We start from the raw sequence: 72,089 nt of genomic DNA, 5'->3' as shown, positions 1-72,089 counted from the left end.
ACATGTTGACGATAGAACCCACCTCCAATTTTGAGATATTATATGTAACTCCAAAAAGGGTATTTGGAATGTCAAAGTGTTCATAGGTTTGTAGAGGAAGATAGACAGATAATCACAGAATACCCCATTGTTAGGGCTACTAGAATTAGGTCTCCTATTAGGCCTAAAATTTAGTTTGCTTGTGAAGCTTGGGATCGATAAATACCGAAGCCCTTGGGGAAGGAGTAGGGTTGGGAACCCATACAAAATCATCCATCCTTGTGTGAGTAATGTGGGGAATGAAAATGTTGTAGTAGAGGGGTTGAACTCTCAGGTTGAGTGTGAAAGGGAGTTAGTAAACAAGGTCTCCTAAGCAAGAGTATGGAACTCACAAAACACAAAGTGCTTATCCTAGTCTAAGGACCTTGGGAAGGTCATAGAGGGTAGGTCATGTAGACCCTTGGAGGGTGTGAAGGTATAGAATAATTGGATGGTTCTAGAGTATCTTTGAGGAGATGCCAAGACAAGGTAGCCACAAGTAGGAGTGAGTCAATTCCCTCTACATCCAATCGATTGAACAAAGTGGTGTATGTCAGACCTAGAGGTAGAGTCAAAAGCCAACAACACTCTACCAAAGGCAATGAGCCAAGAGGCCATCAGGAAGTTGGTCCAAGATATGCTTACTGAATTCTGGGTGGAAGAAACCAAGAAAGGCAAGGGCAAAATAATTGAATGGGGTGATGAAACTAATGATGAAGATGTAGATGTGATAGGAGTGATAATAGAAAAGAAGGAGTTGGACAAAGATCAGCAGATCTTCTTGGATTCCCTCAAGTCACTAAACAAAGACAACATAGAAGGTTTACATATCTACAATGGAAGCCTAAATGGAGAAGAGTTATTGGATTGGGTAGAAGCCTTGAACAATCATTTTGAATACAAAGAAGTTGTAGAAGAAAAGAGTGTCAATTTGGCTAAGACAAGATTGAAGGGATCAACCCTAGCGTGGTTGAACATGATGCAAGAGGAAAGAGAACACATAGGGAGGATGAAGATCATCTCTTGGGAGAGAATGAAGATCAAGATCAAAACTCAGTTCCTACCTATAGATTATGAGGTACAAATGAACAAGAAGTTTCAGAATTTGAAACAAAGAGAAATGGATGTAAGTACCTATATAGAGGAGTTCAACAAAATTACTTTAAGTGATAGGAAGCAAGAGGAAGAAGTGGAGAAGATTGCAAGGTACTTAAATGGCCTTAGACAAAACATTCAAGATGAGATCAACATGATAGCACCTGACACAGTCCATAAATGTTTTTAGTTAGCCTTGAGAGCAAAGGATAAGATCAAAAGAAAAGGTGAACATAACCAAAAGGGCAAAGGTGGCAGAGGTTTCAGAGGACAAGGCACCTTTGGAAGGGGATATAACCCCAGTAAGAATGAAAAAGGAAATAAATCAAACAACAATGGTGATACTCTTATCAAAGGAGGGAAGTTTAGAGTCAACTCTAGAGGGAGAAATAACTATAAAGGTGGATTTGGCAATTTGGCAAGAGGAACATCAGTCTTCACTGGCAATGCTACCACTGTCACCAAGTGGGGCATACCATGAGCTGGTGTCTTGAAAAGATTTCAATCTCTCACATGGGAGAGAGGAGAACTAAATTGGTTTAATAAGAAGATTGTCAAAGTGTTACCTCACCAATCAGCAAGGTTGGACCAGTCCTAGATGGAGAGAATTTGATGCTAAGAAGGACCTTGTTGAAGGTGCCATAGTCCAAAGAACCTACACAAAGGAAAACACTTTTCAAAACCACTTGCAACATGATTTGTAAAGTTATAGAGGATTTAGGGTCTACTAAGAATATTGTAGCAGTTGAGATGGTAGACAAACTAAAATTGAAAAGGTTGCCACATACCACTCCCTATAAGGTGTCTTGGTTGAGTAAGGGTCAACATGTCATTGTAGATGAGCAAACTTGGGTGGATTTTGAAATAGGAGATTACAAGGATAGGGTGTTATGTGACATATTTCCCATGGATTCATGTCACTTGCTATTGGGATGCCCTTTGCAGTTTGATGTCAAATCCATACATGATGGGGAGAAGAATTCTCATGTTATCACCAAGGAAGGTAGAAAGTTTCAAATGGATCCCTTGATTGATCATAGTGAATAAAGATATGTTGGATCAAGTGTTATGTTTCTTAGTGGGAAGCAATTCTTGAAGTTGTTGAAGCATGAAGGAAACCAAAGATGTACTCTCATAGTGAAACCCAAAGAAGAGACAAAGGTTGAAACCAAACTGGTGATACCTCAAGAGGTGCAAACCTTGATAGACCAATACAAAAACATAGTTGTCAATGAGATATTAGATGATTTACCCCCTATGAGAGATTTTAACCATTAGATAGATCTTATACCTAGTTCAACTTTACCAAACAAAACTGCTTACAAGATGACACCTACTCAAAATGAAGAAATAGCAAAGCAAGTGCATGAATTACTAGATAAATGATTGATAAAGAATAGTTTAAGTCCATGTGCAGTACCCACTATTTTCGCACCTAAGAAAAATGACAAGTGTAGGATGTGCACTGATTCAAGGTCCATAAACAAAATCACAATTAGATATCAGTTCCCAATTCCAAGGATTGAGGATCTAATGGACTACCTAGGTGGAGCTTGCTACTTTTCTAAGGTGGATTTGAAATTAGGTTATCATCAAATTAGGATCAGACCTGGTGATGAATGGAAGACAACCTTTATGACAAATGAAGGTATATATCAATGGTTGGTGATGCCCTTTGGGCTCACAAATGCACCTAGCACCTTCATGAGGCTCATGAATGAAGTTCTTGCAGAGTTCATTGGTAAGTTTGTCATTGTTTATCTTGATGACACTCTGATTTTTAGCAAGTCAAAGGAGGAGCACATCAAACACTTGAATTGAGTTTTGAGGAAGCTACATCAATAAAATTTTATGATCAACTTAGATAAATGTGAGTTTTTCATAAATGAATTGGTGTATCCTGGTTTTGTATTTTCTCAAGGTTGTTTGAAAATGGATCCATAAAAAATGGAAGCAATAGTGAATTGGCCTACTCCTAAGTTAGTAGGAGATGTAAGAAGTTTCCATGGTTTGGCTTCTTTCTATAGGAAGTTCATTAGGGGTTTTAGCCATGTGTGTGCACCTATCTTGAATACTGGATCAAAGGTGGGATAAAATGTAGCAGAACTCCCTTATCTTAGGCTCCCTGATTTCAATCACCTCTTCACTGTGGAGTGTGATTCTAGCAAGTTGGCTATAGGGGTTGTTTTGAGTCAAGAATGTCATCCAGTTGCAGTCTTCTCTGAGAAGCTCAATGGAGCAAAACAAAAGTTTCTACCTATGATCTATAGCTGTATACCATGGTGAAAGAAATCAAGAAGTGGTGGCATTATCTATTACCTGAAGAGTTCATAGTCTACACTGATAATCATGTAATTAGTTTTTTGAATGGGCAGAAGAAATTGAACCAAAGACACCTCAAGTGGGTTGAGTATTTGTAGGCCTACACCTTTTCCATCAAGAACAAGAAAGTAGTAACCAATAAGGTAGCAAATGCCTTAAGTAGAAGGGTTCTCACCATTCAAGAGGTGCAACTACAAAGTGTGGGGTTAAGTGACCTCAAAGATCTCTACCAAGGTGACAAAGATTTTGATGAAGCATATCATGTTTTCTCAAAGTTTTCTAATGCTTGTCATGTTGCCTATTCCGATTTTATGTTTCAGGAAGGCTTATTGTTTAAAGGCCACCTACTTTGCATACCACAATGCTCCATGAGAGACAATATCATCAAGGAGAAGCATCAAGACAACTTAGGTGGACATTTTGGTCTTGACAAGACCTTAGAGCAGGTTGGAAGCTTCTACCATTGGCCTAGAATATAGTCAGATGTTAAAAAATTTGTGGAGCAATGTGCCATTTTCCAAAGGGCTAAGAGTACCTCCAACAATGCAGGGTTATATCATCCTCTTGCCATAACAACAAGGCCATGGGAGTGTGTGAGTATTGATGAATACTAAGAGGGGGGGTGAATTAGTATACCAAAAAACACTGCACTTAAACACTTAAACAGTCTAAAGATAAACCAGTAAGACAACTTAATAGATAGACCGGTTATCACACAAGCAAACCCAAATGCAAATAAAACATTCACCCACAAAAGCAATACAACAATAACACAAGATATTTGATGTGGAAACCTAAATGGGATAAACCACAGTGAGATGGAACTCACAAGTCACTATCTACAGAATAGAAACCAGACCAGTTAAGGTCAGACTAGTTAAGGTCTTACAATGTTCTTCACCAGAACAAATCCTATTAGGAATCTCAATCTCTATTAGGAGATAAGTCCGATCAAGGACTACTTGGCTAGACGATTTTAGATTCATAGAGGTGAACCACCTTGTTAGAGGATTTTACAAAGGCTACTCTGAGCCTACCCGGTTAAGGGCTACAGACTTGTCAAAGAGGTAAGTAATCAACAAGTGTGTGATCTATCAGATAGCATAGAATGCTTGGTTAGATCCAGTATAGCTCACAGCTAATGCATTCTAGGATTACTTCAATCTTCTCTATCTCTCACTCAGTTACAACTTGATCTTCTCAGGTAAGATCACTCTTACAACAACTCATCAACCACCTTAAACCCTAGCACAAAAAAAAAATTTCAACAACAACCTAGAACCCTAGACATGATGTCCCTATGAAGGAATCTGATTTCATGTCGGTCCAATAGGATTACATTTCAATTTCCTAGGTTCAATGAATCTAGACATACTCATTAAAATGATAGAAGAAGCACTACCAGTGTGTCGACACCATCAAACAATCAGTGGATCGATAACTCATCACAAAATGTTGGTTGGTAACTCATCACAAAGTATTACCGGTTCATACAAAATACCAGTTGCCGATTTGACAAAAATGAAGATTGGTTGAAAATCTGTTATGCTGCTTTAATCCCTCGTACTACTTGAGGTCAACATGCCACTTTAGACTGGGAAACACTTTCTACAAAATCACCAATAGTCTAAAGACTAAAATACAACATACTGGTTGGAACAGATACTAGTTGAGCTCTAGCTCATTCATATAAAGGGGATCTCAATGCAAGTGTGTGTCCATCAATGACAATCACAACATAAACATCAAAAATGCCAACAATCTCCCCCTTTGGCATTGATGGCAACACTTAGGAAAATAAAATTTTGACATCTAAGTGTTTTACAACAAAAACATACCATTAACAAAATTTCTCCCCCTAAGCATATACACTATCCCTTAATCAATACAATGTATAGTAATTTTTGCATATAGAGCATAAACATTGAGATATCAGAGCATAAAGCATATATCAAAATTTTAAATCCAGATACTTCTCCCTATACTTCTCCAAAATAGATAGAGTACTTCTCCCCCTTTGCCAACAATGACAAAGTACCGCTGAACAACCCTGTTTCCATTTGATATTAAAACAATTAAAGTTTATGACAATAAGGAGTAGTACTTGTCAAAAATAGATTTATAGTCCTGGAAAAATTGTTTCATTGATAGAGACTAGGACTCGAGTAGGGAGGTGGCCACTTCTTTCTCTGTTTGCATCTGGGAGACCTATTCATCCATGGAATCAACTATGCTCATCTCCTCTATAACTGTCAAGCCATCCAGGTTCAGATAACACTTCTGAAGAATGTGTAGATGTGGAAGTAAAACTAGTTGTAGCTCCTGCAAATCTCTAGACTGTGTGCTGATCTCTTGCTCCATTTTGGCTGACTGGATGTGAAACCAGTGAATGGTTTGCCCATAAGTTGCAAAGGAATCATAAGGTGGCTTAAATGTGCTCAAGTAAGACTGTAAGTCCATTTGAAGCTTTTTCTTTTGAGCTAACACATCATCATAGAATAGATGGGGTTGACAGATTTTTCTTACTAGCAGATTTCCCTCATCCAAAGCATCCCTTATATCCTTTTGGTCTTTCAGCAGTTCAGACCGGAGTTCATTCAACTTCTTCACTAGAGAAATGTTAAGAGCCTTTTGATGCTCTTTCTTGACATTTTCCTCCGCTACTTCTTCCAGGCTCTACACCTGATCATCCACTACTATACATAGTAGCTTAAGCTTTGCTTGTGATGATTCAGTGTTGGGAAGATTGGTACCGGGGATCAAACCGGTAAGGGTGTCTACAGCCGCTTGAATTATATCTTGCTCCTTTTTCCTTCAAATGATTTCAAGGCGCTCTTGAGTAACCTTGATGCTCTACATTAGCTCTGATTCACTTGCAGACTGGAGATCGATAGGACTAGTGATATCAGCCGGTTTGGCTTGACTCCCGATTGCCTTTGTAGTCTCCATTTGTGTGCTCTTCAGCACTTTCGCTACCTTGTCCTCTTCTGCTTTCTTTTTCTCCACTTTGCTTTTCTCTGCTGCCTTGTCTTCTTCTTCCTTCTTCTTTTTGTTTGCTTCCTTCTTCTTTTCTTGTTCCTTGTCTTCCTCTTCTTTCTTTTTCCTCTTAGCTTCCTTCCTCTTCACCTCTTCTTTCTCTTCCTCTTCCTTCTTCTTCTTTTCTTCCTCCTTCCACTTTTCCTTTTCTTTATCTTCCCCTCCCTTCTTCTTCTTTTCCTCTTCCTTCTTCTTCTTTTCTTCCTTATCCTCTTCTTCTTTCTTTTTCCTCTCATCTTCTTGCTTCTTTTTCTCTTCATCTTTTCTTTTCTCTTATTCCTCTTTACTTTTCTCCTCTTCCTTTTTTCTCTTCTCTTCCTCTTTCTGCTTTTTCTCTTCTTCATCCCTCTTCTTCTTCTCTGCGTGTTCCTTAGCCACTTCCTGTCTGTCCTTGGCTTGCTCACTGGCCTGTTTGGCTTGTTGCACCTATCCTATTCCCTCAGAAGGTATGTCTTGAGTGACATTTTCTACGTCTAGGGCATCGACATCAATAGTGTCAATTGGTTCTTCAACCAGGTTTCCTTCTTCATCAAAAACTTCATCCGGTTTGGATATAACCAGTTCTTTTTCCACTTGCAGGTTGGCCATGCATGCTTTGAGAGCATGGATAGCATGATCCATATACTGATGAGTGTCTTTTTCAACATCATCAACTCTTCCCTCTAACAGCCAGAGTCTTCTTCTCCTTGTGAAGAAGAGTCCTTTATTTTGGTCCAAAACATCAAATAATTCTGAGTTTGAGAGGTTGGGAAAGTATTGTGCAAAGACTTTCTCCCTAATCTCCTGTTCTATTTCTATGGAAATGTGCCATTTATTATCTAATGCCTTATATAAGGAATCCGGTGTCTCAGATTTAATCTCTGATGGCGATCGGTCATTCTTACACAAATAAATAATAATCTCCTATAGTACTTCTTCTTTCTCCTCATCACTAAAATCATCATAACAATCTACTAAGTCATGAAGTAATTTTCTCCTAATATTCTTTATTATTCTTTGATAATGTGTCAAAGGTTTATATGAGGAGATATCAATATTTACCGGTGCAGACGCTGCCAGTTCATTCTTCTTCATCTTCTTCATCTATCTGGCCTTCTGTGGCATCTCCTCAGACTTAGTCTCTTCAAAGTCTGATTCATTTGACTTAGTCTTCCTTTTTCTTTCAAAGACTTTTGTTGGTGCCACTACCAGTTTCTTCTTTGCAGGTGACCACTTGGTCACTCTTGGAGTTGTAGTAGTAGCCGGTGCCAATGCTGCAAGCACTGCCTTTGCCTTCTTTGTTGCCGGTTCTTTTCCTTTCTTAACATAGGGTTCCTCGACCGATGTAATCCTTTCCAGATAGGTTCTGGTCCTCTTTGCCTTAGGATCAAGAGGTGAGGCAATAAGGGTTGAGGCATACCCTTCCAGCATATTGTACATCACCTCATAGCCCATTGGCTCCACTTCTTCCATTCTAGGCTCAACAGCCTCCATTAAGCATTTGTCCACCTAGATGGTGAAACATATGTCATCTTCATATTTCTTGATGATGTCACCTGAGATCCTCATCCTTTGACTCATTTTCCGTCTGAACTCATCAAAATACTTGTTCAGCACATCAGGGTAACTGGTTCTGATTGCTTGAATGCTTTCCTTGATCTGCTTGGTTACTGGTTGGTCAGGAGACCATTGGACATCTCCTACTCTAGGAAAGTAGCCTTGGAAATAGAAGAACAACCCAACCAATAGTTGTTCGAACTTGAATCTATGTGCATTATCCTATTTGATTGACATTAGATTAGTCAGGAGTTGCCTCTGCATACTGTTGCATAGGTCAAATGATGCACCCTCTTTAATCATCCGGTAAGCAGCATTTACCACTGCAGCAGATACAGAGTTAATTATGCTGGCAGAGAATGTTCGGTAGCCTATCACCATGCAGGCATACTTAACCAGATCATCCTTGATGGAGTTGACCGCCATGCCTCATGAATCGCTCATTGAACCGGTGAGCCTTAACATTTCCATTTTGCTTATTGTCCTTAGGGCTAGCACTTCCCCTATGTTGCAGAAACTAGTGACTGTATGAATTGCCTGTGGTGTGATATCATGTGTCCTCTCCAGGTACATCTTGTCACCATGGACTCTGCTCAAAATGATCCTAATATGATCCTCTGTAAAGTCTTCTAGAAATTATACAACATTATGGAGTTTCTTCTTCTCCAAGATACTATATTCTGGTTTGATTTTCTTATCCTTTCTATAAAACAGACCTAGTTGGGAGTGGATGGCTAGAGACCCTAAGTCTTCAATCTTGCAATCAATATAGTCAAAAATTCCCTCTTCTACTATCACTCCAGCTGGAACTTGTGATAGGGCATTATACTTTGACTTCCTTTGAATGAAACTTTTAGACTCAATGGATGCACTAGAATTGGTATGAGATGCGGAAGCCATTGTAGAATATTTTAAGAACTTGAAAAATACCTTTAAAATGTGAATTTAGGGCTTTCTGATTCTCCTTCACTCCACACTCTGTTGATTACTGAATCACCACTTTGTGTTCTCCACTTGACCGTTTGCAATTTGAATTTGAATCTCCTTCGTGATTTGTCAATTTCTTGAAATCTCAGCTCAAATCGCCTTTTCTTCGCTTTGCTCTTTGAAAAACTTTTCTTTGCTCGAAAACAGATAGTGAGAAATGATTTGAAAAATGCTTTTATACATGTCTCTCACCTACCACCATTAATGCTCCTCTATTAGGGCATAAACCCTAATTTTCCCTTTTACCATTTTCGGTCTTCTGCTAAGCGACAGGTATCACATACCAATTAAGGTCTTTTACCAGTGTAAACTAGAGGTTTGAAAACATTTCGCCATTTTCTCCCCCTAAGCCTTTTGAAGCTTAGTTTGCCGGTTCTGATATTTCCACATTAAAGCAGAAACGGGTTCCTCTTCCAACATTGTAGGTTTCTTCCTCTAGGTTTTATTCATGTCTACTTGACCTATTTCAACATCAATTTCTCCTTCTAGAGTGACCAATATATCATCAGATACACTCTTTCTGCTTCTGCAGAATCTTGTCGCATGACCCGGTTTGTTGCAATGATAGCAAATCATTCTAGGTGCTCTCCAAGGTCCATTGTTCATTTTTCTATTCTTCCTTCTGCATGTAGTAGCAGTGTGACCATGACCATGAAAAACCCAACATTTTTCTCTCCATCCGGTTGCCGGTTGATAGCCAGTGCTTCTTGGTTGATTATTGAAGACATTAAACCGGTTGTGGTTCTAGTTCACAAAAGATTCTAGACCAGCTCCTTGGGTCCTCTGAGGATATCTTCCGGTGTTGTTCATCATAGACCTGCATTCAAATGCTCTATTCCCAAACTTGTTGCATGCATAACAATGACCATTGAACTTATTGGATCTAGGTGTATTGTTAATAAAGTAAGGAAAATTATTGTAGGCTTTGCTCCTACATGCATTGGCAGTCTGTCCTTCTTTAAGACAATTAAAGCAAACAGGTTTGAATTTTTGCTTACCTTTTCCTTTGAATGTCGGTTGCTTCTTTGATGTTTCAGCATTTGTTCCTGAGAATTCTCCTTCCTCATGACTAGAGAAACCAAGTCCATTGGTATTCTTTGCCGGTCTAGATGACTCAAGCTTTTGCTCTAGCTTAACAGTGCTCTTGTTGAACTTAGCAAGTATTTCCTTTGACTTAGAGAGTTCTTTGGAAATAGTAGTATTTGTCTCCATTAGGCTTGCATTTTTAGAGATGGCTATGTTCAGTTCATCTTGTACTCCTTCGTTTTCCATTTTTCTCTCATGAAGGCAAGCAGTTAGTGCACTAATCTCTTGTTTCAACTTGAAGATCTCATGATCTCTGTCCTTCACTAGATCTTCAGCTTTCCTCTGGTTCTGAAGCTCTTGACTAAACCGAATAGTCAGTCCTTCCAACTCCTTTCTCATATTGGAGTTTGAATCATTCAGTTTATTTACTTCTACTATCATGGCTTCCATATTTGCTTCATCTGCAAAACTATTTTCAGATAGCTCCATCAGCTTTTCTGCATGTTCTCTCCTTTTTCCTTGAGATGCCTTGTATTTGACCATAAGATCATCATAGGATTGCTAAGACTGAGTGAGCCATTGAGTAAGTTCCCTCAAGGTGTATTCCCCCATATCTCTTTCCAAGTGTTAAACTTATAGAAAGGTAGGCTCTGATACCAATTGATGAATACTAAGAGGGGGGGGTGAATTAGTATACCGAAAAACACTGCACTTAAACACTTAAACAATCTAAAGATAAACCGGTAAGAAAGCTTAATAAAAAGACCAGTTATCACACAAGCAAACCAAAATGCAAATAAAGTATTCACCCACAAAAGCAATACAACCATAACACAAGATATTTGACATGGAAACCCAAATGGGAAAAACCACAGTGAGATGGAACTCACAAGTCACTATCTACAGAATAGAAACCAGACCGGTTAACATCAGACCGGTTAAGGTCTTACAATGTTCTTCACCAGAACAAATCTTGTTAGGAATCTCAATCTCTATTAGGAGATAAGTCCGATCAAGGACTACCTTGCTAGAGGATTTTAGATTCACAGAGATGAACCACCTTGCTAGAGGATTTTACAAAGGCTACTCTAAGCCTACCCGATTAAGGGCTACACACTTGTCAAAGAGGTAAGTAATCAACAAGTGTTTGATCTATCATATAGAACAGATTGCTTGGTTAGATCCAGTATACCTCACAGCTAATGCATTCTAGTATTACTTCAGTCTTCTCTGTCTCTCACTCAGTTACAACTTGATCTTCTCAAATAAGATCGCTCTTAGAACAACTCATCAACCACCTTAAACCCTAGCACAAATAAAAACTTTCAACAACAACCTAGAACCCTAGACATGATGTTCTTATGAAGGAATCTCATTTCATGTCAGTCCAATAGGATTACATTTCAATTTCCTAGGTTCAATGAATCTAGACATACTCAGTAACACGACACAAGAAGCACTGCTAGTGTGTCGGCACCATCAAACAATCGGTGGATTGATAACTCATCACAAAATGTCGGTTGGTAACTCATCATAGAGTATTACCAGTTCATACAAAATACTGGTTGTCGGTTTGACAAAAATGAAGACTAGTCAAAAATGTGTTATGCCTCTTTAATCCCTCGTACCGCTTGAGGTCAACATGCCACTTTAGATCGGGAAACACTTTATGCAAAATCACCAATATTCTAAAGACTAGAATAGAACATACCGGTTGGAACAGATACCGGTTGAGCTCTAGCTCATACATATAAAGGGGATCTTAATGCAAGTGTGTGTCCATCAATGACAATCACAACATAAACATCAAAAATGCCAACAAGTATGGACTTTGTCTTTGGTTTACCTAGAGCTCCAAGAGGATATGACAGTGTTTATGTCATAGTGGATAGATTCAGAAAGATGGAATACTTTGTGCCTTGCAAATGCACTAATGATGCCTCCTACATAGTAGGGTTGTTCTTCAAAGATATTGTGAGGATCCATGATTTTCCACTTAGCATTGTGAGTGATAGAGATACTAAATTTGTGAGCCACTTTTGGTGAACCTTAGGGAAGAAACTTGGTACCAACCTTTCTTTTTCATCTACATACCATCCATAATCTGATGGTCAAACTAGAGTAGTTAATAGATCATTGGATAATTTGTTGAGATGTCTCATCAAACAGCATGGTCAAGCTTGGGATCTAGTATTGGGACAAGCAGTGTATGCCTACAATGACTATTAATAGTAGCAAGAGGTGGAGTCTATTTGATATTATATATGGATGTCATCCAAGGGGTAGCTTGTAACTTAGGGATCTCAGTTCCATGGACCATAGGGGTACCCAAGGTGAAAAATTTGTAGAGAATATGAAGGAGATACATGAACAAGTCAAGAAAATATTACAGCAGAACAATGAGAAATACTAGATACAAGAAAACAAAACAAGGAGAGAAGTACACTACAAGGTAGGTGATCTGGCTATGGTCTATATGAGAAATGAGAGACTCCCTAAGGGGCAGCCTAGAAAACTATGCATGAAGAAGATTGGACCTCTTAAGATTGTGCATAAGTATGGCAACAATGCTTATGAGGTGGAACTACCACCAAAATTAGGTATATCACTAATATTTAATGTATGTGATTTGTTTCAGTATAAAGAAACTTAGTCAGTTGCAAACCAAGAAGAACCCACTATTACTGAAGATGTAGATTGGATACAAGACCTACCTCCAAGCCAACCAGTGACATTGGATTGCATTATAGATTCCAAGATTGTCAACTAGACTAGAAAAGGGGTCTATAGAGACTACCTATTTAAATGGATAGGTCTACCCAAATCTGAAGCTACATGGATGTCAGAAGTAGATATACTGAAGCATGGAACCACTGTTCAAGCCCTATACACTCAAGGAGTTTGAGTCTTTCCTACCCTGGGAGTATGGTGCAGGGGCACTTATTAATTTTGTTGAGTTTGTTTCTAGGATGTTGGAATCATATTCTTATCTTTTTCATAAGGCCAAAAGGCCATTGAGTTTGTGCTCAAATTATTGTAAGGGCCCTAAGAGTCTCTATTTGGCCAATGTTGGCATGTGAGCTCTTAGGAGTGTCAAGAAGAGCACATACTAGGATAAGTTGTTTTGAGTTAATATAGGTTGGTTGGTGTTATTTTGAGATTGTTGAGGTCATATGAGTCACTTGGAAGTGACCAAGCTTGGAATTGAGCAAAGTTTCTCACCAATGCAAAAGTTGCAAAAGTTACAAAAGTTGCAAAAGTTGCTCATAGCAACTTTGCAACATTTTCACCAAATCTTGTACACCATTAGCTAGTTGGTTGTCACAATTTGTTGTGAGCATGTGTAACTACTCCAAGGCTAGTATAAGGCTTGGAAAGACCAATGAGAATCAGGTGTTAAATATTTGAATCAAATAGACAAGTTTAGTTTCTCCATTTGGTGTGTTTTCCAAGTTATTACATGTTCTTTGCAAGTTTGTATGGATTGGTAATTCCCAAAAAGGCACATGGATTGTTAGAATGGTGTCTTACCTTGTTTTTTCTTTTGGTTTGAAGTCCTGAAGTGTTGTATTTTATACGTTATCTTCATTTTGTTGCAAACGGATTCAAAAGTCCTAAAAACCAGGGTTTTGAGAGCACAATGGCTCCAACCTAGCATTCCATGGTGGAAAATCCACTCTGAAACCTTGTAGAATGTTAGTTTGTAATGTATTTTATGTTTTATTTTTTGGTTTTGAGATAGGGGAAACTAAACTAGAGATTTGCCACCATACCCTAGGCTTGGCACATTGAGTTGGCAAGCATTAGGTAACATGGGTAAAAGGCCCTAATTGGGTGAATCCGGTGGAAGGAGGTGAAGGATGGTTGAATTGGAAATCCTTATGGAAGTACAGACCTAAAAATAACATCATTTCACTCAGGCAATAGGACTGGTAAAGATGTTTAAGAAAATCCCTACTTTTTAGGCCTAGGAAGGGGCAATTAGGCCTAGTTAGCCCTATGAGGGTTAGACATGTTAATGATAGAACCCACCTTCAGTATTGAGATATTGTATGTAAATACAAAAAGGGTGTCTGGAATGTCAAATTGTTCATAGGGTTGTTGAGGAAGATAGGCAGAGAATCGCATAATACCCTACTGACAGGGCTACTAGAATTAGGTCTCCTATTAGGCCTAAAAGTGTAGTTTGCTTGTGAATCCTGGGATCAGTAAATACCAATGCTCTTGGGGAAGTTGTAGGGTTGGGAACCCAAACAAAATTATTCATTATTGTGTGATTAATGTTAGGAATGAAGATCCTGTGGTAGAGGGGTTGAACTCTCAGGTTGAGTGTGAAAGGGAGTTAGTAAACAAGGTCTCCTAAGCAAGAGTATGAAACTCACAAAGCACAAAGTTCTTATCCTAGTGTTAGGACCTAGGGAAGGTCATAGAGGGTAACTCCTACAGACCCTTGGATGGTGTGAAGGTTTAGAACCATTGGATAGTTCTAGAGTACCTTTGAGGAGATACCAAGACAAGGTAGCCACAAGTAGGAGTGAGTCAATTCCCTCTACATCAATTAGACCCAGCAAGAAGGAGAATGCCTTGTTGTTGAGGTAGATTGTATATGAGCTCTAGTGGGATGGATGTGCCTCATTGTTGAGGATTGTATTTTCATATTTCTGAGTAAGATGGTGTATGCCTTACTCTTGCCTATTGTTATACTTTTGATTGTGGAGGCTCTTGTTTTGGCATGTTGTCATTATAGTTCATTGTTGTGCTTCAGATTTGTATCTGTGATATTGTGACTATGGATTTATTTCCTTGGAGCCTTTATGATGTTATTCTTATATTGATGTGGTTTATGTTCCACCCTAAGGTCTTGGTCCATGGTTAGGGAGAGTGGGCTCTTGCATGTGTAGGACCAGGGTCATGAGCAATATACCTCTAGGAGGGGGTCTAGATTGGATGGAAGCATGTGGTGATTTTTACTTTGTAATTGTAAGTGATAACTTTAATAAATTGATTAGTGGGTTGGGTAATTTGGATTCACTTAATCAAGATACTAAATTTGAGTTGTATGCCCCAATGGTGGGTCCCAGGGAGGTGGTTTTTGATTTATGGTTGGGAAGACCATTAGAGTGGTAAAATGATCTCCCTTGTTTGGCTCCAAGGTTGAGATGGATTCTAGATGAGGCTAGCACGTGGTGACACTCTTTCCCTACATGTGTCCATGATCCTTATTCCTTGATTGTTTGTACACCTCTGGGAGTTTATTGATCTATGATTAGCCTCGTGATGTGATTTGGTTTATTTCTACATGGTTGTTTATCATTTCTGGATGTCATGTTGAGTTCTTTGGTTGTTAGGTGTTAGCCTAGGTCTAGAGTGTTAGTTGGAATCTTGTGTCATCTCGTAGCATGGGGGTTGTTCCTTATTGGTTTCACATGGTCGAGTGGTTTGATGCCTTCTTCCATTGGGATTTTCTTCATTGGAAGCTAGCGTGCATGGACGTGGGTTCTTATCTTCTATTCATGTGGATGGATTCGTGGCCTTATTCTATGTAATTGAGATTGTAATTATGTATCTTATGTCATGAGGAAATATGTAATTGTAAAGAGACTACGTATCTTGTAATCATGTGTGAGAGGACTTGTAATAGGTTGTGATCATGATGTATAGTGTATTAGGTTGTGATTGTTGTAATCATTGTAACCATTATGTTGTAATTGGATATTCATTATGTATGTAATTTGGGATTGGAAGGAAATAATTGAAAGAATAAGTAACGTTATTAGATTATCTTATGCGTATCTATGGATGTAAAGAGAATGTTAAATGAACACATTAGCATTATGGTAGATGTTTTTAATATTGGTTTCCTCTTGAGTATGAATATGCATGAGTGGTTTGTAGGCACATATGGTTAACTTAAAGGAAAAGAATTAGGTTAAATTTATATGATTTTTGCATGGAAAAGATGATATCATGTTAGATGGTTTAGAAAAGGGAAATAGGAACATTTGGTTTGGAGCTTTCAAATGAATTCTAGAGTTAAGGAGATTATGTAGGATTTGTATTCGTGGTTCATAATACTCATGTTAGGAAGAAAGTAATTGATTAGTAACTAAATGTAATAGATGTTAATGGTATCATGATTATGGATGTGCTTATATGTTATTGTTAGTTAAGTAATTGCATTCAGGTACCCTAGGGATGGATAGTTGTTGTATTGTTATTTCTGCATGTGTATGTTGTTAAGAATGTGATTATGTTTAAGATGTTTATGCATTCATGTAACATTGTGACTAATACATATGAGTACTTGTAGCATTGTTTGGCATTAGTGAATGTTTTTTTAAATAATTATCTCTATTTGCTAGTTAGATTAAGTAATTTCCCTACGGTATTTTGGCAGGCATTACATTTCACATTCAAAAAATGTGATACCGTTTGAAAGTTAAGGGTGTTTTTCAATCAGCCTATCAATCAAGACTTTAGTTAGAATTCAATTATAAAATAAATGATAATTATTTATTAAATTCAAAATAAGGCAAACCTTATATTGTTGGAAAGCTGAGAATTTCCTTAAAAATCCCTTTTCATTTTATCAATTTCGGCTAAAAAAAGTCATCAGCCATCAGCGCGAAGTCTGAAAAAACAAGGAATACCCAAAAATATGTTTTTTCTACCGACTTTCCAAGCTTGGCATTTCCTAGCCAAATCCAAAAGAAATCCCAAGCCAAATACCATGATTTCAAATTTTTGTCAGAGAAATCGGATATTCGATTTTTATAAATTTTATTTATGAATAAAATTAATAATATTTTGTATGTTATAATGTATTAATATACAATATATTAATGCATTAATATATTAATATATAATAAACATGTTATATATTAATACTATAATATATAAATCTATATATTAAAATATATTATTAATATTTTAATTAATATATTAATAATAAAAGATATCAGATACTAGATAATATCCAATATCCAATACTATGTTTAGGGGAGAGAGAGAGAGAGAGAGAGAGAGAGAGAGAGAGAGAGAGAGAGAGAGAGAGAGAGAGAGAGAGAGAGAGAGAGAGAGAGAGAGAGAGAGAGATGGTTGGCAAGGGATAAGAGGAAAGGGAGAGGGAGAGATAGGGAGAGAATGGTAAGGTAGAGGGAGAGATAGGAATGTTGGCAATATTGCATTATAATAGACAATGAAAGATTGTTGGCATTTCAATAAGGATATTGAGAAGGTTGTTGATGATTATGGATATAACTAATTAAAGTTGTTTTACTATCTTGATATTATTATTTTGTCATTGATGTCAAGAAATTGATTTTCTAATTCAGTATGATGTTGCCATATCTTGAGAAGTATGATATGAAGATTATAAAGAAGTTGGTAAAAGACACAGGAAAGAATATGATGAATAAAGGAATGAATAAGGTATTCAATGGGCAACTACTACTGAGTCAGACAATGATGAGATCATGATGTTTTAGATTGTTTTAACATCATACATATGTTGTAAAATGTAAAGGTTAATACGATACTATGTTATAAGGCAAAGACCCTAGTCGGTAAACCCTAAGGTTATCGCTATCGGTTAATGAAGGCTAAATGTCTACCAAGTGAAGTTTAGTATTCACCGACTTGTTACCAAGTTGTAACCGAGCTATAATAGAATGCATTAAATGTTTGCATGCAGTATTTAATGAAAGAAGCTGATGAGCTGGAGCGGATCAATGATTGGTAAGCCATGGAAGAATTTTTTTAATGAATCTAAGGCAATGGAAAGTTGACATGAAGATCTACAGCTCAGATTGAACCGCAATACCCTGGCACAAGTTCCAAGACTACTATGGAAGTTCCAAGGTGGGGTAAAACATTTTTAGATCGAAAGATGCATTGAACCTAGATAAGATTGAAGATCTGATGGCTATGATTGATCATGGGAAATGTGATCAAGGAGATTAAGCGGTTACCTAATTGTTTATAAATAGGAAACTGTTGACTAACAATGTATGCGGGCATGTGTATGCACAGGGATGCTACATAGTGATTACAGAGCACAGAAGCTTGAAGACCTATTAGAATAACAGAGTATAGAAGCCCAGCAGATAGACAAGATTAGTTCTATGTCTAAATTGTATTGAACAAATAAGAATCTGCTTTAGCATTTTAGATTTGAAGTTGCAAATAGATTTTATTACTATTATTTTGTGAAAGTGACAGAAAATCTCTTAACCGAGTGGACTTAACAGTCTTATATGTAAATCCTCTAGCAAGGTGACATTCTGATTGAGTGTTTGAAATCCTTTGACAAGGCCACTTCTAACAAAGTGAAGATCCTAACAGATCTGAGGGAAATCCCTTAACCGGGTCACATCTAGCAATGTGTTTGTAATCTTTAATAGGATTTGCTTTTAACCAAGCATACTCTAGAAGAGTATATTTCTTAGTGGGTCTGAAATCCCATAGTGGTTTTTCCTATTTGGGTTTCCACGTTAAATCTGGTGTTATGAGGTTTATATTGTTCATATGCTTTTAAGTTTGCATGTTTAATAGTTTTGGTTATATGACTGATATATATGTTACCGAGGTTGAATTTGATGTTTTTATGGATGATTAAGTTTGTATGATTCACCCCCTCCTTCTCATCTTGTTGGCTATTGGATCTGTACTTATATTAAGTATCAGAACTATGAAGGAAGATAAAGGTAAAGGGTTTTAGAGAGATGGGGGGAGATGGAGAGAAAAATGTGATACCTTGTTTAGGATAGGGAGAGAGGGAGAGAGAGAGAGAGAGAGAGAGAGAGAGAGAGAGAGAGAGAGAGAGAGAGAGAGAGAGAGGGAGAGAGAGAGAGTAATTAGGGGTAGGGGGAGAGAGAGAGAGAGAGAGAGAGAGAATCCTGGGTAGAGTTTGATTATAGATGTGCTAAGGGGTCATATGGTGTCCTAAGGGATCATATGGGGTCCTGAGGGGCCATGCATGTGTCAGAACACCATATGATCTATTAGGACATCATATTGTCGTTCGGGATCATATGGTATCATAAAGGGTCATATGGTGTTCTAAGGGGTCACCTGGTGTCGTTAGGTGTCATATGGGGTCGTAAGGGAAAATGTATGTGTAGTCATATAAATCTATCCATTTTAATTAAATGAATATTATGTATTTCTTTGATTAAAAGTCCACTAGCCATTAGTTAATTAAATTAATATTTAATTAATTCATCTTCAAACATTCTCCTATTAATTAAATAAATTATTCAATTTATTTTAATTAATTCATCAAACCAGATTCACAATCAATTAAATGAATAAATTCTATTTATTCAATTTACCTCTTTTCTCTTTTAAATAAATTAAATAAAACATTTATTTAAATAATTATCCCCCCCACTTGCATTTTCCTACAAATGCAAGTTGCAACCACAAATTGAAATAAATTAATTTTTTTTAATTAAAATCTTATTTTCCCTCACCCACCAAATCCACTTGCACTCCTAAACCCCCTTCTAGATTCTTCTAAACCCTTCCTAATTAACCTAATTCATCCCCTCATTATTGTCACATTTATAAGCAACTTGGAGTCACTTCTCAAAGACTTCAAAGTCTTTGAAAAGCATTTAATTCTTTGCGTGTTCAACAATTTAACCTCTAAAGTCTTCCAAACCACTTATGACTCTTACATGACCATTTATGGTTAACCCCTAACTTAACCCTCATGTGACTCATGTGTCTCCTCAAGCATTTATTTCTTTGACCATGGTTATCCCTTTTACCTTTGCACAAGAGTTTATCTATTGGATAAAATCATTATTCTTTGGATAATGAATTTATTTACTCAACCCAATCTTGACCTTAACTCCCAAGTTAACCTTCAGGTCATGTCAATCATTTAATGCTTATTCCCCCTCCTCTCAACCTATCTCATATTGACACTTGTCATCCTAGGATTGGGTTGAAAGCCCTCACATGGATTGAATATCATTCAATCCTGACCCTTGTTGAGATTGCTCAATATCAACCATCCATTGCTCCATTTTTCCTATAAATAGAGCCCATTTCTTCATAATCCAGATCCTGAAAACTTGTATGCATTTAATCTATAGTGAATTTTACAGAGAGCATTTAGTATAAATCACATATATTTTCATTTTGGACTAAAATAAATCTTAGTTCATTTCATAATATGTCTAATTAGTTTGTTTTACACTTGCATAGCATAGTTAAAACATTTCAATCTTGAACCTCCATAAGCATTCATAGTGCAAAAAGTTGCTGAGAACTACAATAATTTGGAACTTGGAGAGGAGAGGAACAAAGGAGAAGGAGCTAAGAGCATGTTAAAAGGCATTTGGAGATGTCTTGTGGTATTTACTTCCATAGTTAAATCCTTTATCATGTTTTTAGTGTCTCTTTTGATATGCTTGCTTAGATTAGTTTTTGGTTGATTAACACTAACAGTTTCTTGTGTTTTTGTGTGTTATATGACCACAGGCTTTAATCTAACACTTGTCCATTTTTTAGAGCATCATTTGGTGAACCCGACATGAATCCAACACCCAACAATAATTTGTTTTACAAAAACTAAGTTTTTTTGACTATTTAGCTTGACACACAGGTCGTGCTTTGGCGCTTTTGATCTCGTTTTAGCGCTATTATAATTTGATATTTTAGCGCTATTGTCTCAAATTTAGTGCTACTGTCAGGATATTAGCACTTTTGATTCTTAACTAGCATTTTTTTCCATGTTGTAGCGCACTTGTTATTGTTGCTTAAAATTTTAGTTTACCGCGTTTGTCTACACTATAGCGTGTTTGTGTTAAGTAGCACTTTTGTTGTCACACAGAGTAGCGCTATTGTAACAGAACATTGTAAAAAAAGGGCCTTGTAAAAAAAAAATATTTATTTCTTGCAAGTTAGGATTCAAACTTCATTTTGGTGCTTTTAAAATCAACAAAAACAAATTTTGTTTACTTGCAAGTTAGGGTTCAAATTTTTATTTGGTGCTCTAAAAATCACAAAACAAATTTGCTTTCATTGCAAGATAGGGATGCACTCTATTTTGGTGCTTAAAACAAGACAAGAAAATTTTCTTTCTTGCATCAAACTAAAAAATTCACAATCAACACTTCAACTTATTGTGAAAGTAAAAAGAACAACCAACTTGTCTCAATTTTTGCAAAAACGATTTTATTTCATGCAAACGTGTTTTTTTTTAAGTTGACCAGGACTTCAAATTCTAGTTTACTAAAACATATTGCCTTTGAAGTTAAAAAGAACATCATGATTGTTGGAGCAACATCTCCAATTAGATAAAACATCATTGCAATGACAAGTTAAAAAGAAACAAGTGTATTTTGTTTTTGGCACACTTGTGCAAAAGAGTTGTTCGAGTGGTCCTACTTCTAACACACACTATCCTCTCCCTTGGCTTTTGTGGTCCTAGGTGCAAGGGAAAAGTGTTAGTAACACTCAAGTTTTATCTTTTTAAGAGAGGCCTACCAAGAGATCCATCACTCTTGGGAACGACCTCATGTGATAAATCCTTCGAGCTGCTATAGAAATCAAGTGAGAGCGAAAGTTGTAGCCATGGGTATAGTTGTTCCTACAGTATAACTTGCCGAAAGGACAAATGTGCCCCACCACAAGTTACAAGGCTCTTAAGTGAGTGACTGTAGAATGAACTTATGTCCAAAAATATCAAAAATTACTAAACACCTTTAAGTAGTAGTCCACCCATTCTATTGATTGAGGATATTTGTGATAAATTCAGTGCAAGAGCATAGATGGTTTTGCTCCCAAGATACTCACCATACATATTTCCTTGAGTAGAAACATAGCTTTTTGAAAAGTCACTTGTGGTTTGATGAAAGTGATGACTCCCCCATCATAGGGATCATCTATTTTTTATGCTCGTGCAAGACTTAGTATATCACATCCTTACCTGCCATGGCGAGATTCATAATGTATGTAGTACCAATGTCAAAAATATATCAAGATGTAGGCTGAAATTATTGCAATTGGCCATTTGACCTTAAGGATAAAAAGTGTTTGAAGTGTTTTCATTTATTCAAGACCAATTGCAAATTGAGTTGACTTCATGCTTTGGAAGAAACACCTAAAATACATTTGAAGGAAAGGATCATAAAAAGTTAAAAAGATTGGGTTGATCTACACCCATACTTACTTGTGCCTTTTGAGGCAAGATTCTTGTGTTTGTGTGCTTGCTTTGCTTTCTTGTGAAAGAAATATCATAAAAACCCAAATCCAACACAAGTATTCATCCAACACAAACATTTTCAAAAACAAAAGATCAAAAACAAAGAGCAACAACAAAAGTATCAAACTATATGACCATTCTTCACATCTTGAGAAAGAAGAATCTTCATCAACACATCAACTTGAAGAAAAGATCATTGAGCTCAAAGACTTTAATCAAAAGGAGAAAATTCTTCTATCTTAATAGACAAATCTTTGTCTCTCATAGAGCCTTCTTATGTCACATGTGTCTTTATCTTCAAGGGAAATCAAACAAATTTGATCAAGAGTCATTAAACCGTGGAGCTTTCATGCAATATCGAACTTTGAGTTATCACAAGAACAAAGGAGACAAAATAAATCCCGATTTCTTTCCTGACATTTGCATCACATATAACATAGCTCGAGAAGAACCACCAACCCTCGAGAGGGAAGAAGAAGAGTTTGTTCCTTATGTAACATGAAGCTTTTATTGAAGTTCACTTTTCATCCATTATCACATTCATATCTCATCAAGTCCATTCCAACTCTCAAAGCATCAAGAGGTTTTTGTCCTAAGTTCTATTTTATATATTGCTTGAATCAAACACAAACACGTTAGTTTTTAGAGTGTCTCTACATCTAGGATAAACTCATCCTCAGAGGCATTTCTACGCAGGTTAAAACTAGTCTATGAGAGCATCCTCTCATTACTAGGTAGTTGAGTCTATAACACATCTCAAATCTCTCTAAACCTTATCAAATCAAACTTTGTCAAATAAAACACAACAAGCAATTCAAGAAAGAACTTTGGCAGCATCTACCTTTAGTGCTAGGGATCCATATGCAAAGCACTTCACCAAACATCAATCTTTCATTCCATCAACAACTCATCATCACTTTCATCAAACTTCAACAAAAAATTGTAAACAAAATGGCTCATACCAGATCAATATCTAGACAACAAGAAATTGAAGAGGAAGAGGAAGAAAATATCAATGAGTTCCAAGAAGCCCTTGGAGGAAATATAAATGATGAAAATTCAGGCACTACTTCTCCAGCAGCAATAGAAAGGGCACAACACAACCCTCTATTTAATAGACTTTTTGATGAAATACTCAGGAGAAATGTTGATGCTCACTTTTTAAAACTTGCTCAAGAAGGGGCTAAACTACCCTCTGACTTTGATGTTGCGCAACTAAGACAAGCATCAGAATGCCAAAGTCATAATGAGGATGAAAGAGGTAGAGAACACATCAGATACAACCTTCATTAAGGTAATCCCCCACCTCCTCCTCCTCCAAATGACATAGACATGTTGTGACAACAAGTTGAGAATCTCACCCACCAACTTCATAGTGGTGTAAAAACCAATCAATTTTCACTTAATGACATTTGTCCCTATCCCTTTGATAGGAATCTTCATATGCCACCTTTTTCGCGAGGGTTTGAAACACCCAAGTTTGAAAAGCATAGAGGAAAAGGAGATCCTCGTGATCATGTTAGAGAATTCCATTCATCTTTCCTTGAAGTGGCATACGAGGAGGCATACCTAATCCAATTTTTTTCCCAAAGCTTGGGAGGAACAACCACATCATGGTTTTCCCAATTACCAGGTGGCATTAGGACCTTTGAAGAGTTAGTCCAAAAGTTCCTGGCACATTACGCACACAACATTGAATGTGATATCACAATGGCTGATCTATGTAACACTAAAAAAAAACCAAGTGAGCTATTTTTAGTCTTTCTGCAACGATGGTGCCGAATGTCTAGCAAATGTTCTCTTCAGTTACCTGAACAAGAACTAGTGGAAATATTTATTTCCAACTTAAATGAAAAAATGGAATTTCACCTCGACGTCAAAGACACAGACTCTTTCAATGACATGATCACCAAAGGCTTAAAATGTGAGTGGGCTCTCATCAAAAAAGGGCTTATCAAGATATATAATGAGCCAAAGGATGGCCCTTGCCCATGCTTCAATAGTGAAAAGCCTAACTTCTGAAACAAAAAAAAAAATGTCATCAACGATGGGGTTGTAGATGCAAGAACTATCAAAAGTGCACAACTTATGGTTCGATTTGTAGGACAAAACCCCCCACCCAAGAATAACACAGTTGCGCCTCCAAATCAAGGACACAATACATCTCAAGAGGAACCTAGACAACATCAACAAAATTTTAAACCAAAACGAATATACACTCCCTTAGGGGAACCCATCGAAATAGTGTTATGTCAGTTGGTTTAAAAAATCTGGTTACCTTACCCAAAACATCAAATTATGAACCTCAAGTCAAACCTTCATGGTGGAGGGATACTGAACATTGCGATTTCCATCAAGGGAAAGGGCATAAGACAAGCAATTGTCACAGATTGAAAGATCTTATTTAGGATCTTATTGACCAAGGTGAAATCGAAATCGAAGGACATGACCCAAAGACAATAAACAATGATCATCTCATGTTTAAAAATCCACTTCCATCACATGATCAAAGGTGTCCTTCCACTTCAGGGAGAAACACAGATACCATTGATTATATGCAAGCCGCATATAATTACACTATGAATCACCTATATGATGTCGATGAATAAAATAAAACTATTAGCATTAAAAATCCCAGTTCCACTTGTATTGTTGTTACACGTCGCAACAAGATTATCATAAAAGAAGCTCCACAAGGCACCCCATCTATCCCAAAGCAGTATAACCTTGTGGAATAGTTAGACAAAATGCCCGCACTGATATCTATCTTAGAGCTATTGCGCCTATCCCCATCCCATAAAACAATTTTGGATTAAGCTCTCCAAGACGCATCAGTCCCTACAAACCTAAATACAGATCGGTTCCAAGCCATGGTTGGAAATCTAAGGTCATCATCTTGTCTCACTTTTTCTGAAAGTAACATCTCATCCTTCTAGCAACCTCATAATGCCTCACTCCACATTGAAGGGTTTATCAACCAACATAGGATCAAGTGAGTCTTGATCGATAGTGGAGCAGACCTGAATATTTGTACACTACAATTGGTCTCAACATTGGTATATGCAATTGAATAAGTGGATCCCCGCAAGAAGATCACAATCAAAGCCTATGATGATGGAGAGCATTCATCCAAAGGAGCTATAGTGCTACCAATCCGAGTGGGCCCTGTGGTGAAATACATCATCTGTCAAGTTCTAGACCTTCCTCTACCATACAATTTATTATTAGGAAGACCTTGGATACACACCATGCGAGTTGTTCCCTCCACCTACCATCAGTGTATCAAGTTCCCGCATAATGGTGTAGAAATTGCAATCCTGGGAGATGCAAAACCCTTTGCATATTGTCATAATATCAGTCATCAACCAGAGATTACCATTCCCAACAATAGAGAAGCCATCTCCTCCACATCATACGTAAGTCTAGTTTCTCTTTCCAGTTCAAACACCACTATACCCAAGAAAGAGAAGCTCAAGATGAAAATAGTAGAGGAAGGTCCTGGGGAGTATAATTTGAGACAATTCTTTTGTGTGGGACAAATGCCTATTTCTCCTAGAACTCACGGTAAACCTCAACAGTTACTTCAACAACCACTGATCAAGCCAGCATGTACTTTGATGCCTTTCATCCTTGGAAAGAGTCAAGAAGAAAAAACTAGAGATGAGGACTTAGTAGAATGGATCTATAAAGACCCAATCATCATAGACATCCTGCAAGCTAAGCTTCCCACAGATCAATATGGCAAAGGCCTTCTCATTATGTAAAGAATGGGTTATGATTATTAGAGTGCTTTGGGACCTTGCAAGCAAGGAAGACATGAACTGCTGCAACCAGAATTAAAGCCCAAGGATAATACAGGCTTAGGCTTTCAAAAGGAGATCCTTCCTAAGCTTAGATTCAAAGGAAAACCTAGCCAACCTCTATATCAGCCTAATACAAATAGGTCACCTTTGATTATAAAAGCAACATCAAACACCATAGCAACTACCCCATTGAGGCTAAAAATCCCAGGAAAACCATCCACAACACCAGCCATCCCACCAATTAAACCAACAACCCCATCAGCAATAACATCAAAAGAACCCTTAGCAGCGACAACTATATCAAAATTCCCAACAATATCGACAACACTAGCAATTCCAGCAGAAGCAGCAGATTCAACACTACCAATACTCCCTGTTTCAAATTCTTTGATTCCCATAATTCTTCCCTCAGCACCAATCATTTCATCTACAATGGTACATCAGCCAATCACACCTATCGTGTTTAAATCAAAAGATATCCCAGTATGGTATAGTAATCGGTTATTGGAAAGTGACTCAAAAACTGACTCACATGAGTGGGAATCTGATTCCATACAACTTAATACTTCAGATGAGGAAGACAAATTACCACCTCCACCTTGCAAAGACATCACTATTTATGAAGAAGCACAGATAAAGACCTCTTGGGTTCCTGAACTGGAAACTTCTTCCACAGACCCTACATCACATCCTACGCCTGATTCTGACAATGAGAGTACCATCAACGACCTTCACAACAACATCTTAACCCTCACTAACACATCTAACGAACTTAATCTAATCGATGAAGTAATGCCCATTATCCATCCTAAACTCATCGAATGGAACCAACCTAATCCTCCATGTCTTGACCATTTCCAAAACGATGAGGTGATTATTAACATTTTGGAACTACGGGATAACATACCAAGAAGGGATCATAAAGCTAGATTTGCCATAGAACTTAATAGCGCAGTATACTTTGAGGCAGATGCCAAACCTTTCAGCTACAAAAATATAACAATAAAACATGGATCTTCCACTAAAAACCACACTGTGGCACTGTTTGATCCCACAAAAGTAAAAAGAAAGAGTGTATCCAACGGTGAAAACCTCTCTAACGCGCTTGAGGATGAAAGGTTTGACATCCTCCCTTCTAGTACACAACAGGAATGATCCACAATTCTTATTGAAGAAACAAAAGAATACAATGTGGGGACTCCTAAAACTCCTCACCACATACATCTGGCATCTCTTTTAACCCCAGAGGAACAACATAAGTTTTTAGAGTTCTTCCAAAAGTGCTAAATCAACTTTGAATGGTCATATGCAGACATGCTTTGGCTTGATCCTAATTTAGTCATGCATCACCTCACTATCACAGAAGGAGCCAAACTTGTCAAGCAAAAGCTTCACAAGATGCATCCTAAGATTGTAGTACTAAGAAATGCAGAACTTAAGAAACTCCTAGATGCTGGTTTTATTAGACCAATTGATTATGCAGATTGGATATCCAATATTGTGCTTGTCAGCAAACCAAATGGGGGCATCTATATATGTACTGACTTTAGAGATCAGAACAAAGCATGTCCTAAAGATGACTTCCCACTACCAAACATTGACATAATAGTAGACCTAACAGTAGGACATGCCATGCTTTCACTCATGGATGGCTTTTCAGGATACAATCAGATAAAGATCGCACTAGAGGATCAACATAAGATGGCCTTCACATGTCCATGGGGAACATACTACTGGAATGTAATGCCGTTTGGTCTAAAGAATGCAGGAGCGACTTATCAATGAGAAATGACCACCATTTTTCATGACATGATGCATACCATAATGGAAGATTATGTTGATGACTTACTGGCAAAATCACTAACAAGAGAAGGTCATCTAGACATATTAGAGAAAATCTTTGACAGACTAGAACAATATCAGGTTTGACTCAACCCAAAGAAATGTGTCTTTGGAGTCACCTAAAGGAAGCTTCTAGGATACATTGTCTCAAGTAAATGCATTGAGGTTGATCCTACCAAAGTCACAACAATCATGGACATGCCACCACCGAAAAATATTAGTTAGCTCAGGACATTACAAGGGTGGCTACAATCCATCTAAAGATTCATTGCACAACTGGCAGATAAGTGTCACCCATTTATACACCTGTTACACAAAAACATCTGCTTTCAATGGGATACCAGATGCCAACAAGAATTCTAGATGCTTAAAGACTATCTCATGAATACACCATTAGTGATCCCACCAGATCCAAGTAGACCTCTATTACTCTATATTTCAGTAACAAGTACGACATTGGGTGTACTACTGGCACAACATAATGTAGAAGGGAAAAAGTGTGTTGTCTACTACATCTCTCACACACTGGTTGGCTATGAACTCAATTACACACCTATTGAGCGAGCTTTCCTAGCAGTAATCTTGGCAGCCACTAAACTGAGGCACTATCTGTTGACACATAAAGTACAGCTCATCGCAAAGATTGATCCACTCAAGTAATTACTTAGCAAAGCAGCATTGACAGACCGCTTTGCCAAATGGGTGATGATTCTAAGTGAATTTGACATCGAGTATGTGGACCATAAAGCTAGCAAAGGACAATTCATTACAGATCAGTTGGCCAATGTACCACTCATAGATGATCATCCTCTCATTTTCGATTTTCTAGATGAAGAGATAATCATGATCATAGTAGCACAACCATGGAAATTATACTTCGATGGTTCATACACTAGACATGGCTTGGGGGCAGGCATTCTGTTTATCACACCTAAAGGTGACAACATCCTGAAGTCTTACAGGCTCACATTTTCATGTACAAACAACATAGCTAAGTATGAGGCCTTGATCATAGGTCTCATACTAACCATACAAATGAAGTTACAAGAACTACAAGTATATGGTGACTCCCAACTGGTCATTCGGTAAGCAAGAGATGAATATCAGACCAAGGATGAAAAACTCATGTCGTACAAATAAATGGTGGACAAATTAAAGGCATCATTCATTACTATCACCTTTGAGCAAATACCCAGAGATCAAAATTGAGCTGCTAATGCTATGGCTACCATTACATCTCTCCTAGATCTTCCACAGAATTCAACACGCTACGAGTTCTTCATTGAATAGCTTTGGATTCCTGCTTATGATATCCCTGAATCCAAGATGATATGTCACCTTATCGATTCTGAATTCCCATGGTATGGTGAGTTCTACACCTACCTACGCGATCACACACTTCCTCCTAACCAATCGGATAACCAATGTAAAACCTTCATTCGCCAAACCGCTCAATATACCATTATTGCTGAAACCCTATATTGATGCAGTCTTGATGGTACTGTTCTTCAATGTCTAGAAGGGGATGAGATAACAAAGGCCTTGGAAGAGGTACACGAAGGAATTTGTGGAACTCATGCAAGTGGTCCGTCACTAGCCAAGAGACTCCTACACACTGGATACTATTGGCTATCCATGGAAAAAGACTCCTATTATGTTGTTAGAAAGTGCAAGAAATACCAGGTTCATGGAGACCTGATACATGCACTAGCATAGGAATTGCAACCGATCACAACACCATGGCCTTTTTGTCAATGGGGCCTTGACCTTGTGGGTAAAATCCATCCATCTTCATCCAACAACCATAAATTCATTATTACCACCACCGAATACTTCACAAAGTTGATCGAAGTTGTTCCACTTACCAAAGTCACCGACAAGAAGATCACCTCATTCATCCTTAATTACATCATCTACTGGTATGGTGTACCCATATCCAATATTACAGATAATGATCTTCCTTTCAAAAATCAAGACGTCCATGAGCTCTATGAGAAGTTTCACATCCAACACCACTTTTCCACTCCCTATTACCCACAAGGAAATGGTCAGGCCGAAGCATCGAACAAGAAAATATTAAGAATCCTCAAGAAGATAGTCGATGATGCCGGTTGTGATTGGCACAGTCAATTGAATCCAACACTATGGGGATATCAAACTAGCATTCAAACCCCTACAGGTGCAACTCCCTACTCACTGGTCTATAGTGCAGAAGCTATCCTTCCTATTGAGGTCAAGATACCATCTCTACAGATTTCCTTGCATAACCTTATAGATGACAAAGCCTACAAAGTATTTGATGAATACTAAGAGGGGGGGGTGAATTAGTATGCCAAAAATCACTGCACTAAAACACTTAAACAGTCTGAAGATAAACCGGTAAAACAATTTAATAGATAGACTGGTTATCACACATGCAAACCAACAATGCAAATAAAGCAGTAACCCACAAAAGCAATACAACCATAACATAAGATATTTGATGTGGAAACAAAAATGGAAAAAACCACGGTGAGATGGAACTCACAAGTCACTATCTGCATAATAGAAACCAGACCGGTTAAGGTCAGACCGGTTAAGGTCTTACAATGTTCTTCACCAGAACAGATCTTGTTAGGAATCTCAATCTCTGTTAGGAGATAAGTCTGATTAAAGACTACCTTGCCAAAGGATTTTAGATTCACAGAGGTGAACCACCTTGTTAGAGGATTTTACAAAAGGCTTTTGGGCCTACCTGGTTAAGGGCTATAAACTTGTCAAAGATGTGAGTAATCAACAAGTGTTTAATCTATCTAATAGCACAAACTACTTGGTTAGATCCAATATAGCTCACAGCTAATGCATTCTAGCATTACTTTTGTCTTCTCTATCTCTCACTCAGTTACAACTTGATCTTCTTAGATAAGATCGCTCTTACAACAACTCATCAATCACCTTAAACCCTAGCACAACATAAACCCTTTCAGCAACAACCTAAAACCTTAGACATGATGTCCGTTTAAAGGAATCTGATTTCATGTCAGTCCAATAGGATTACATTACAATTTACTAGGTTCAACGAATCTAGACATACTCAATAACATGACACAAGAAGCACCATCAATGTGTCAGCACGGTTGAACAATCGGTGGATTGGTAACTCATCACAAAATGTCAGTTGGTAACTCATCATAGAGTATTACCGGTTCATACAAAATACCGGTTGCCGGTTTGACAAAAATGAAGACTGGTAAGAATGTGTTATGCCGCTTTGCTCCCTTGTACCACTTGAGATCTATGTACTGCTTGGGGTCGACATACCGCTTCAGACTGGGAAACACATTCTGCAAAATCACCAATAGTCTAAAGGTTGGAACAGATACCGGTTGAGCTCTAGCTCATACATATAAAGGGGATCTTAATGCAAGTGTGTGTCCATCAATGACTATCACACCATAAACATCAAAAATGCCAACAATCTCCCCCTTTGGTATTGATGGCAACACTTAGGAAAATAAAATTTTGACTGTATATGGTGAAAATGGATAACAATAATAATGATATTGAAAGGCTAAATGACTTCAACCACAAAAACCCTAGCCTAACAACAACAAAGATCCACCATAACATATGAAGATTACCTAAGACAATGCAAATCAAACAAAATAACAAAGATTATACCTTCACATGTCTAATAGGGTTTTAATCCAGAGGATGCCACAGGGCTCAGGCATGTATGCATGGACTGTGAGAGATCAGGCGTAGTTTGGGCCCTTGTTATCATATGATCAGGTGGTTACAGAGTTGGTAGAGATGATGCCCCTACCCTGGGACATGTGGCCAAAGATTGAGGATGTCGGCATGGATGCCGAGTATACAGCATACTGGGCGGAGCATCCATTCCCGCACCTAATGGATCCGGGAGAGGCCTAAGATGGAGATGGTGGTGGGGATGATGATGATGGTGGAGGTGATGGGGGTAGAGGCTGATGGAGGAGGAGGGGAGTAGTTGGAGAGAGGAGGGTTGCACCGTGGAGGGAGGGTGGAGAGGAGAGGCAAGCTCAAGTGGTGAGGGGTCGCGGTGGATTGCCGCTACAGGTGCCAGCAGCACAGGGTCCTAGACAGGTATAGGTACAGGGACAGGGACAGATATAGGGACAGGTACTAGTACAGGTACAGGCACAGGCACAGGGGTAGGCATAGGGGTAGGCACCCATACAGGGGGAGCCACAGGCAGAGCCAGAGGGGGCTGATGCAAAGGAGGATGAGCTGATAGAGCTGAGGGAGATCTGCCAGGGACAGGCAGATGAGATCCAGGGGTTGGAGAGGGAGAGGGATCAGCTCAGGAGGAGGCTTAGAGATACTGAGTGGGAGCGGGATCAGGCTATTCAATGTTATACAGAGGCTGAGACAGCATTGAGGGCTGGGAGACAAGTAGTGGAGGACACAGGGGCTAGATATGCCTATGTCCTGTGGGCAGGGGAGGAGATTGCCTACTGGTGGGATCTCTATTATGGTGCAGTGCTAGTGGATCAGTGGGCGAGGAGCTTCCATAGACCGTCGCGTACAGCGAAAGCTACAGGAGGGAGTCGAAGGAGACAGGTATTGAGTGGTGGGTTATGGGTCCTCCACCACCACCAGATAGAGGAGATAGGAGGGATGATCCTGGGGCGGGTCCTTCAGGGGCTCAGATTCCATCGAGTCTAGGCAGCTCCGATGGAGGGAGTTCATCATAGCCGTAGAGGGATCCCTATGTATCAGTATTGTACCATTTTTGTATGATGATGTAGACACCTGTGAGTGCTTTGTAGCCATATGATTGTTTTGTCATCATTGTATTATGACACTTTATATGTATATATGAGATGATTCATCTTTGTGGCAGCTATATGCATGTGTACCTATATGATGAGATGTTCTTATGTGATGTTTATGATGTGGATGCAAATATGTATATGATGCAATGCAATATTTTTGTTCTTTTATGTTTTATATATGTCTGCATGATGCAAATGTGAATGTATGTAATGTAGATGAATATGATAATGCAAATGTAAATTGTGCTAATATGTGTTGTGTGCAGGATGTGATGCAATTGTGATATCTATATGTATGTATGAAATGCTTATATGTGGCAATGCAGGTGCAACTACATGAAATGCAAATGTTTTTGGTGTGTCATTATACTCAGTCATGTGATAGCAGGCTACGCGGACTCGAGAAGGACGATGGAAGTCAATCAAGAAAGGGGATGAAAGATAGAAGATATGAAAGTGAAAGAGCTTCTTGTGCGTTATCATCATTGAGCTTTATTATGGCAAGGAGGTTATGACAATCGAGGCATATGTTTGACCCAAAAAGTCATTGTACCTATTTGCATGGAGATAAAATAGTCACAAACAAGGAATGCCCCAGTTCATACTACACTCACAGTGTCCTCATATCCTTGGACAAGTCATAGCATTACTAAGAGACAATCCACAGACAGAAAATACAAATAGGTGACGATACCCCATCCTCGCCTTTCTAGCCAAAGACATCCTGGAGATAGAATCTCTAGTCAGAGACATCCCGGAAAAGCTAAAAGACATGTCACCAAAAGATAAAATCAAAAGAAAACCAAGATTCGACACCAACATCCACTGTAGTCCTCAAGTTTAGTGTCTCTTGTCACTTGTATAAAGTCGTATTTGATTGTGGTCATAATGTTTACTTTCACAAAGAGGATAGATAGCACTGAACCATAATGTTGTCTGAGTCTATTGAAATATTTGATTTGTTGAAGCCCATTGTTGCTGCTGTGTCTCATCTGAAACTGATTGAATCCATGAAACTGATACTTTTTTGTGGAGAAGACAAAACTTTATTATGGATTGGCGATGCAAATTTTTCTTTATTGCAGGTTGTGTGCGGATAGACTAAAGGAAGCTGGAAGAAACTGTACTCCTCGAAACATGTGATGTTCTCAGTTCCACACCCATCACTAGACGTAGGATTTGCCTTAGCCACAGATAGGATCTGATTTATTATGGATGGAAAGGGAGGTGAAAAGGGAGGTTTATTATGAATGGCTAACCAATCTTGGGTAGATCAATAACAAGCCATGATGGGAATGGGTAAGTTTATTATGGATGAATCAGAGAAACGAGACTCGCCTGAAATCGCCCAAACTCGGCGAGTCCGAGTCCGAGTCAGGCCAAACGAGTCCCAGGGGCTCGGACTCGGACTCGGCCGAGTCTGGAGAGTAAACTCGCCAGACTCGCCGAGTTGGCGATTTTGGCTCAAAATCGCCCGACTCGGCGAGTCCTGAGCTCCAGACTCGGCTACTGGCTAGGTTAATAAAATGACAAAAAAAAAACATTTTAAAATTTTTTTTTTAAAAGTAATAAGTTTTTTTGAAAGGGCGAAATTTGACATTTTGGTCTCTCCGTCAGGATTATTTTATGGAATATAACATTTAAGTATAAGTGAAATTTCCTTATATCTTTCTTCTTTCTTATACTTTAAGTTATATTCCATATATACTGTCAGGATGTTTGAGAGTGGTTTCGGGCCTCAAGGAGTTATATTGCAAAATCTAGTTTTTGGAGGATTCTTCAATTTTCCAGACTTAGTCAAATTTTAGGATCAGGACATTCCAGACTTAGCCAAATTTCAGGGCATTTGAAGATCAGGATGACATTCCAGACTTTATCACTCACCAACTTGACCTAGCTTGGACCTTCAAGAATGATACTCACTCACCAAGCAAGACCCAATTAGCAACAAGAGCAAAACCAGGCCCTAAGGAAGACTCTCAAAGAAACCCTAATTCAGACTTGTAATAAGTTTTTTTGGCCTCGCGGGGGCGCTGCCCCTCGACCTCGCCCTGTATCGCGACAGGGAGCGCGCAAGGGGCACTGCCCCTTGACCCCACCTTGGGGGCACTGCCCCCAAACCCCCGTCGAAAAATATGGGGGAAACTGCGTCGATAGAAGTAGAGAAAATTTAACCTACGAGTCTGACATTGATTGGATCAACCAGGTAGATATAGAGGTTGAGACTGTAGCCATGGCAGAGGAGGAGCGGAGAGCATGAGCATAGATAGGAGATTTAGAGGCAGATAGTGACACGGATGTTCCTAATGTTGGTGAGCATGGCATGGTGTCATGGGGAGCGGCTATGGCAGTCGAATCATCCAGGACCTACCTTAGACACCTTCGCAGGGGGCTGGAGCCGGAGGGTGCAGGCTCCTCTGAGCCATAGACTTGTAGTTGTATTTACATTTGATGATGATCATATGATGACATGGATTTTTTATTCCATGAGTTTTGTAATATTGTATACATTTGACAATATTTATATATCTATGTTTGTTATTTTCTTCAGCTACAATTTGCGTTTATGCTTATGTGATTGATGTATACTTGTGTATGTAATCAAATGAACTGAGTTTGATGATGTTATTGTGTCTTTAAGGTGTATTCAATAAAGGGTGTCTGAAACAAGTTTTAAATATTTAAAAATCTCTAAATTTCTTGAGTTTTTCACTATCCCGAGTCCAGACGAGTCTGGAGCCGAGTCTGACGCCGAGTCCCGAGTCCGAGTCCGAGTTGGCCTTGCCGAGTCCGAGCCGAGTCCGAGTCTCATTTCTTTGGGATGAATTGATTGTGAGTGTGTGCAAAGTGAAAGGATGAAAGTGAATCCTGAAGGAGGGAGGAGCAATGTCTCTACGCATGGTGCTGGTGACCCAATTTTCACCATGGTACTTGCCCAGGGTGCCACCGAAGTGGTTTTCACTGTTGGACGAAATTATTTCTCTTTACTTTTTTTGATTTTTCAATGTTTTTTTTGTGTCACAAGGCACCTATTTGCCAGGTTTTCACCAAGTAACGATTTTTTATGTTTTATGATTTTTTTTTTTGAATTTTTATTTATTTATTTTTTTTTTTGCATTTTTGAATTAGGATACTTTGAAGAGCTATGTGTAAAACCTACGAAGGTACATGCTGTTGATAGGATCCTCCAAAGGTTCACCTTATGTAGTTGAGAGCTGATATGCCCCTGATCCATATGCTGCTATAATGATGTAAGGACCAAGCCAATTTGGTTCAAACTTGCCCTTCTTCTCTCTATCTTGCTGATTTTTGGGATTTTCTTTGAGGACCAAATCACCTACCTCAAATGTGCAAGGCTTGACCTTGTGATTGTAGCTATGACTCATTCGTTGTTGGTAAGCTTTGAGATGATTAAAAGCAGTTTGTCTTCATTCATCCAATAGTTCCAGTTCTTGTAAGCGAGAAACCCTATAGTCTTCATCACTGATGATGTTTTGCAAAGAGACCCGTAAAGAGGGTAGCTCGACCTCAATAGGCAAGATGGATTCAGTACCGTAAACAAGTGAATAGGGTGTAGCTCTTGTAGGTGTGTGGTCACTCGTGCGGTAAGCCCAAAGTGCAGGATTAAGTTGGATATGCCAATTACGGCCAACGTCGTCGATTGTCTTCTTTAAGATTTTAAGGATTGTTTTATTAGACACCTCAGCTTGACCATTACCTTGAGGATAATATGGCATGGAGAAATGATGGGAAATATGGAAGTGGTCACAGAGTTCATGAACATCCTGATTTTTGAAAGGACACCCATTATCAGTGATAATGGAAACAGGAATACCGTATCGGCAAATGATATAGTTGAGGATGAACGTAGCAATCTATTTTCCAGTGACTTGTGTGAGAGGCACAACTTCAATCCATTTTATAAAATACTCTGTGGGAGTGATAATGAATTTATGACCATTGGAAGAAGGAGGGTGAATCCTGCCTATGAGATTGAGTCCCCACTGGCAAAAGGGCCAAGGAGACGCAATTGGTTGAAGTTCTTGTGCTGGTGCATGTATGAGGTCGCCATGAATTTGGCATTGCTTACATTTCTTGACAAACTGATATGAGTCTTTTTCCATATTTGGCTAGTAATATCCAGTCCTAATGAGTTTCTTGGCCAAGGTAGGACCACTAGCATGCGGACCACATATCCCTTCATGTACTTCACGTAATGCAATCTGAGCTTCGTCACTTTCTAAACATCTAAGAAGAGTGCCATCTAGACCTCGTCGGTATAGAATATCAGCTAAAATGACATATCGAGAGGATTGGCGAATAAAAGTGCAACGTTGGTTATTTGATAGACCAGGAGGTAGGATATTGTCACGAAGGTATGTGAAAATGGAACCATATAATTGGGACTCGGGACCGACGACGCATATCATCTCAGTAGGCATGATCTCATATGAAGGAACCAAAAGGTTATCCACCAAGAGCTCATAGCGGGTCTCATTTGGAGGTAAATCAATCAGTGAAGCAATTGTAGCCATGGCATCTGCGGCGCGATTCTACTCTCTTAGTATCTGCTCAAAGTCTATCTTTGTGAAGTGTTGTTTCAGGTCATCCACCATTTGTTTATAAGTCATTAATTTTTCATCTTTTGTTTGGTAATCATCAGTTTCTTGACGGATGACAAGTTGGGAGTCCCCAAAAACACGAAGTTCCTGGATCTTCCATTGAACTGCAATTCGTAATCCTATTGTTAATGCCTCATATTCCGCTATATTGTTAGTGCAAGGAAATGATAAGCGGTATGATTTTGGTATAGAATCCCCTTGAGGAGTTATAAAGAGGATGTCGGCTCCTGCCCCATGTTGTGTGTATGAGCTGTCGAAGTACAGTTGCCATGGCTTTGCATGTGACATTGTCAAAATAGATTCATCTGGAAATTCTGAACTTAGAGGAACATCATCTATCATGGGAGCATCTTCTAATTGATCTGCGATGGCTTGTCCTTTTATTTCTTTTCTATCCACATACTCGATGTTGAATTCACTCAGGATCATTACCCATTTGGCTAGTCACCTAGTAAGTGTTGCTTTATTGAGAAGGTATTTCAATGGGTCTATCCTTGCAACCAACTTGGTCTTATGAGTGACCATGTAATGTCATAATTTCTACGAAGCAAAGACCACAGTGAGGCATGCACGCTCAATTGGTGTGTAGTTTAGCTCATATCCTACCAATGTGCGACTGATATAGTATACTGCTTTTTCTTTGCCCTCGGCAATTTGTTGTGCTAACAGTTCCCCCAGTGCTGTTGAAGTAGCGGAGATGTATAGTAACAGAGGTTGATCTGGAACTGGTGGCATCAAAACTGGCAGATTTAGAAGATAATCTTTGAGTGTTTGGAAAGCCTGTTGATAGTTATCATCCCATTTGAATTTGATGTTATTATGTAGGAGGTGCTGAAAAGGATTACACTTATCTGCAAGTTGCGCTATGAATCTTTGGATGGATTGGAGACTGCCTTGTAAGGATCAAAGTTGACTAATATTTCTTGGTGGTTGCATCTCCAAGATGGCCTTAACTTTTGCTAGATCAGCTTTGATTCCTCTTTTAGATACAATGAATCCTAGGAGCTTCCCGGAGGTTACTCCAAAGACACATTTCTTGGGGTTTAATCTTACTTTGTATTTTTCCAACTGATCAAAGATGGCTGAAAGTATGTCTAAATGTGTATTTCTATCTATTGATTTTCCCAAGAGGTCATCGACATAATCTTCCACGATTACGTGCATGAGGTCATGAAAGATAGTAGTCATGGTTCTTTGATATGTAGCACCTGCATTCTTTAGCCTGAAGGGCATGACATTCCAGCAGAAAGTTCCCTAAGGACAAGTGAATGATGTTTTGTGTTGATCCTTGGGTGCAATCTTTATTTGATTATAACCAAAGAATCCATCCATTAATGATAACATTTCATGACCTGCTGTGAGATCAACAATTAAGTCAATATTTGGCAATGGGAAGTCATCCTTTGGACAAGCTTTGTTGATGTCTCTGAAATCTGTACATATTCTGATGCTGTGATCTGGTTTACTGACAGGCACTAAGTTGGAGATCCATTTGGGATAATTAATTGGGCGTATGAATCCGACATCCAATAATTTCTCAAGTTCTGCTTTGACCAGTAATGCTACTTGTGGATGCATTTTTCTTAATTTCTGTTTCACTGGTTTTGCCCCTAGTTTAACTATCAAATGATGCATTACCAAATCCAGATCTAATCCAGGCATATGAGTGTATGACCAGGCAAAGTTGATTTGTCATTCTTTGAAGAAACTTATGAATTTTGACCTTTCTGACTCTGTCAACGATTGAGCCTGGAATATGTTGTGTGGAACCCTCTTCTGTACCAATGTTTGTTTTGATAGTCTCCTCTACCAACATGGATGACTTTTCCTCATATGATGCTGGGAGAATGTCGAGATTTCCATCTTCGGGTGCCTCAGAGAGGTTTTTGCCCTTAGATACGTCCTTTCTTTTTACTTTTTTGGGGTCAGACAGCGCCACAGTGTGGTTTTCACCATAAGACCCTTGATTTGTTCTTATTTTCACATTTTTGCGACTGGAAGGTCTGACACCCTCACCAAAATATGCTACACTATTGAGTTCTATAGTGTATCCCACCTTATGGTCCCCAGGAGGAAGATCATCTCGTATGCCCAGATAGTCAATAAAAGCTTCATCATTTTGGAATGTGTCAAACTGTGCAGGTCCTTCATGATCCCAGTCAACGAGTTGGTGGTGAACAAGGGGAAGGCCTTTAATGTCTTTGAAGTTAGCGAGGCTAAGAGTGAAGATGCAGTTATATTCGGGTATGTCAAGGTAATTATCGAGGTCATCGATGGCACTCTCCTCATCAATCTCGATCACGAACGAATCCAAATTATCATCACTAGTAGCGCATTTTGGGATAGGTGTTCTCATCCTATGTGATTTCAACCTAGAACCTTGAGACAAGGACTGTGTGAAATCCTCATGGGTTGTTTCTTGACCAACTTTGAACTTGTTATAAAATTCCTCTTCTTCTGTTGGTTCCTCTAGCTCTCTAAATATCTCGTTGAGCTTGTAGTCACTGGAAGACTTGTTGGAACCCCATTCCCATTCATTGGAATCTATGGAATAGCGATCCTCTTGTTGAATTTTGGCAGCTTTGATTTGTAAGGCTTCTTCTGTCCTTTGGGTGTGGACCTTGGAAGTTAAGAAACCAAGTTCTTTCGAGCATTCCTTTTTGAAAGTCAATTCAAGTTGTAAAGGTTCAATGATGCCTTCCTTTCGTAACCCAAGAGGGCTTTTTCCATCATACCCAAATTTTTGTAGAATTTTGAAGCCTTTGCCATATTTCTCACATGGTGGACTGATGTGATCTTGTGTGTCATCTTCAATGTCTTTGTAAAGCATTTTGTATAGATCTTCCTCTTCTAGTTCACCCCATCTCTGAAAGGTAGTAGAGTCCCATTTTAGTATCATGATGGATACTTGCTTGTTAGGATGTGGTCTTCCATATTCTTTTGGGGAACTCATGACTTGTCATAAGTACATGGTCTGATTTAAAGTGTATTCCCCAATGCCCTTGTCTTGAAACTTGCCTTTAAGCTCACCTTGTTTTGATGTCGAGGGTTTTAATGACTTAGGATCAATGTATGCCGAGGAAGGAAAAGCTTCACGATTACTGGGAATGATGGTCTCGGTCTTTGATCTTAGGTTATTGTAGTATATGAATGGATTAGGATCGCCGTTAACTGTTACTTCCACTCCATTATGAGGAAAATTAATGCATTGGTGATATGTGGATGGTACTACCCTCATTTCATGAATCCAAGGACGTCCTAGTAATATGTTATAAGTGAGATCTAGATCCAAGACTTGACAAACCACATCCTTTGTAACTGGCCCAACTCTGAGAGGTAAGGTGACTATGCCCTTGGATGAACCCTCTTCGTCATCATATGCCTTAATGGTGATTTGATTTGTAGAATTCACAGCTTTATCAAAATATCCCAATTGTTTAATAGTGCTCAATGTGTAAATGTTTAGACCTGCTCCTCCATCTATCAGGACTCTTTTTATTCGATGTTTGTGTATGAAGGCTTCAACGTGTAATGGTGCATTATGTGGCTGACTTACGGAGGCATCATCGGCTTCTGTGAATGTAAGGGAATGTGGAACGAAAAGGTATCCCACCATGGCTTGAAACTGGTCCACGTTCAGATTAGTAGGAACGGCAGTATCTCTCAAGATTTTGTCAAGAATGGCTTTATGAGCGGGGGATATGCATAGCTCAAGGATGGAGATGCGTGGGTGTCTTCCCTAACTATTCTACAAGGTCATACTCAGGTTTGGTTGATGAAGAAGTGGTGTTTTTATTTGGAGCACCTTGCAAAGTGATTTTACCTCGGCGGGTTGTAACATGACATTCAGAGGTAGGTTCAGAAGAAGATCCAACACCTTTTAGGACAATCCTGGGTCTCCGGGTAGAATTCTTAGATGTTTTGTCCTTGATGATAATGGTAGAGACATAATTGTCCATCGAGATGTAATTGATGGTTGAATCATAGTTGTAGGATGTTCTGGTATAGTTGGTTTGGTCATCTGTGGCTTTAGCTTTTCCTTTGTCATGTTTTGGGAATGGTTCCTTAAACATCTCATGCTCTTGATTAGATGAGTGTCCTTCAATTTCAATATCACCTCTATCAATGAGATCTTGTATGATGTTCTTCAGTCGATGACAATTTCTTGTCTTATGACCCTTGCTCTTATGAAATTCACAATACTCATCATCATTCCACCAATTTGGTTTAACCTTCGGTTCATATGGAGGAAAATCTGGAACTGTGATTACTTTATTTGCCACTAGCTTTTTGAAAATTGACTCAAGTGGTTCTCCCAATGGAGTGTACTTCCTTTGTGATCTAGAAGTTGTTTGAGTATTCACTTGATTGTTTGTAGAACTTGATCCCGAAAAGATGAATTTGGGTCGCACTGTGTTGGCGTCAACAACACCATCATTGATTGTGTTCTTGTTTCTATTCCAAAATCTTGTCTTGTCTTTTCCTTTAAAGTCATCTTTGTTTTCCTTGAATATCTTAATGACTCCTTATTCAATTAGGACCTTCTCTATTGCTAAGCCTTTTTCAACGATGTCCTTGAAGGTGGACGAACAAGCTTTTCTTAAGTCATAACCAATGTCTTTGTTAACATTCTGGGTGAACATCTCTACCATTTGTTTTTGTGGGATTTCACAAGAGCATTTGCTGGCTAGATTCCTCCATCTTTGTAAAAATGATGCAAAAGACTCTCCCTCTTTTTGCTTGGTATTGCACAAAGTAGTGACTGATACGTCTATCTCTATGTTGTAGGAGAAATGTTGGATAAATGCCTCTGCTAGATCACCCCATGACTTAATACCAGGTGGGAGTTGGGAGAAACATTCCATAGCTTGATCACCTAGGCTTTGTGGGAATAATCTCATCAAATATGTCTCTTCTACTGCTACCTCAATGCAAGCTGTGAAAAACTATCTTATGTGTGCCTTAGGATCCCCTTTTCCTCTATACTTATCAAATTTAGGTGTCACAAAGTGTGTAGGAAAAGGAGGCATTGGAATGCTCTTGTCAAATGGATAAGGACATATGTCTCTCATTATGTATGTTGGCTTCGGTGTATTTATGTCCTCCATTTTCTTTTGTAAGTCCTTGATTTGTTGCTCCAAATTGCTCTTAGGTGGAGATCCACTTCTTGGACCATACCCCATGCTTGAGGCACCAATTGGAGGGGGAGCATGTTGCATATATGGATGATATTGATCATATACATGTTCATATGGAGGAGGTCTATAATGATGCTGCATATATGGACCACTTGGTATAGATTCATGTTGAGGAACATCATATCTATTTTGTCCATGTATACCATATTCTACAGGCATGTCATGTTCTAATGTGTTGCCCCCAAATTTGACATGGGGTTTCCTTGTGTCCAAATTTTGAGCATGCCTTTGAATATCCAATTGCTTTGGTGGTTGATCCTTAGCATTGGTGTGTGATTGAGCATATCTATCTGCATAAGACTTCCATAATGGTCTGTGAAGGTGAGTATCATATGCTTGACCATGTGTATGTGGAACCTCTAGTTTCTGAAACAAAGATGATGGTGATTTAGGTACCATATGTGGTCCTCTATTGCCTCCACTATTAGGTCTCCTTTGATCCATGTTGGAGTGAGTTTGTTGCAAAGGTCAATTTTCCATTATTTGAGACATGTCAAAATCATGAAGTATCTTGGCTCCACTTTGTGCCATCATTTGTAAGAAGTATTGTCTATCCCTCCTCATTATTTCCTCAACCAATCGATTGAAGTGGGGATTCATAATGGATTCTTCCACATCTGCTAAATGTATGGAAAAGTTATCCATATTGTCATTATGTGTAGCAATGTTGTTTGTAATGTCCATGTTCTCAACATTTGGAATGTTTCTATAGGCATCCATGTCAGGTAATGTAGTATGATCAGAATTGAAAAAGATATCATTCTCATACTCATAAGAACTCATGTTTGCAGACTCTTGAGCCTCTTTAGTTTCTCTCCTAGATTTTTGAAGATGGGTTTCAACCATGAACTAGGTATTGACCAAGATGTGTGAGACTAGATGAAAATGAAAAAAAGTATGGAAGACCAAGAGTTGAATGGAATGTAAATGAATCTAAGGTGTACTTGCAATGTCCAAAGTGTAAGACTAAGTATGTATGTAGTAGAGTAGGTGTGACTTCCAAAGAGAGGATAGTTTCTCTTGATGAGGTAAGTTGACCTTGACTCTAAGTAAGACCAAATGAGACCCAAAGGTAAGAAACCTTGATGAGGGACCACTTAGCAAAGTGTTGTTGTATGTAGTGTGTTGACAAAGTATAGTGAGGACAAGGAAGTGACCTTTTGACTCAAGTTTAGATAATTGTGAATGTAAAGTGAGATGTGAAGCAATGATGGACTTTGTGAGACCCAAAGATAGGTTGAATGCTAAATGAAACCCTAGAGAAATGACCTAGGAAGCTCAAGAATTCTGAAACTGACAGTGTTTGTTTGTTGGACTGTAACAATTTTATTTTCAATTATGAACACAGACGCGCTTGTATACTTCACAGACATGGTTTCCTGACACAGACGTGGCTCTGTTCAACATAGATGTGTCTCTGAGATTTTTTGCCAAGTGTAATGTTGATTCTGGGAACACAGACGTGTTTCTGCCCTTCACAGACGCGATTATACAACACAGACGCTATTATGTCAGACACAAACGCGTTTCTGCAAAATTTGTGCAATTTTTTCCTATCTATGAAGTTGTTTTGTTGTGACCAAAATCTGATTGTTTGACTATTTTTCGTGACAAGAGGACACAATGTTGATGAAGACCCAATGTTTGCAAGTGTCTAGACTCAAAATGACTCCAAGAAAAGTGTGATGTTTGATGTAAAAAAAATGTTTTGCATACACTTGAAGACACAAAAGACACAATGTTTTGTTGTTTGGTCTTGAATGTTTGAATGTTTAAAATAAGTCAAGCACAATTCTTATGGTTGGCCAAGACAATAGTTGTTGATCCCACATGGGGTTTTACCCCCGAGGCTACGCTATTCAGAGTGGATACTTAGATGCTTGACCTCACTGGCTCCACCCTCAGCACTCACTTCTCGGGTCAGCCAAGCATCAGTCCCCACGAAAACTCCTCGTGACAAACTTTGTATCTCTACTAAGAACCGTATCTGTGTGGGCTGCTACTAGAGGTCTGACCTCCTGCCTCAACAACTAGAAGGATTTGGGCTTCTAAAATAAAAAGGTGCTAGTAAGGGCATCCGCTCGTGTGGCCATACATGCGGCACTTTCAGCTCTATAAATACAAAAGGCTCCTAGCCGGTAGGGGTTATGCCCTAAAACTGATCAAATAAATTTGATCAAATGGGTTTATGGGGAGACATAGTGTCGGTATGAACTAATCAGCACACGTTATCCATAGTTTTCACCATGAATACAGTTGTTTATAGTGGTTTAGAAGAGGTGGGTTTTCCTCGCTACCACTTGGGTCGTTCTCTTCTCACTAGTAGTCCTAATGACCACACGGGAAGACAGGCCCTCTAAAGATTAAACAAAAAGAGCCTATTGCTCAAGACACAAAAGACAATGATTCAATTTTAGTGCACAAATTGAAGTGTTTGCTAGTCTATGAAAACAAGGCACACAATAAAAATCCAAAAACCCTTGCCAAGGACCTACAACAAAGAGTTGTTAGTAGTTTGGATTGTTTCAAATGATCACCCCTTCCTGGAAGCACACAAGTTAGGTAAATTTTAAATCCAAAGACTTTGTGAAAATAGGGGCCTTCAACCAAATGATTTTGCTTTCAAGACAAGCTGCACCAATTTCGTTAGCTAGATTTGAAAATGTTAGCTCAAAATAAACCAGATCTAAAACCCTAAATGCAAAATCCAAAACTGAATTAATAAAACCCAAAATTTGAAACTATTGAATGCAGATGCTATTACCCTCAACACAGATATGACTTCATGACACAGACGCAGTTCTGTGAGGCACAAACACGACTATAGAACACAGATGCGATTTCTGGACACAGACGCGGTTAAAAACACCACAGACGTGACTTAATAACACAAACATGCTTTCCCGGAACTTGCAAAATAAAATACTACCAGTAACACAGACGCAATTCCAGATGTCGTAGACATGCCAGAAAAACAAAAACGCGATCCGAAAGTGCGCAGATGCAGGAATATCAAAATGCTACCGAAAACGTCAGATCTGCAACTTCAAAATACAAAATCTGCAACTTCAAAATACAAAATCTGCAACAAGGATGTTAAATGAAAAAGGGACAAGAGTCCCACCGAGTGTGCCAAAATGTATATGGTGAAAATGGATAACAATAATAATGATATTGAAAGGCTAAATGAATTCAACCACAAAAACCCTAGCCTAACAACAACAAAGATCCACCATAAGATATGAAGATTACTTAAGACAATGCAAATCAAACGAAATCACAAAGATTATACCTTCACATGTCCAATAGGGTTTTGATCTCCATTCTTCCTATCTCCATTGATCTTTCTTGATATATTTGCTCTTAGATTTTATGTGCACAAGAGCTCAACAAAGAACGGAATGTGGTTGCAAGTAGGATCGTAGTGTAGTCAATTGCATAAATTGATTCATTAGGGTGCATAGAATGATTAGGGTTTGATAATGAGGGAAGCATCTCCTTATATAGAAGACACAATAAGAAATGGAGGGATAAGATTGAGAGGTGTAAAAGGAGGTCGGCTAAGATTAGAGGGTAGGTAAAAGAAATAATAAAATAATGAAAGGGGTAGGTAGTGTATGAATTAAGAGATGATGACATGTGTCATGGGTAGAAAAGGTTAATGAATTAATTAAATAAATAAATATTTATTTAATTAATAGAAGAAATGAGATCAATTAAATAAATAAGATATTTATTTAATTTAAAAAAAGGATATTTTAAATAAATAAATGTATTTATTTAAATGAGAAATAAGGCTAGAAGAGGATAAATGAATTAATTAAATAAATAAAGATTTATTTAATTAATAGAAGAATTAAGCTTAGATAATTAAATAAATAAAATATTTATTTAATTAGACATGACAATTTTAGGTGTCTACATTGACATCTAAGTATTTTACAACAAAAACATGCCATTAACAAAATTGCTACCCCTGAGCATATACACTATCCCTCAATCAATACAATGTATAGCAATTTTTGCATACAGAGCATCAACATTGAGATATCAGAGCATAAAGCATATATCAAAATTTTAAATCCAGATACTTCTCCCTATACTTCTCTAAAATAGATAGAGTACTTCTCCCCCTTTGTCAATAATGACAAGTACCGCTGAACAACCCTATTTCCATTTGATATTAAAATAATAAAAGTTTATGACAACAAGGAATAATAATTTTAAAAAACCGATTTATAGTCCTACAAAAATTGTTTCATTGATAGAGACCAGGACTCAAGTAGGGAGGTGGCCACTTCTTTCTCTGTTGGCATCTGGGATACCTGTTCTTCCATGGCATCAACTGTGCTCATCTCTTGCATAACTGTCAAGGCATCCAGGTTCAGATAACACTTCTAAAGAATTTGCAGACGTGGAAGTAAAACCAGTTGTAGCTCCTGCAAATCTCTAGACTGTGTACTGATCTCTTGCTCCGTTTTGGCTGACTGGATCTAAAACCGGTGAACGGTTTCCCATAAGTTGCAAAGGAATCATAAGGTGGCTTAAATGTGCTCAAGTAAGACTGTAAGTTTGTTTGAAGCTTTTGCTTCTGAGCTAGCACATCATCATAGAATAGATGGGGTTGATAGATTTTGCTTAGTAGTAGATTTCCCTCATCCAAAGTGTCCCTTATATCCTTTTGGTCTTTCAGCAGTTCAGACCGGAGTTCATTCAACTTCTTCACTAGAGCAATGTTAAGAGCCTTTTGATGCTCTTTCTTGACATTTACCTCAGCTGCTTCTTCCAGGCTCTACACCTGATCATCCACTATAGTACATATTAGCTTAAGTTGTGCTAGTGATGATTCAGTGTTGGGAAGATTGGTACCAGGGATCAAACCGGTAAGGGTGTCTACAACCGCTTGAATTATATCTTGCTCCTTTTTCCTTCGAATGATTTCAAGGTGCTCTTGAGTAACCTTGATGCTCTGCATTAGCTCTGATTCACTTGCAGATTGGAGATTGATAGGACTGGTGAGATTAGCCGGTTTGGCTTGACTCTCTGTTGCCTTCGGAGTCTCCATCTGTATGCTCTTCACCACTTCCGTTACCTTGTCTTCTTCTTCCTTCTTTTTCTCTGCTTCCTTTTTCTTTTCTTGTTCCTTGTTTTCTTCTTCTTTCTTTTTCCTCTTAGCTTCCTTCCTCTTCTCCTCTTCTTTCTCTTCCTATTCCTTCTTCTTTTCTACTTCCTTCCGCTTTTCCTTTTCTTTATATTCCTCTTCCTTCTTCTTCTTTTCCTCTTCCTTTTTCTTCTTTTCTTCCTTATCCTCTTCTTCTTTCTTTTTCCTCTCATCTTCTTGCTTCTTTTTCTCTTCATCTTTTCTTTTCTCCTCCTCTTTTCTCTTCTCTTCCTCTTTCCGCTTTTTATCATCTTCATTCCTCTTCTTCTTCTCTGCTTGTTCCTTAGCCACTTCCTGTCTTTCCTCGGCTTGCTCACTGCTCTGTTCAGTCTGTTGCACCTATTCTATTCCCTTAGAAGGTATGTCCTAAGTGACATCTTTTATGTCTAGGGAATCGACATCAATAGTCTCGATTGGTTCTTCAACTGGGTTTCCTTCTTCATCAAAAACTTCATCCGATTTGGAGAAACCGATTCTTTTTCCGCTTGTAGGTTGGCCATATGTGCTTTGTGAGCATGGATAGCATGATCCATATGCTGATGAGTGTTTTTTTCAACATCATCAATTCTTCCCTCTAACAGCCAGAGTCTTCTTCTCCTTGTGAAGAAGAGTCCTTTATTTTGGTCCAAAACATCAAATAATTCTGAGTTTGAGAGGTCGAGAAAGTACTATGCAAAGACTTTCTCCCTAATCTCCTATTCTTTTTCTATGGAAATGTGCCATTTATTATCTAATGCCTTATAAGGAATCCGGTGTCTAAGATTTAATCTCTGATGGCAACCGGTCATTTTTACACAAATAAATAATAATCTCCTGTAGTACTTCTTCTTTCTCCTCATCACTAAAATCATCATAATAATCTACTAAATCATGAAGTAATTTTCTCCTAATATTCTTTACTATTCTTTGACAATGTGTCAAAGGTTTATATGAGGAGATATGAATATTTACCGGTGCAGACGTTGCTGGTTCATTCTTCTTCATCTTCTTCATCTGTCTGACCTTCTTTGGCATTTCCTTAGACTCGGTCTCTTCAGAGTCTGATTCATTTGACTTAGTCTTCCTTTTTCTTTCAAAGACTTTTGCCGGTGCCACTTCTGGTTTCTTCTTTGGAGGTGACTGCTTGGTCACTCTTGGAGTTGCAGTAGTAGCCGGTGTTGATGCTGTAGGCACTGCCTTTACCTTCTTTGCTACCTGTTCTTTTTGTTTCTTAACAGAGGGTTCCTCGACTGGTACAATCCTTTCCAGATAGGTTCTGGTCCTCTTTGCCTTAGGATCAAGAGGTGAGGCAATAAGGGTTGAGGCATACCCTTCCAGCATATCGTACATCACCTCATAGCCCATTGGCTCCACTTCTTCCATTCTAGGCTCAACAACCTCCATTAAGCATTTGTCCACCTGGATGGTGAAATAGATGTCATCTTCATATTTCTTGATGATATCACCTAAGATCCTCATCCTTTGGCTCATCTTCCATTCGAACTCATCAAAGTACTTGTTCAGCACATCAGGGTAACCAGTTCCGATTGCTTGAATGCTTTCCTTGATTTCCTTGGTTACCGGTTGGTTAGTAGACAACTGAACATCTCCTACTCCTGGGAAGTAGCCTTGGAAATAGAAGAACAACCCAACCAATAGTTATTTGAACTTGAATATTAGTGCATTATACTGTTTGATTGACTTCAGATTAGACAGGAGTTGCCTCTGCATACCGGTGCATAGATCAAATGATACATCCTCTTTAATCATCCGGTAGGCGACATTTACCATTGTATTAGATACAAAGTTAATTCTACTAGCAGAGAATGTTCTATAGCTTATCACCATGCAGGCATACTTAACAAGATCATCCTTGATGGAGTTGACTGTCATGCCTTGTGAATTAATCACTGAACTAGTGAGCCTTGACATTTCCATTTTGCTTATTGTCCTTAGGGTTGGCACTTCCCCTGTGTTGTAGAAACTGGTGACTGCATGAATTGCCTGAGGCATGATATCATGCATCCTCTCTAGGTACATCTTGTCACCATGGACTCTGCTCAAAATGATCCTAATATCATCCTTTGTAAAGTCTTCCAGAAAGTATACATCATTGTGGAGTTTCTTCTTTTCTAAGATACTATATTCCGGTTTGATTTTCTTGTCCTTTCCATAAAATAGTCCTAGTTGAGAGTGGATGGCTAGAGACCCTAGGTCTTCAATCTTGCAATCAATATAGTCAGAAATTTCCTCTTCTACTATCACTCCAGCTGGAACTTGTAATAGGGCATTATACTTTGACTTCCTTTGAATGAAAATTTCAGACTCAATGGATGTACTAGAACTGGTATGAGATGCAGAAGCCATTGTAGAATATTTTAAGAACTTGAGGAATACCTTTAAAACTTGAATTTAGGGTTTTCTGATTCTCCTTCACTCCACACTCTATCGGTTGCCGAATCACTGCTTTGTGTTCTCCACTTGACCATTTGTAAATTGAATTTGAATCTCCTACATGATTTGTCAATTTCTTGAAATCTCAACTCAAATCGCCTTTTCTTCACTCTTCTCTTTGAAAAACTTTTCTTCGCTCGAAAATAGATAGTGAGAAATGATTTGAAAAATGCTTTTATACATGTCTCTCACCTACCGCCATTAATGCTCCTCTATTAGGGCATAAACCCTAATTTGCCTTTTTACCATTTCTGGTCTTCTACCAAGTGACAGGTATCACATACCAGTTAAGGTCTTTTACCAGTGTAAACCAGGGGTTCAAAAACATTTCGCCATTTGCTCCCCCTAAGCCTTTTGAAGCTTAGTTTGCCGGTTCTGATATTTCCACACTAGGTGCAGAAACTGGTTCCTCTTCCAATAATGTTGGTTTCTTCCTCCAAGTTTTGAACATGTCTTCTTAAACTGTTTCAACATCAATTTCTCCTTCTGGAGTGACTGGTATATCATCAGATATACTATTTCTGCTTCTGCAGAATCTTGCAATGTGACCCAGTTTGTTGCAGTGGTAGCAAACCAATCCAGGTGCTCTCCAAGGTCCATTGTACATGTTTCCATTCTTCCTTCTTCATGTTGCAGTAGTGTGACCACGACCATGATAGATCATACAATTTTCTCTCCATCCAGTTGCCGCTTGATGCCCACCGCTTCTTGGCTGATGATTGAAGACATTAAACTGGTTGTGGTTCTGGTTCACAAAAGTTTCGGGACCAACACCTTGGGTCATTTGAGGATATCTTCCAGTGTTATTCATCACAGACCTGCATTCAAATGCTCTATGCCCAAACTTGTTGCATGCATAACAATGACCATTGAACTTATTGGATCTAGGTACATTGTTAATAAAGTAAGGAAAATTATTGTAGGCTTTGCTCCTACATACATTGGCAATGTGTCCTTTAAGATAGTTAAAGCAAATAGGTTTGAATTTTTGCTTACCTTTTCCTTTGAATGTCGGTTTCTTCTTTGATGCTTCAGCATTTGTTCCTAAGGATTCTCATTCCTCATTTCTAGAGAAACCAAGTCCATTGGTATTCTTTACTGGTCTAGATGACTCAAGCTTTTGCTCTAGCTTGACAGTACTTTTGCTGAACTTAGCAAGTATTTCCTTTGACTCAGAGAGTTCTTTTGAAATAGCAGTATTTGTCTCCATTAGGCTTTCATTTTTAGAGATGGCTATGTTCAGTTCATCTTGTACTCCTTCTTTTTCCTTCATTCTGCTCTCATGAAAGTGAGCAGTCAGTGCACTAATCTCTTGTTTCAACTTGGAGATCTCATGATCTCTGTCTTTCACTAGATCTTTTGCTTTCCTCCAGTTCTCAAGCTCTTGACTAAACCGGCTAGTCAATCCTTCCAACTCCTTTCTTAGGTTGGAGTTTGATTCATTCAACTTATTTACTTCTGCTATCATGGCTTCCATATTTGCTTCATTTGCAGAACTATTTTTAGATAGCTCCATCAACTTTTCTGCATGTTCTCTCCTTTTTTCTTGAGAAGCCTTGTATTTGACAATAAGATCATCATAGGCTTGCTTAGACTGAGTGAGCCATTGAGTAAGTTCCCTCAAGGTGTATTCCCCCATATCTCTATCCAAGTGGTTAAACTTATAGAAAGGTAGGCTTTGATACCAATTGATGAATACTAAGAGGGGGGGTGAATTAGTATGCCAAAAATTACTGCACTAAAACACTTAAACAGTCTAAAGATAAACTGGTAAAATGGTTTAACAAATAGACCGATTATCACACATGCAAACCAAAATGCAAATAAAGCATTCACCCACAAAAGCAATACAACCATAACACAAGATATTTGACATGGAAACCCAAATGGGAAAAACCACGGTGAGATGGAACTCACAAGTCACTATCTAGAGAATAGAAACCAGACCGGTTAAGGTCAGACCGGTTAAGGTCTTACAATGTTCTTCACTAGAATAGATCCTATTGGGAATCTCAATCTCTATTAGGGGATAAGTCCAATTAAAGACTACCTTGCTAGAGGATTTTAGATTCACAATTGTGAACCACCTTGTTAGAGGATTTTACAAAAGGCTTTTGGGCCTACCCGGTTAAGGGCTATATACTTGTGAAAGATGTAGTAATCAACAAGTGTTTGATCTATCTAATAGCATAGACTGCTTGGTTAGATCGAGTATAGCTCACAGCTAATGCATTCTAGAATTACTTCAATCCTCTATGTCTCTCACTCAGTTACAACTTGATCTTCTCAGATAAGATCGCTCTTACAACAACTCATCAATCACCTTAAACGCTAGCACAACATAAACCCTTTTAGCAACAACCTAAAACCCTAGACATGATTTCCTTTTAAAGGAATCTGATTTCATGTCGGTCCAATAGGATTACATTACAATTTCCTAGGTTCAATGAATCTAGACATGCTCAGTAACATGACACAAGAAGCATCGTCAGTGTGTCGGCACCGTCAAATAATCAGTCGATTGGTAACTCATCACAAAATGTCGGTTGGTAACTCATCACAGAGTATTACCGGTTCATACAAAATACTAGTTGTCAGATTGACAAAAATGAAGACTGGTAAGAATGTGTTATGCTGCTTTGCTGCCTTGTACCACTTGAGATCTACGAACTGCTTGGGGTCGACATACCGCTTCAAAACGGGAAACACATTCGGCAAAATCAACAATAGTCTAAAGACTATAATACAGCATACCGGTTGGAACAGATACTGGTTGAGCTCTAGCTCATACATATAAAGGGGATCTTAATGCAAGTGTGTGTCCATCAATGACAATCACAACATAAACATCAAAAATGCAAATAGTATCACATCTTCAGGACTTAGAAATACTTGATGAGAAGCGACAAGATGCATACAATCACCTCAAGGCCTATCAACAATGCATGAGCATAAGCTATAATCATTGGGTTAGACCTTGTACATTCGAGGTAGGTGATCTTGTTCTTCAAGAAAATCCTCGTAACCAACCCAACCGAGAACATTAGGGAAAGTTTGAATCAAATTGGCTAGGTCCATATGTTATTACTGTTGTATTTGGGTTTGGAGCATATCAGTTGGCTACTTCAGAAGGAGAACCACTAGCAGATCTGATCAACAACATGCACCTCAAATGATTTTATACATAAGATGCATAGAGCATCAGGCTCCCATACATATCGGCAAAACACCAAAAATATTCAGATAAATGACCTGAAGAAAATACAAAAACATCAAAATAGTAAAGAAAAATCATACATCCAAATGGTGAACAACCATTCCGGTGGCACCTTGGGTAAGTGCGATGGTGAAAACCTGGCAAATAGGCACCACTCGTAAAGGCTATGGCTGCATTGTCTTTCGGGCTTTTTGCGATCGCATTCATTACATACACACATCCATCTTTCCAAACCATGACTTGTTATTGATCTGCAATCAAGAAAAGTACTTCATGCATCTTGCAACCCGCTTTTTCATAGTCATGTCTAAAACTGGGGGCAATACCCTTAACCTATTGATGGAAGTGGATTCTACATTACTTGTGATTCATTGGGTTCTTCATTCAAAATTGTCTCACAAAATACCAAAAACATTGAAAAATTATCTCAGAAAATACAAAAACATTCAAAACTATCTCACAAAATCCAAAAACATAATAAAACATAAAAAATCAATAAAAAACATGGCAGCAACCTGTACATACATTTTTCAAAGCAAATACCAAACAAACATTGTGAAATACTCCAATGATGACCACTTATCCAATCAACCAAACAATCAACATCAAACACGCAAACTGTCTAAACAAAGATGCATCCTTCCTTACCAAAAACAAAGACAAAATGACATTTTTTTTGACAAAGAAAATTATGTTTAAGCTATCAAGTACTTGGTTGATTTGTCGGTTATTCATTTGTTTATATATATATCAGGTTGCTACAACATTGTTTGTGTATCTTCTGTGAATTATTCCAGTGAAATATTGGGGCATGTCCTAATGGTGTCTAAGTGGGAAGTTCACTAAGCTACATGATCTTATGCAAAATAGAGTCATAGATCACTACGGCTTGCTGACTACAGTGTATACCTCAACCATATGAGCATGAAACATTATCGAGGGTCCATATTTTTTATTATTTATATATGTTGTTGATTACGGGTACAATGCTCCATCCTTGGTTCCTACTGCCTCACCCAAACTCAATAATGGTTTATCTCTGACTACGGTATGAACTTATCTTAGGATATGATTGACAAAAGATCAAGGAGGACATTCCAAGTCATGCATGAAAGGAGATAATCCTTTTCTATTCTGCAAGCAATACTCAGGTCAACTTGATCCATTATATCAAGTTGCTTGTATTAACTTGTTATATCAAAAACCATGTAAGCGATACTCAAGTCAACTTGAATCATTATGTCAAGTTGCTTGCATTTTCTTACAACATTTTAAAAGCTCGATGATGAAAATAAAGCACTATGGATTGTCATTCCATCTCATATGTTTATATTGCATTCCATTCCATATCACCCATCCATTTATTCATTCATTATTTATGCATGGTTTTGTATGCAAGTGTGAACAAAGTTAATGTGAGTAGCTATGTGCAAATTGAGTTGGTCTTGGATACAATCGTGACAGAGTACTCTGATACATCATCAGTGCATCGTGCAAAGTCTAAACAACCTTGCATTCATCTATCATGATCATATCATCATCATTACATTTAGTTTCATTTGCATCAAGTACATTTCATATCATTTAGTGGTATAAAATTACATATAGTTCATTATCATTTATTGACATTAGTCTTCTTATATCATTTCATCATTGCATAATCATGACATTTAGTTTCATTTATATAATAAAATTGTCCTTGTTTTCATTTACTATCATTATTAGCCATTACTATGCATTCATTTAGTGTCAATTGCCAATCCTCATTTATCATCATTTATCATCATTTATCGTTGCATACATTTATTTATCTATCCATTAGTTAAGTGAATTCATTTATCCATTTAGTATATTTTTATACTCATTCAATTCATTTCATTTAGGATTCATTACAAACATGCATTCATTCTACTTTTTAAAATTGCATTATCATTTCACTTCATCATATTTTCTGACATTTAGAATCATCAACAAAATCATTGGCCTTAACATTGGTTCATACATTATCCATATACATTCATTTAGAAATCATCATTTAAACATTTGTAATTTACATTTGTTTATCCATATTACATTCATTTAACAAACCATCTAGATGCATTTACATATATTAATCATTCATTTACAACATTATATCCTAACATCATTGCATATCATTATCTCATTGTCTCATCAAAAATCAAAATCCAAAGTACCATCATAATCATCATTTTATTATACATACATAATCATCATGGCATTACATACATAAGGCATTACATCACCAACACATCATGCACACATATATAAACCTACATATACATGTTAGCATCACGTCATACAATATGCATATAGACATCATGTAAAAATAAATCATCATAAAAACATGCATATAGGAATCATCTCATAAAAACACATACATATAGAAAGTACAAAGTATCCATCTGAGCATAAATCATAAAATCATCATCATGCATAAACATCCATACATATCAACAAAATGCATATCATCACAAAATATGGGATCTCCTCATATATCATATCATATCGCCAAAAATATACATGTATCAGAGTACAATGAAGTCCCAAAAATTGGCTACCAAGAGCCATCCAAGATACTATAAAGCGGAAAATCGCGATCGAACCCTAGTTGCTCTCCCCTCTTCCAACTCCAAGGAGAGAGAAGGGAGATTCACTAGGGTTGACGGTTTTCACTTAGGGGAGAGACTTTACATTCAAAAAGAGGGGTTGAAACCCACAAGATCCAATCCCACACAATGCAAGATTGGATGCTAAATGAGTTTCAAGGGTTATGACAGCAAGGCTACCCTCTTTTGTAAAGAATGTGCATAGAAGAATTAAGCTAGGAATGCATAGAAAGTGAGAAAGATTCTCTTATAAATTGAGATAGGAATACAGTATGAAGCTGTGGACCTGGAATTAGCAGTAAAATGTCGATACGGCGCTGTCCTGCAAATTTGAGAAAAAGTTACCGGGACGATGGCCCCCGAGCGCCACGGTCCTCCGAAAAATCCGCGAAATGAAGGGGGATCTTTTCGTCTCTGCACAAGGATTCCAGATCTTCAATTTCAGCCACGTACCTGCAACCTACACACAGAAAAGCGAAGACGATTGGGGGGTTAGGGATTAGGGGTTTGCCTTTAGGTCAAACCCCGGTTTTGGAATTAACCAAGAAATGAGTAATGCTGTAAATGTAAATGTCTATAATGTAAAACAAGTACTAATACCTTGTTGTAAGGATGTTTGTATCCTTATGTGCGAAGGTATAGATGTTGTATGTTGTATGTTGTAGTAGTATGTTGTAAGTGATCTCCTCTTCAATGGTTGAATCCTTGTCTTGAATGCAACACTTAGCCTTGAATGGAGACTTGAAATGATCAATTGCTTGAAGGAATTCTTGAATGCTTGAATGCTTGAGTATAGTTTCCACGCCTTTTCCCTCATGTATCTATCTCTCCAAATGAGAGAGGAAAATGTAGTTTATATACTTGTCATTTAGGGCTGATAGACTGATTTTCCCGACCTTAGGCCGACCAGGAAATATAATTTTCCAATTTGCAAACATAAAGACCCGAAGTCCAAAAGAGACCGGGCCCAAAATAGGACCCAGGGACCAGGGCGCTGGGCGCCATGGTCCTGGAGGACCAGGGCGCTGGGCGCTCTAGTCCCACCTCCCGGGACAGCAGGGTGCAAAGGAAGTTCAGGCCAGGGTGCAAGAAAATGCAGTTTTCAGTGTCATAATCAGGTTTCGGGGTCTCCATTCAGGTTGCGTGTTGCGTCGCCATCGTGAAGACCGAAATGCGGTGAAAATTGCAAGTGTCGCAATTTTAGGACGCTACATTTAGCCCCCACTTTAGCGTGAGTATGTATGCTCATACTTTTGGTAAAGTACAAGGAAACAACATTGAAAGACTTTCACCACGTCAAGGAGGCAAGATACACCAAGCCCCCAGTGGACTAAGGATCTTACGACTTCGATTGACAAGGTAAAAGGGAAGATCACGAGGGAGAACCATGACTGTCAGTAGTAAGGTTCCCTCACTATGAGTCATGCAAGAAAGATATCAAAAATTTTCAAGGCAAAGCTAAATTTGTCAAGAAATTTTCAAGTATCTTGAAAAGATATGAACGGGATGTATGCCCCCCTATGTTAAAGCGATCGCACACGCCTCACCGGGGGTGATTGCTTTAAGGTAGTGATACATATAAGAAATGAGAAAGGAGCACGTTATCACAAGGATTTAGCCCCCAAGTGTGAGATAAACCCAAGGATAATAGACACAAAACACAAAGCACAAGGTGACTTTGCTTTCCTTGGGGTCAGTATGCTCTATGATAATTCATGTATATATATCATATGTATGTATGCATAATTGTTCTTCATTCCCCAATCAAGGAAGGTCACCTAGAAGAAGGGAACACATGTGTCTTTTGAGTCAACATGAGAGAGACCAAAAGAGATCTCAATGCTTTGCATCGTCCTCAAGTAGACAACACTAAGGACAACAAATAGAAGAATGAGAATAACATATAGAAGAAGTAACACAAGAGAGGAGGAGAGAATCTGCTATGCTAATGAAACTAGTCTAGCATGTCATCTACCCCCCGATCTTGCTGATCAATGTTTCGGGAAGGCAGGGAACACGCTAGAGGAGGAACATTCAACACAGCAGATGGAGCTATCACAAGATCCAAACAAAGGCTATGTTCATGTTCCAAGCCACGTTGTTCTTGTCTAGGAGCTAGGATAAGTGCTTTAGAAAATTCATTAGATAAATGGTTATCAATATCAACAAGTTCATATTCACTATCAGAAGCAAGAGAAGCAACATTTTCATCATGAATAACATTTTCATCTATAGCATCATCAAGATTTATAAAAATAGGGTCTTTAATTCACACAGGATCAAGACCATCATGCATCTTATGTTTTGGAGATTTTGGAGAAAATGGAATAATGCTTGTTGAAGGTGTTTTTGGAGATTGCAAAGTTTGAGAAGCAGCTGCTTGAGCTCTAAGACGACGCTTTCATCGGCGTTCACGTGCAGAACGATTTCATCTAGTCTTAGTAGGAAGTGAAGAAGATTGAGGAGGAGGAATGTTTTCATCCTTATCACTTGGGTGTTTAGGTTGTGGTCTCTTAGGCTGGATAATAGGAGAAGAAGAAGGTCTCTTCTCTCTATAAAAAGAAGGAGGAGGAACTGCTCCATATAAAGGAGGAATATTTGGTTTAGGAAGGAGACCAAGTCCATCATGACGAGGAGGGATAGGTCTACTTTTAGGAAGTTTATTAGATATAGACATAGTCACATCCATAGGGATGGGTTGGGAATCTTCTTGAGGAAAGACATTAGTTTTATCTTTCAAAGGAAGAACTTCCTTCTCAAGAATGATAGGAATGTCAAGTTTGGGTGTTCTAGGTTCACTTAGAGATAGGATCATGTCATTTTTCCACTTTTGATAAGATTTGAAAAGATGATCACTTCGCGGAGGAAGAGATTGGAATTGTTTAGGCCAAAAGTAATCAATAGGAACGCTAGAAGTTCTTTCAGCTGGTTTAAAGAGACTATGATTGACAGTAACAACTTCACCATTATGGGGAAATTTCAAACACTTATGAATAGGAGAAGCAATAGCTTTCATGGAAGATAGCCAAGGATAGCCAAGCTTCACACGAAATTGTTCGGAAGATGGAATAATAGCAAAGTTCACATCAAGGGATTTGTTATGGACCTCAATAGGCAATGTAATAGAACCAATTGCAGGAGAAGAAAATGCATCAAATAGTTTCACAATCACATCTGTTTTGTCATATATCACTTGATTCAATTGCAAAGTAAAAAGAAATTCTTTAGTAATAACATTAACCATGCACGAAGGATCAATAAGCACTCCACGGCAAGGTGTATTCTTGACTTTTGCAACTATGTATAAAGGACCATCAGGTGCCCTAATGGTTTCACTGGAATCAAATGTGATGGAAGGTTCTTTAGGGTTTTCTTGCTGCTCTACAAAGTTAATCACATTCGGAGTCATAGACACAAGACCATCAGATGAAAAAGAGGAATCATTAGTCTCAATCGCATTAGAGGTATGAGAAGGTAATGGATCAGTGAAAATCTGAAGATTTTGATTAGGAGGAGCTACAGATGTATTGCCTTTATCATTCACTCCATAAATAGAAATAGTATTATTATCAATCAAATCTTGAATTTTACCCTTTAAAGAAAAACATTTTTCAGTATCATGCCCAGGCTGACGATGAAATTGACAAAAAGCTTTGTTATCAAAATAAGGTGAAGTAATCTTTGCAGGATCAATTTGCCTTATAGGAGGAAGAGTAAGCACATTTTGTTCCAATAACTTATTCATAATACTATGCAATGATTCATTCAAAGGAGTATACTTTCTTTCTTTCTTGAAAAATTTAGAAATAGGAGGCACACCTGATGCTGCATTCACATTGTTGTTGATGATGTTTTCATTGAATTTGATGGAATCTCTGTTCGGTTTAAACTTCCTAAATGGTTGTTGACTTCTATCACCCTTATCACTCAGAGCCATAGGATGTGATTGTTCCATTTGACTCATAGTCAGTTGATAATTGTGAAGAGTTGCACACAACTGTTGGAAAGAAGTAAACTCAGAAAACAGAAGTTTGTCTCGAATATCTTTTTGTAAATTAGAAATAAAGATTCTTTGAATATCATTGTCAGGCACTGGAAAAGAAATTTGAGCATACAAATGCTTATATCTACCAATGAAATCAGTCACTTTTTCTTTAACACCTTGTTTACAATGCATTAAATCAATCAAAGTAACTTTAGGACTTATATTGTTTTGAAATTGTTGAATGAAAGCATTTGCAAGTTGTTCGAAAGAAGTAATAGAATAGGAAGGCAACGAGCAATACCATTGTAGGGCTTTGTCTCTTAATGTTCTAGTGAACAGTTTTGCAAGCAACCTTTGGTCATAAGCAAAATCGGTACATATTGTTTGAAAAGTCTTAACATGTGTTAGAGGATCACCTTTACCATTATAAAGCTCCAAATGCGGAATTTCAACATGTTTAGGGGGAATAGCTCGAACAATGTCAAGAGAAAGTGGGCTCGCAACATCAAATGTGGGCACACTAAACTTAGATTGATTCATAGAGGCAATTTGTTGCTGTAAAGAAGAGACAGTTTGTGCAAGATTGTTAATGGTCGCTTCAGTCGAAGAGTTCATATTAGACGTGTTAGATTGTGATGGAGGTGTTATGTTATTGAAAGAAGGTAGAGAGTACGGTGGTGGGACACTATGATAGTTAGTCATAGGAGATGATTGGACAGGAGGAACACTACAAGGAGGAATGGAATGATTAAACGAGTTGCCCCCTTGCGTCATGTTCATTTGTGGTGATATAATAGGAACACTCATTGAAGGAATGAATGAAGAAGTTGGATTGAATGAAGGAAGAGGGTTAATTGAAGAAGAGGGATTGCCCCCATGACTAGTGATCATAGGAGGAATATCTTGTGTTGAAGTAGTCATTATGTTTGATGTAAAAGTAGGTATACTAGCAATAGGAGTCGTCAAAGGAATAGAATGATTGTCTTGAGTAAGAGGTTGTGTATAACCTAAGGTTTTGGCACAACTTTTCATAGGCATCACATTTGAATCCACAATGTGTGCAATACCACGCAAAATATCAATTCCATTCTTATCACTTTGAAGCATACGTTTTAGACCCTCAATTAAAGGAAGAGCTTGACTATCAGGGTATTCTTGAGACATCCATTGTCGAAAATCGTCAAATTGGTTATCCAATTTTGAAAGTTGTTCTATAGAAACCTCATGGAGAGATTCTTCATCATTAAGAGGATTAGAGGAATTACCCATGTCCTCATTAAAAAGACCATTCAAATTAGGTTCCATCTCCTCAGTAATTAAACCTTGGAAGGACTTAATTCTAAGGCTTCGTCTAACGGGAATAGTGTAAGTAGGGCTTATTGTTGTAAAACTCATGCACTAGAGAGAGAGAAGATTTTGAATTTTTAGAGGTAGCAAATTTTAGTAAAACCAGCCAATCTTCTAGATTTAAGCTGTTAAATACAATCAGGACAATCTCCCAAAATTTCAGAAAAAATGTCTGGGACCGTAGCACTCAGGGTGCACACGGTCCTCGCAACTTTTTTTGAAATTTGCAGGGATGAAATTTATGATGACTTTACAGCTAACCTGAAAAAATTGAGTGATTTTACGATCTGTAGATAGGCCAAATTAAAGTTGCAATCTCAAAATTGAACCCTACCAAGATTGTCGAAAAATGCAAAATTTGAATTTTGAAAAAGAGAGGGAAACTGAAATTTTGAATTTTATAATTTTAGAGGGAATACCAAAAGCAATGCAAGTTTTGAAATTTGAAAATTGACTCAATTTCACGCAAAATTCAATTCTGAAAGCGGAAATCAAAGTTGTTGTAATTAAGCACTTAATTTCAAAAGTCACAAATTGCAAAAATTTGAATAAATCACTGAAATTTCGAATGAATGCTAACACACTTTTCAGATTTAGGACTATAAGAAACACAATTTTGACACAAATTTCAATTTCAACAATTTTTGAATGATTAGAAGCCTCAATCGAAGCAATCACTAGACCAACTTTGACTGTAATTTTGAAGGTGTTAAAATTGATAAAATCAGCCAAAATTCTGGATTTTAGCAGGAAAATACAGTAAGATCTCGCTCTCGAAATTTCAGAAAAAATGTCGAGGACGATGGCGCTCAGAGTGCACACGGTCCTCGCAACTTTTTTCCAAATTTTCAGGGATGAAAGATATTGTGATTTTATTGCGGAATCCAAAGTTACAGCTGATTTGGAAATGTTTTGATTAGTGAAATTGTCGGACAAAGGTTGAATCAAGAGGGTTTCAAAAATTAGGGTTTTGACACTTAACCACTTAATTTTCAAAATTAAAGCATAGATATGAATTGATAATTTGTAATAGAAGGGTAGATCTAAAACAAGCATTAACATTTAGACATTTCACAAGCTTAATTACTAAAAAGAAAATTTAGGGTTTTTATGCAATTAACCTCTAAAATTTTGTAAAAAATCAAACATGGAAATGTAATAAAGGAATCCAATTTTTAGATCTAACCATGAATAATAAGAAAGGATGTTCACGTCGGGTTCACCAAAATGTAAAGCGGAAAATCACGATCGAACCCTAGTTGCTCTCCCCTCTTCCAACTCTAAGGAGAGAGAAGGGAGATTCACTAGGGTTGATGGTTTTCACTTAGGGGAGAGACTTTACATTCAAAAAGAGGGGTTGAAACCCACAAGATCCAATCTCACGCAATGCAAGATTGGATGCTAAATGAGTTTCAAGGGTTATGACAGCAAGGCTACCCTCTTTTGTAAAGAATGTGCATAGAAGAATTAAGCTAGGAATGCATAGAAAGTGAGAAAGATTCGCTTATAAACTGAGATAGGAATACAGTATGAAGCTGCGGACCTGGAATTAGCAGTAAAATGTCGATACGGCGCTGTCCTGCAAATTTCAGCAAAAGTTACGGGGACGATGGCGCCCGAGCGCCACGGTCCTCCGAAAAATCCGCGAAACGAAGGGGGATCTGTTCGTCTTTGCACAAGGATTCCAGATTTTCAATTTCAGCCGCGTACCTACAACCTACACACAAAAAAGTGAAGATGATTGGGGGGTTAGGGATTAGGGGTTTGCCTTTAGTTCAAACCCCGGTTTTGGAATTAACCAAGAAATGAGCAATGCTGTAAATGTAAATGTCTGTAATGTAAAACAAGTACTAATACCTTGTTGTAAGGATGTTTGTATCCTTATGTGTGAAGGTATAGATGTTGTATGTTGTATGTTGTAGTAGTATGTTGTAAGTGATCTCCTCTTCAATGGTTGAATCCTTGTCTTGAATGCAACACTTAGCCTTGAATGGAGACTTGAAATGATCAATTGCTTGAAGGAATGCTTGAATGCTTGAATGCTTGAGTATAGTTTCCACGCCTTTTCCCTCATGTATCTATCTCTCCAAATGAGAGAGGAAAATGTAGTTTATATACTTGTCATTTAGGGCTGATAGACTGATTTTCTCGACCTTAGGCCGACCAGGAAAGATAATTTTCCAATTTGCAAACATAAAGACCCGAAGTCCAAAAGAGACCGGGCCCAAAATAGGACCCAGGGACTAGGGTGCTGGGCGCCATGGTCCTAGAGGACCAGGGCGCTGGGCGCTCTGGTCCCACCTCCTGGGACAGCAGGGTGCAAAGGAGGTTCAGGCCAGGGTGCAAGAAAATGCAGTTTTCAGTGTCATAATCAGGTTTCGGGGTCTCCATTCAGGTTGCGTGTTGCGTCACCATCATGAAGACCGAAATGCGGTCGAAATTGCAAGTGTCACAATTTTAGGACGCTACAGATACACACACACACATATATACATTCATCATCTTAAAACCCTAGACATGATGTCTTTAATTAGGAAGTTGATTTCATGATAGGGAGATTGCTAGGAAAGTTCTCAAAAGGACAATTTGAGTCAAGAGGTTCAATTTTGTTACCCAAAAACTTGTTTGAGGTTGTTGTATGTGTTTACAAAATCATTCTTGTGGTTATAGTGCCAAGCACTTCATGTATCACTTTCCTAACAAACTCCCGTTTTGGTGATAGCTCACACCCATGCTCAACCTACTCAAATTACTCACTCCACCCATCTACACATCCTCAATCTCTATTCTTTTGGCATTCAACCCTTTGTTATAGAGTGTATTAGGAGTCTTCAACATGGACATGTAGGGGCAGCAAGGTTTTATTCATGTTTGACAACCAAACTTAGTTCTAAGCCCATAGACTTGGCTTGCTCAATAAACCAACCAAGGGTCAAAACCTCAAAGGGACTACACACTGTCTAAAGGCCTATATGTTGCTTATTTTCATTGTTTTGGGAAGATCTCATGAAGTTTCTTAAGACCCCAAATCCTCCTTGCAATCAGGTTCTAAAAATTGTGTGTTATGCAGTCAAAGGGCTACTAGCCTATGGGGGCCTAATTGGCACTTTTTTGCTTATCCCGCTCTACGATGGGTATTTCCTCCCTCAAAATTGATTTGGGTGGTGTCTTAGGGGTATATACTCATAGATTTTTAGGTTTTAGACCACTATTAATGCAAATTTAGGACTGTCCACTTTTTGTCGCACCTTTGTAGGGTTTGGTAGGATATAGACCCAAACTCATTAGGAAATCATTGTGTCTCCACCAATCATGCCTCCAAACTGGATTAGAACCTCTGCCACATCAAAATGAAACCTTCCCCTACTGCTTCCTTACAAACAAAATGACAAACACTTGGCAAACAACTGAAAATGTGACTGTCACTGTTAAAACTGCCTCTTTACCAGTCAATCTGCTGCTACATCTTTAGGCCTGCATCACAAGGTGTTTGAACTACAAATCACCCAAATGATAGATAAAGTCACAAGTGGAGATCTTTGGTTGAAAGATGAAATTTTTAATTTAGCACCTCTTGATTAGGGGTCATTTTTTATGAATGAAAATCGGTAAACTCTAAATTAGTTGATGGTTTCTAGCTTATAAATTTAGAAACCATATCTAATTTTTGGTTTTATTCATACCTATATGTTAAGTGCTTGAGCTAAAGGAAGTCATTTTGTAGGTTGTGGTAGCCACAAAGTGTTGTAGAAATCTAGAGAGAGAAGTTAGTGTAACTTATTTTAAGACAATACAATATTTGGATCTCTTTGGTGTGATTTTTTTCTTGTAATGGTTTCCTAACATATATCTTGTGTTATAGTTTACATCTATTTTGTGATATTTTATTTTTTTCATCTATGATTTATCATTGTTTATGTACTTGTATGCTTTCTTTTTTAGCATACTTTCACTATAAGGTAATATCTCATTTCTACAAAACTACTTTCTAGAGTAGTTCATGGATAGGGTTGAACAAATCATTTTTTAAATGTATTATTAAGGGGAGATTGTTTTCTTAAACTATATTTGTTAATTGATTAACATGTGCAACCATTTGGAAGCCTCATGCCTTATGATCGATTTTTTATGAAGAAAATAAATTATGATAATAATATTGTTAAGTGAGGAAACCTAGGATAATGACCTTTCCTATTACATTGCCTTCTTAGTTACAAGGCTTGGATGATGCTTTTGAAGCATTCCATGAGCATTTGACAAATACAATTCACAAAAACAGTGAACTCACTTTTTTGTTTACAAAATGAGAATGTTTGATAGGAACAAGCTAATCTAACAAACTAAGATGATGCTAAACACTCTTGGCCATATGTCCAGACCTTAGCCTCATTCATTTGTTCACTCCAAATTACTTTTGGGTGCAAATCTTGAGTTTTTGTTCATGCTACTAGCCAAATAACCAATACTTGCCTAGTATTCACTCAAGTCCTTCTTCCAACCACACTTTTGGCATAAATAAAATAATATGTATAGTATATACATGAATTCCAACTTGACTAAATCCATTTTGTTGAATCCCAGACCCAGATCAGTCAAGTGGTGGCATTTTGAAACTTCAAACCCTTGACAGGGCAGTGAGAACACAAAAGTAAAATAAATTTGTACAAACTAATTGTGAAAGGAAACCAATACTACAATCAATTATAAAACATTGTACAACCAATATACACACTTTCCCAAAGGTACAGTACGGACTATGAAGCTACAGTATGGACTGTTACACCAAAGGAGGAAAAACCAGTGAATAAAGCCAAAATATCATGATTTTTATTAGTAAACTCTTGCTCATACAATAACCAACCATTTCCAAGGAAAAGAGAGGCCTTTTATAGTTTTTCTAGTTGGTTATCAAGCCTTAGTATGGACATGAGGCTTCCATAACTTCAATTTGCAAGAAAATGACAATTTTGACAATTTTACAAGCCCAAATGACAACTTTTCTTGCTCCAAATGACATTTTTGACACTCCAATCTTATCAACTTGTCTAAACAACTTTGATGTGCCTGAAAAAACTTATCAAACATGTTTCAATGCTTTGGAAAGCATTAGAAGACCTTTTTGGCAATTTTGCAGTTTTTTGCCAAAAATTGTCAACTCAAAGCCTGAAAGGCAAAACTTGATCTCTTGAGCACAAAATGAGATCAAAACCACTAAAATGATGAATATGAAGAGGGGGGAGTGAATTAGTACACCAAAAATTACTGCACTCAAACACTTTATTAGTCTAGCAATAAACCGGTATAACAGTTTAACTAACAAACCGATTAACACAAATGCAAACCAAATAGCAAGTAAGGAATTCACCCATAGAAGCACAATCACCATAACATAAGAGATTTTGAGGTGGAAACCCAAATGGGAAAAACCACGGTGAGATGAAACTCACAAGTAACTATCTGTAGAATAGTAACTAGATCGGTTAAGGTCATATAATATTCTTTACGAGAAAAGATCCTGTTAGGAATCTCAATCTCTATTAGGAGATAAATCCAATTAAAGACTACCATGTGAGAGGATTTTAGATCCACAGATGTGAATCACCTTGTTAGAGGATTTACAAAGGCTTTTCTGGGCCTACCCAGTTAAGGGTTTCTAACTTGTCAAAGATGTGAGTAATCAACAAGTGAATGATTAGCAAATAGCACAGTCTTCTTGGTTAGATCCATGATATCTCATTGCTAATGCATTTTAGCATTACTTCAGTCTTCAGTAAATCCACACTCTATTACAGCATACAGACTTGATCTTTTCTGTTAAGATCATACATACAAGAACTCATCAACCACCACAAATCCTAACAGCTAAACACATACTAAAACCCTAGACATGATGTCCTTAAAAGGAATCTGATTTCATGTCATTCCAATAGGATTACATTGCAAGCTCCTAGGTTCATTGTATCTACACACATTTGGTAACATGGCACAAAATCATCATCAAAGTATCGGTGGATGGTAACTCATCACAGAGTATTACCAGTTTATACAACTTTACCGATTACCGGTTGGTAACTTAGAGTAGTACCAGTTTAACTATTAAACAGATTACCGATTGATAGAAATGAAGACTAGGAAAATGATAACTATCGCTTCTAGTTCATTTGCTTCATTCCACTTGAGATCCGTGAATCACTTGAGGTCCTCATGCCGCTTGAGATTGGTAAATACTTTCTGCAAGACACCAATAGTCTAGAGACTATAACATACTACCGGTTTGAAACAAATATCGATTGAGCATAACTCATACATACAAAAAGTGATCTCATACCAAGTGTGTGTCCATCAATGACAATCACAATATAATCATAAAAAATGCCAACAATCTCCCCCTTTGGCATTGATGGAAACACTTAGGAAAAATTTTGACATCTAAGTGTTTTTAAAAAAAAAATGCCATAATAAAAAATAATCCCCCTAAGCATATACACTATCCCTTTGCAGAAAAAAAATGTATACTACTTCCTTACAGAGATAAACATGAGTATACATAGCATGCATCAAAATTTTAAATACCAGAATACTTCTCCCCCTTTGCCAACAATGACAAAATACAGCTGAATAACCCCTCTGATTTGAAGTCCTCCATAAATTGCTTCATGGATAAGGACCATGTCTCAACTAATGAGGTAGCAACCTCATTCTCCATTTGCATCTGGGATACTTGTTCCTCCATGGCATCCAAAGTACTCATCTCTTGAGTAACCGTCAAGGCATCCGGATTGAGATAGCACTTTTGAAGTATTTGCAGTCTTGGTAGTAGAACCAGTTGTAGTTCTTGCAAATCCTTGGTTCGGTTGCTCCTTGGCAGCCTTTTCTTTGTCTTGTTTTTCCTGTCCTGCCGCTTCTGATGTTGTACCCAGAGTGACATTTCACCATTCAAGGCATCAACATCAATAGGGTCCATTTGATCAGTGACCTATTCTCCTTCACTGTCATATACCTCATTCGGTTTATTGTTTGCCGGTTCTTGCTCAACTTTCCTATTGGCTTCAGCCACTTGATGCAACCTTAAAGTGGCTTGGGAATGAGAGTGGGTATCTTTTACCACTTTAGGAGATTTTCCTTCTAGCAACAAGAGTCTCCTTCTTCTCATGAAGAAGAGGCCTTTGTATTTTTCCATAGTTTCATAAAGTTTTGAATTTGACACATTAAGAAAATATTGTGCACATATTTCCTCTCTTATTTCTTGTTCCTTCTTTATGGCAATGCACCATTTGTTATCTAAAGAATTATATAAATAATCCGATGTCACAGATCTAATTTCTAATGGTGACCTGTCATTAACACATAAATATTGAATGACTTCCTATTCAACTTCCTCTTTCTGATTATCATTGAAATCATCAAAATATTCTTGCAAATCACTAAGCAATTTTCTTCTAATGTTCTTAATAGTTCTTTGACAATGTGTCAAAGGTTTGTAGGAGGAAATATCAATATTTACCGGTGCAGATGTTGCCAGTTCACTCTTTGTCTTTTTCCTCGTTTGCCTAGTCTTCTTAGGTTGTTCTTCAGACATAATTTCCTCTGAGTCTGGTGTGGTGTCTTTTGTCTTTCACTTTCTCTCAAAGACTTTGGTAGGTGCAGCTTCTGGTTTCTTCTTTGCTGGTGACTGCTTGGTCACTTTGGGACTTGCTGTGGTAACCAGTGTCGATGCTGAAGGCGCTACCTTTCCCTTCTTTACTTACGGTTCTTCAACTGGTGTAACCCTTTCCAAATAGGTGCTGGTTCTCTTTGCCTTTGGATCAAGGGGCAAGGTGAGTAGGGTAGAGGCATACCCATCTAGCTTGTCATACATTACCTCATATCCCATCGGTTCCACTTCTTCCTATCTAGGCTTAGCCGCCTCCATTATGCACTCATCAACTCTGATGGTGAAGCAGATGTCATCTTCATATTTCTTGACAATATCACCTAATATTCTCACTCTTTGGCTCATTTTGCATCTGAAATCATCAAAGTATTTATTCAGAACTTCTGGATAACTAGTTCTAACTGCTTGAAGGCTTTCCTTGATTTTCTTTGTGACCAGTTGGTTGGTAGACCACTGAATATCTCTGACTCCTGGGAAGTAACCTTGGAAGTAGAAGAATAACCCAACCAATAGTTGTCCAAACTTAAATCTCAAGGCATTGTCTTGTTTAATCGACTTTAGGCTCACCAAAAGTTGCCTTTGCATACAGGTGCATAAGTCAAATGATGCATCTTCCATGATCATCTAGTAGGCAGTAGAGATAGAGTTGATCTTGCTAGCATAAAATGTCCAGTAACGTATTACCATGCAGGCATATTTGACCAGATCGTCCTTGATGGGATTGATGGTCATTCCCCATTGGTCACTCACAAAACCGGTGAGCTTGGTCATTTCCATCTTGCTGATCTTCCTTAGGGCTGGCACTTCACCGACGTTATACAAACCAGTGATGGAGTGAATCGCTTCCGGTGTGATGTCATGCGTCCACTCTAAGTACACTTTATTACTGTGCACTTTGCTCAGAATGATACAGATGTGATCATCTGAAAACTCTTCAAGGAAATAGACTGCATTGTGAAGCTTCTTCTTTTCCAGGATGCTAAATTCTAGGTTAATCTTCTTGTCCTTCCCGAGAACAAACTCAACTAGGAATGGATTACAAGAGATCCTAAGTCTTCAATTTTATAGTCAATGTAATCAAAAATGCCTTCCTCCACTATAACACCAGCGGGTATTTGAGATAGGGCATTGTATTTTGCCTTCTATTGAATGAAGTCTACTGGATCAATAGGTGCACTAGGGCTAAAGTGTGATGTGGAAGCCATGATAAACAGAGAAATTTAAGAAATACCTTCGTAATTTGAAATTTAGGGCTTGTAAATTACACTTCGCCACACACTCTTTCGGTTGCTGAAATACCGATTTGTGTTCTATACTTGACCAATTGATATTCGCTTCTGATTCTTCTTCAATATTTTGAAAATTCTTTGAACCACAATCTAAATCACTTTTCGTCGCTCAGTGCTTAAAAAAAAACTTCTTTGCTCGAGAACTGATAAGTGAAAAAATGACATGAAAAATCCTTTTAAACAAGTTCTCCACCTACCATAATAAATGCTCCACTATTAGGGCGTAAACCTTAATTTGCCTTTTACCATTTCCGGTCTTCTGCCAGTTGATAGGTATCACTTACTGGTTAAGGTCTTTTACCGGTGTAAACCAGGGGCTCGAGATATTTCACCGTTTGCTCCCCCTAAGCTTTTCTGATGCTTAGTTTGCCAGTTCAGTGACTTCCACACTAGGTGCAGAAACCGGTTCTTCTTGAATCACTTCTTCTGGCTTCTTCTTCCAAGTTTTCTTCATATCTGCTTGAACAGTTTCAACATCTATCTTTCCTTCCGGAGTTACCGGTATATCATCTAATATATTCTTTCTCATTCTACAGAATCTTGTTGTATGACCCGATTTGTTGCAATGATAGCAAATCATTCCACTCTCCAAGGTCCATTATTCATGTTTCCATTCTTCCTTCTACATGTTGTAGCAGTGTGACCATTACCATGATAGATCAAATAGGTTGCTCTCTATCCAGTTGTCGCTTGATAGCCACTGCTTCCTGATTGATAATTATAGGTATTAAACCAATTTGGGTTCCGGGTCCCTGAGGGTTCAGAAAAAGCTCCTTTACTCCTTTGAGGATACCTTCTGGTGTTGTGCATGACAGACCTGCATTCAAATGCTCTATGCCCAAACTTGTTGCATGCATAACAATTACCATTGAATCTATTGGGTCTGTTGGTATTTTGGTATGGTTTTGTCATTGATGTCAACACCTACTAAATACACCTACTTTGGAGATCTAGCAACATTCACCGGCAAACAGTTACCAGTATATGGTTAACCGGCAGGATATAATGTTCACCGGTACCTGCATTGACATGGAAGACACTTGGTAATGTTGAAGACATCATGTGGACACTTTACTTTGAAGTAATAATCATTGGTATATTCTCATTTGCATATTTTCTTTTACCGACAAATAGGTCCAGGTTATCTAGGGTTACACCGGTAGGTTTATCTTTTCCAGATCAGCATGGCACGCTATGGAAATGATTTATTATTGTTGTAAATGCATTAAGCCAACATGTTCAATCAGTTATTGCATCGGATAATTTATTGTTTGTAAAATGCTTTTATTGTAATATCTTATAGAGCCGACCTACTAAAATTGGTCTTAGGGTATGGTATAAATGTAAGATCTTATTTGTAAGATCAAGTGTGGAATGTGAAAAAGATCTAAGGAAAGGTATATGTGAGATCAAGAAGGGATATACATGAAGACATCATTTGAAGGTGAAGTTAGGTTTTTGTAGAAGCATATCAGCATTACACTGGTACTGAATCCAGCATATGAAGATGCTATTTTGTGCAGTACATTCTCATTGGATTTAACCATCCAACTATAGTCAGTGTGACTCCCATTTGTGATTGAGCAGTGAGCTCTAGGCTGCTGGCCTTTCTGCATGTGCAGACCCCTCTTTGTACACTTACTATCTGCAGTAGTATCATCTAATTGTGGGTAAGGTTTCCCACCGTGGTTTTTCCCCTTACAGGGTTTCCACGTACAAATATTGGTGTCATGTGTTGTGGATGACTTTGTGCTTATGTTTCATGTATTAATTCTTACCGGTACAACAATTTTTTGTTAACATTGTCCACCGGCATACTTAACTAATTTACCGGTATTAAGCATTAAGTTGGTTAATAAGTTTTTGGTTTGAATTTAT

The sequence above is a fragment of the Cryptomeria japonica genome, chromosome 10, assembly GCF_030272615.1.
Source record: "Cryptomeria japonica chromosome 10, Sugi_1.0, whole genome shotgun sequence".
Lineage (NCBI taxonomy): Eukaryota > Viridiplantae > Streptophyta > Pinopsida > Cupressales > Cupressaceae > Cryptomeria > Cryptomeria japonica.
This window is presented reverse-complemented; position numbering follows the sequence as displayed.